General features: G+C 43.6%; 1 long non-coding RNA gene across 1 annotated transcript; it reads right to left on the bottom strand.

Moving 5' to 3' along the window:
- Positions 1 to 48,406: 48,406 nt before the first annotated feature.
- On the bottom strand, positions 48,407 to 56,452 carry LOC308485701. The gene is made up of 3 exons (XR_013990689.1): positions 56,293 to 56,452; positions 54,259 to 54,375; positions 48,407 to 49,249 (listed from the first exon to the last, which is right to left on the bottom strand). It is a non-coding gene; the product is annotated as an uncharacterized lncRNA (long non-coding RNA).
- Between the last annotated feature and the right edge of the window lie 15,637 nt (positions 56,453 to 72,089).

Genomic DNA, 72,089 nt, shown 5'->3' with positions numbered 1-72,089 from the left:
AACACTGTATTTCCTTAACTAGGTGAGACTTCTCAACTAAAAGTGAACCAAAATATGTTGGTTTGCAGAGTCCATTCAAAAGCCCGTACTGATGGGACTATGCATATGTCCCTTGGGAGGGAGGCAGGGGGCCATCACTGTAAAGCCCGCATCTCTTGTGCCTGCCAATCTGACTGACCAGAAAAGTGGACCTTCAACTTAGTCAGGTCAGATTCATACAGGTGGAGACAATCCTTCAACTAATGATCTCAGAATTATCTCAGAAATAGCAGGTGGTTGTGGATGAAGCCCACCCCACAAATAGATATAGACCCTCTATTTTTTCCAATCTTCTTACAACTTGCAATGCAAATAAGATGCATTTTGTTTGTCTAATGCCCATAACAAAAAGATAACCATCGTCACCTCCTACAACAGATTGCATGACCCCTGGGTTAATCTGTTGTGTATTGCATGCCAACAGTGGGCAAGGCCAGAGAACCCAAAGTTGGCAGACTGTGTAGCATTGCATAACTCTCACTTTCTGTCTCCCATTCCATCTCTCTCTCTCTCTCTCTCTCTCTCTCTCTCTCTCTCTCTCCTCACCCCTCCCAATCTGGACTTTGTCCATGGTTTATTTCTGTAGATCATGGCATCAGTAAAGTTGGCACAACTTGATATAAACCCTCAGTGAACTATCTTGACCCTGGTACAGTTCTTATCTTGAATGTGTCCTTGAAGGTCATTTCTCATTATGGTCAGGTCCTTTCAGCTAGGGCAAGGTAAATAGAACAGCAAACAGAAAGGAGCTTGTAGGAAATAAACAATGGTGCAATGGAATAATGATACTATATCACTCACTCTTCCAGGAAGACCCCTCACTCCTCTATAAGGTAACATTGATTCAAAATAGTATTTAAACCCTAGATTTTCAATGGTTGGTTAACTCATAAGCTCTATGGGGACCCCCTCCCTCGTTGCTCCTCAGCAACCTCAAAGAGCAGCCCTATTCCTCTCTGGACACAGATCAAAGGAATGTGTGAGAGATTTCTGTTGCCTGGCTGTTCTAAGACTTTAAGGGGAAAGCCTTAAGTCTTGCAGAAGGCACAGAACTTTGATCCCTGGCTTTGTATATTCCTCTTCCTCTCTTATTTTTCTCTTTCGTGTGGGTACTGTGGCAAACTGTCATGCTCACTCTTGAGATTTTGGGGGAAGGGATCTTGTTTACTCACAACATCAAAGTATTATGCTATATAATCTGCTGCCCATTAATACTATAACATTGCTGTCTGAAAGCATCATCCATATGCTCTGTCACTTTCATTTCGAGTTACAATCTGTTCTTACTCCTCTATGGAGCATAAGGTTAAGGATAAACGCGTATTCGTAATGGATGCATGTACTGACTTCAGCAAAAGATTTCAATCTTCTCAGAGTTGTGTGCTGAATACCTGAGTGCTGGACACATGCACCTTCAGATGTGCACCTCGTCACACCTGGATCTCTCCATCCTTGCCTCAATTAACACAGCTCAGAACAGATCATTTGTAGATGGCTGTCTCTCCCATTTCCATATATCTGTCCATTAACCATTTCCATTTTTCTTCCCTTCCATCCTCTTCCTCTGCTCCCACCTTCCCAATGAAAGGTGGGATAGAATAATTAATAAAGAATGGCTCATGCGTCATGAATGGTCCCCTGAACAAACAAACAAACAAACAAACAAACAACCCTAAAATCAGCCTTCATCTGCATCTAGATTTATAATTGTTTTAACATATGAAATAGTTTTAATTATATTTTATATATGGAATTTTTTTTTAAAAAATGTAAATATGGAATTGGTTTTACATAATATATGGAATTGTTTGTAATTGTCTTTATTGTTGATGGTGTTTTTACTGTGAAATTGCTTTTGGATACTTTATGGGAAGCAATTCATAAATGGAATCAAGTAAATGAAGAGCCCCTATGGGGCGGGGAAGGAGGGGTCTTTTTATGAGGAAAGCAGCTTGTTGAGTTTTTTTTTGGGGTGGACAAATCATGTGAAGGGAAAGGGTTAAACATTTTCCTCTGCTGGAAAATATTCTGTAGTTGCTTTTCAACATATATGTGTGTGTGTGTGTGTATATATATATAGAGAGAGAGAGAGAGAGAGAGAGAGAGAGATTATTGAACTCCTGCAACCCAGTCAGTTGGGTGAGGTAAATTATTATTATTATTATTATTATTATTATTATTATTATCATCATCATCATCATCACCATCATCATCACTGTGACACACAATTGTGAAGCAATCCAAATTTTGCTGCTACCCTGTTCTCTTATAAACAATAATCAAGACTATAAAAAATAATATAACATGCCAGGTCCCAACATCCCAGCTCACTCTAATGTACTGCAGAAGTTAACAACCCAAGATAGAGCTATATGTACTGGGCATAAGAATCCACTGGATTCAAGGGACTGATCCAGCAACCATTTTTGTGTGTAGTCATGGTGACATTTTCTCACCACCCCCCCCAAAAAAATATTCACTCTTCTGTTCTTTGATGAGGGGGCTAAATGGGTGACTTCATGCTCTGTGTCTGTGTGTCTTGTTTATTGTTAATTATTGTTCATGTTACCACCACACTATATTCTTTACCAGAACCTATACAGAAACATAAGGTGCAATTTTGGAAGTGAAAGAAAAGCAAAGGTTATAGGGGATGCCTGAGAATAAATGACTATATGATAAATGTTCAGGAGAACGTTGTTTTGGAATACAGGGCCATCTGGTGATTTGATAAAAGTATTTCATTACTTAAGGCAATTGGACTGTATATTCCCTGGACGCCACCATTTATAGCTTAAATACAACTCACATGTGAATTCAGCATTACAAATAAGAAACAGCAGCCTTTGGACTTGTACACTAATGTAGTCCTTTCATCACCCAGTTACCCTTAAGCATCTCCTTTCCAATTTAGTCTAAATGCAAAGCATTAGTCCCTTCAATAAAAATGAGTGACTATCTTTTGAACGAAAAGAAAAAGGCCATTTAAAATAAAGCAAAGATAAGGGCTCAATAAGGGCTCATATAACTCCTGGTAAGATCCTATATCCAAGCTCCCTTTTTATAATTGAAGGTGCAATCCCATGCGCAAGATACGTTGGCTGGGGGAAGGGAGCATTGGCCTGCTGTGGAAGCCCCGCATCTCCGGACATGCTTCCTCCAGGGGGAACTCACTGGCACAATTCCATGTTGGCCTGTTTTGCACTGCCAACACAACGCTGTCGATGGAGGGCATCAAGCAGGATGCAGAAAAAGGTGTTATGGCTCCTTGACTGGGAAGCTTCCTCAGACCCACTTCCTACCCCCAACCTCTGAATACATAAAGGTCTTCCTAACCCCTACTTAATGGGACGCGGGTGGCGCTGTAGTCTAAACCACAGAGCCTAGGACTTGCTGATCAGAAGGTCAGCGGTTCGAATCCCCACGACGAGGTGAGCTCCCGTTGCTCCTGCCAACCTAGCAGTTTGAAAGCACATCAAAGTGCAAGTAGATAAATAGGTACCACTGCGGCGGTAAGGTAAACGGCGTTTCCGTGCGCTGCTCTGGTTCGCCAGAAGCTGCTTAGTCATGCTGGCCACATGACCCGGAAGCTGTACGCCGGCTCCCTCGGCCAATAAAGCGAGATGAGCGTGCAACCCCAGAGTCGGCCACTACTGGATTTAAAGGTCAGGGGTCCCTTTACCCTGTACCTTTTAACCCCTACTTGTCTGATCAAAATGTACAGGGACCCTGCCTCAGAAATCTAGAGAAGAACACTCAAAACCAGCTGCCACTTCACTGTCACCACTAGTAACTCAAGGACAAGACCCCACCCTGGTAAGCAAGTGGTGGAAGCACTTGCCTTGGGTAAACTGCCCTTCCTTCCCCAATACCCCAGCTTGTGTCCTCCCTCACTTCAACTCAAGTCCATCCCATGAATCCTGACAGGCAGCTAAGAGACACTGCAGCTTGCCCTGTGCAGACTCACCACCTGCCTGCTGATAGTTACAGGATCTTCCACAGGCAGGAGAGCCAGAGCTGGGCCAGGCTGGGGTAAGTCAGGGACCAGGAACTCCGAGACCAGCCAGCGGACAGGTTCAAAGGACTGAGTAGGGTTGAGAAACAATGGGAGCTTCTCAGAGGCCAGGTCTACCTGGACTTCACCAGTGTTCAGACACCAGACCTAGCAGAAATAGGAAACCTACCATCTGATGCTAGTTACGTATGTATTTGTTAATTTGTTCTCTCCCCCCCCCCAAACAAAAATGCATCTTGAGGAAGACCATGCCCTGGGACCACACCCTACTAACCCTTCCCATTTGGTGATGCCAGAGGAACTAGGAGGAAGTTGCTCTTGCAGGGCTGGTCCCATCAGCGCTGCTCAAATGCCAAAGAGATCGTGCTGGGGAAGGCTGGTGCAAGGCACCCATCTCTGGCAGAGGAGGTGACAGCAGCAAAATGGCTCTGGTGCTCTGTGCTTTGGAAGTGGTGAGGAGGAGGAGGAGGACGCAAACGATGTCACAGGTGGGGAACAGCCTGGGAAGGGGATGCCTCCTCCCTCCCTTTTGCCTTATGGGGCTAGGAAGGAGAGACAGTCCACTTATTTTCTGTCCTGCCCCATCCATGGAGTGGAGAGATCCCCTAATAATGGGGAAGAGCATTGACCGGTAAGGAGGAGAGGCTGGACAGCTAGAAAAGGAGGAACCAAGGCGGAACTGACCCCTGTCCCATCAGGGAGAACTCTGTAGGCAGCAGACCCACATCCCTTGGAGAAGTATGTGTCTCCAAGTGCACCAGACTTGTAGGGGGGCTTTAAAAGCTGGTGGGAGGGGTGTGACTCATCAAAACACCTTTGTAGCTTTTGCCCAGTCTTGGACCCTTGATGCTTTTAAAAGAACACCTCTATAGCTTTACCTGTAGCCTGACCTGCATTGTTGGAAGCCTTGACTAACGTTCACTTATTCACAAGTAAGAGCCTTTGCTGGAGCTCTGGAATGGGTGCCAAAACATTCAGTCCCCAAATTTTGACCTTCCTGCCCTCTCCCAAAGGACCTGCACTGATTCATAGAATGAACACTGGGAACTCCACGGAGCTCCTCTCCCTGTGGAGCACCGTTGCCAGTGCTGGAAAGTTGCTGGGCCTGATTCTGGGCAATTCTGCTCTCCCATTTCTGCCCCCACTGACCCAGGCCATGAGATTCAGGAGGTGGGGCCCACCCTAGGGGAGGCCTTTCAGGAGAGGAGTGGCCTTCTGCTCACAAAAAGCTACACATTCTAACGCCAATCAAAAGCAGCATGTTCTTGTGGATACGTAGACACAGTGGAATTGAATGCTAAGTGATATTTGGAATTTTCCTGATTGGCTAGAATTTTGCTTAAAGTTGGAGCCATGTGTCTGACCTGTATCATGCAGCAAATCCCACGATGGCATAAAAGGAACGTGATGGCCCGGGGGGGGGGGGGGCTACTAGCATCCCAACCTTTGTTTGGTGATTTATTGTTTTTAATGAGAGCAGAAGGAAACGGCAAAGCAAATATTTTGCTAAAATGTTTTCCGAAAGGGCCACTGGAATTTTAAATGGTTCTTATTTGGTGTGCTTTGCATAATTTGTTACATTAAATACAAACCAGATTTTGTCTGCAGCTGTAAATGCACACGCTGTGATTCAGAGTTTCACAGGGAGGCATTGTTTGCTTATTTGGAGTTGGTAAAATAAAACGGAACGGGTAACTATGCTGCTGGCTGGCTAGGAGCGCAGTTCAAATGAGGCAGGCTGGATCCTCCAGGGGAGGGACATCAGATTTGTTCTCTTGGCTGCATTTTTGCTCTTTGGCAAAATTCATTGTTATTTATCTGTTACGAGGTGAAAAACGGAATCAAGGATTTTGTAAAACTGGAATCGTGGAAGGGTTTCCATGGGGAGCTTTTGTTTCTAGCTGGAGTCACAAAGTCCCCACCCCCACCCCAGAACTGAAGGAAGTTTTAAAGAGGGTGCTACGCTTGTGGGGTGTGCGCACCCCTTCCCCCTTTCATTACTTTTTAAGGTATTGTTTAAAAAAATCTGCTTGACCAAGATGACAATGGGACAGGAGGAATGTGTCTGCACCCTGGGGAGCAATGCCTCTCACACTCAACCCACATTCAGTTCTTTTACAAATGAGGAATGGTCTCCTGCTTCTGTTTCAGCCACTAGCGTCAGGTGAGAACATGCAAAAGTTGTAAACACACCGAGCTGCCCTGACCATCACTTCCCAGTTGCTTTATTTAAAGAAATAATGAGCTACATCAACTCAACTGAGGGCAATTTCCTGTGTTTCAGCTTGTGTTTGTACTGGAGAACACCTAGAAATCATCCCTGTGGCAAAAAATACAAGATAGAGGACAGCACTCTGGCAGACTTTATCCTCAGCAACAAACTAAGGGTCATTTCACAAGTTACGTTTGCCATCAAGCACCCGCTGAACAGGGAGCCACAGCCAGCTTCATGGAGAGTACCGGCATCTATTTTTCTAGGAAAAAAGCACTGGCCACAGCTAACCCTGAATGTATACCTCTGTGATGATGCCCACATTTAAAATGGCCCTGATAGCAATTTCTTTAAAATACAAGCAGTGTGAAATAGGCTAAGCATGTAAGAGTGGCATTCACAGTGGCAATCTACGAGTCCAGAACTCTGTTCATCTGGAGCCATGGCAGAGCAATAGCATATTTCAAATGATGTGTTGAAGGTTTCCCCTGCAGATTGCACCTGGTGCCTGGAGTAAAGATAATTTTTTTAAAAAACTACTTGATGCATTATTGTTTTTTTACAGTAGCTGTTCAGGCACTTCTAAGTCCCAGCAATCCAGTGGCCTTCAGAGGTAAAGCTTCCTCCATGACTACCAGAAAAAGAGCAAATGATTCAAATATATGTAATGGAGGTGACAGATTTTTTTCAGGCACAGAATTTGTGTCAAAATCCTTCTCCATTGCAAGTGACTTCCGTATGCATTCCTGGAGGAGACAAATTTACTGGACAACAGCCCACAGGGACCGAAAGTAGCAATGCTGATAATCTCCCTGAAATATGCCAGGCAGCAGACTAACAATGGCTGTGTTTGTATGTCATGCCAAACCATATTTTAGTGCAGCGTAAATAATTGGGAATGGGCTGCAGTGAGCCACAGGCTAGTGCAAGCTCCCCTCCCCCCTCCTCTTCCAGTTGGCAGGGAGGAGGAGTTTGGAAGCTTTCACTTCTGAATTTGTTTAACCACAGCTTACCATGTTGTCCAGACCCAGAAACAGAAAAGTAAAATAGAAGTTTTCTTTAAAATACAATGGAGAAGAAAAACAGAAGTATTTTGAATTTTTTGGCACTTTTAAAAATAAGTATGTTCACAGCTGTCAGCTTACAGATTTGAAAATAAGGGACCAGCAGCCTCGAAAATAAGGGATCAGCAGCTAAAATAAGGGATTTTGGCTTAGCTTATACATAAATCCGGCACTGATGGAGCCCTGCTGCTTTGGCTGGGACTGACTGTGTTTTGCAGGGGGTTGAACCAGATGATCCTAAGGGTCTACAACTCCGACCAAAGAAGAGGGGCAGACAAAAGTGATGAACGACGTGGAGATGGCAAAGCTTACAGGCAGAATGAGAAACCAGGAAGAGGACCTCTTTAATAAAGAATGGGGAAAATTTATAATTTAGTCGAAAAGCTATTGTAAAGAGTTACATACCTACATTGGTAGGATTGACAGAAAACTTGTAGTAAAAATTTGAGCTATGGATGGACAAATGATTTATAAAAATAGAGTTATGAAAGGGATGCAGAGGGGGAAATCACTACATTAAGATGCTGCACTGGTTGGAGGGGATGCTAAGCAGCATGTCGGGGCTGCCATCGTCCTGGCGTGAGGAGTTCCATCGGCCCTTCTCCACCCGAGAGAGAGGGAGGGAGGGAAAGAGATTCTCGCCCATGCCGCCCGCGAGCCCAGCATGCGGCGCTTGCGGCAGCGGTGCAGCGGCCACTCAAGCGCCGCCCTTCTGCATCCCTCCCCATCCCCGCCTCTTCCTCCTCCCTCAGGCTGCCTCCTCAGCCGCTGCCGTCACCTCCAGCTTCCCCTGGCAGCGCAGCGGAAGTCTCGCAAGAGAGAGGCTGCCTGCCTGCCTGCTGCCACCTGTCTCCTCACAACGCGCCCCTGAGGGGGAAAAGGGAGAGACGGAGACACGGCAGCTCGTGGGCACTCTCTCGAGGCGGAGAACCCCGAGCCGCTGCTTCCCTCCTGAGCCGGGCGAGCATGAAACTTGGGAAATTTAAGGGACATCATCAATCCGGGATAGCAGCGGGAAACGGCGCTGGGATAAGGGAGTTTCCCACCAAATAAGGGACGGTTGACAGCTATGAGTATGTTATTGTGAGCTCTGTGGGGAATGGGCCACCATGGAAGAGCATGTTATGAAACAAAAGCTTAAGATAACTGTAGTTAATCTTAATTGTGGTTATTTTAAACAAGCCGGCTTCATTCACAATGGTTTGAAGTTTGCTTGTTTGAAATTAACCATAGTTGACATTAACCACAATTCACCACAGTCTAAATGACTTAACTGTGGAAACTGCTGGGATGCAACTCTGCTTGTACTGAAGATGGGTGGGTCTGCGTAGGAGAAAGTAGATAGTTGAAGAAACCTCCAAGCTTCCATGACTGTCCTTTAATCTGTGCTGATCTTCCCTCAGGTGTTAGACTGATACTCTTAGGACTGCTTTCCTCTTTTCCTTCTTCCTCCTCACTTTGGGAGAGGAGACATCCTTGTATATCTCTCCTGCTGAGAACAAAGAACAGGTATGGCTCTTTGTATCTCCACCTTAGTTAGACAGAACTAGGATCCTTTTTTAAAAAAATCCAGTATGTAATTTCATAGAATCATAGAATTGTACGGTTGGATGGGACCCCATGGTCATCTAGTCCAACCCCCTGCAATGCAGGAATCCTGGGCAAAACCACCCCCAACTTTCAGGTTAACAGCCACATGCACTGGCCCATGGCGCCTTCATAACGTAAATTCCCTATTTTCCTTAACTCAGAATCTCGGGGTCAGGTGTGGTTATCAACCAGGGATTCGGTGTGCAGGTCAGCTTCCAAGCTGCTTGTTAACCCTGCGTGCATATTCCAAGAGTCACAAGCTGCAGTTAAGCAAAAGCAGAAGCCCCTGCAGGATGGGGCCCACATTCCTTTCTGGGCCACTTTCCGAGGCCATGCGCAGGAGGACAGGACCAGAGGCATAAAGAGAGCAAAGCCATGGATGCAGATTTTACCTTGTACAGTCTGCTAGTTTCTCTAGACTCCCTCCTCCCTCTCTGTCCTCCGTCCAGACAAGGAAGATGCACCATCTGAATTATAGGATGCAAAGACACTGGGAGGGAGCAGTGGGGAAGGGGGGGGGTTGAAGCTGGCCAGATAAAGAGGCCTGGAAGGCAGTGCTGGATCTACAGATTTTGCCCAAGGGGCCAGAAGTCTGCGCTGCTGCTGTCGTCTTCTTTTTTTAAAGTGCTGCCGGATGCCTTTGGGGAGTCTCTCCAAATGCTGCTCTCTGCTGAATGGAGGACAGTTCCAGCGTGGGGAAGCCCTGAGCCCTGCCTGGCCTCTGGAGCATGGCAACTGTGCTCTTCCCTTCAAGCAGCCCAAGTCTTGGGCCCAGTGGCAGCAGCCAACTTACTCCTGAGTAAGCCTGAGGGCTCCCAGGCACCACCAAAGTCAATGGAGCCGCAAACTGGGGAGGGGTGTGGAGCATGCCCAGAGGGCTCCCTGTCAGGAGCTCAGCCTAAACTTGAGTAGGACCCTGGCAGAGACACATGCCCAACTGGCATGTTCTCTCCCTCCTGGTCAATCGTTTGGGAGCTTCAAAAGCTTCCTTCAGCCCGAACATCACAGCGACCGATGTCAACAGACACTGGCACACTTAGGGATCCGCAGAGTTTGCACAGTTGCGTAACAGACCTCAGCAACTCAGCATTTTGGCTAATCTACTTTATTTACATATAAACACACATGGAGCACTGCAACATGGCTCCCTCTCTCTAGCATCAGACAACTAAGAGGAAAATGACAAAGGACAATAGTTCTACTTCACGGAACACAGTAACACAAACATCCTGTCTCCGTCACTTCCCACTCTGTGGAGTCAAAACATATACCGTCATGTGAAGGACAACAATCCCATGACTGCAATCACGGAGCAGGAATTCTAACACTCCCTCCTGGCTAATTTGTGGTGGGGACGGGACCTCTGACTCAAGCTTGTACTATCTTCCCATCACTTCATTACAGTAACTTTCTACAATGTTGGTTAAGCAAGTTGGTTGCAAATATAAAATTCATATAAATGAAAACAACAAATGGCCACCTCCTGAGGTTTGATTGATGGGAAAGCCCTGTGGAACTCCCTGCCCCTGGGAATTTGCTGACCCTCTCTTTCCTCTCCATAATAGCTGAAGCCTATGGTTTGTCAGAGAGCTTTTGCCCTCCCTGCTGCTGAAACCTGCTCAGTGTCCCCCCCCCCCCCATTTCATGTCTTTGTTTGCTGCTTTTATATGTTGATACGTTGTTTTGTGATGCTTTAACTTGTTTTTATTCTTTTAATACATTATTGCGGTGGAGAGCTGCCTTGAGCCATTCTTGGAACTAGAAAGGGAGGATATAGATGTAATTCATGAATAGATAAATAAAAAGTACTTCTAGTTTCCCTCAACTTCTTCTTAATAAAGTTATAACTTGGGAATTTGACAGATCTCATGGGTCAAAGAAAATATATCAAACATTATTGGAACAGTTCCCCTCTTCAGTGTTGAATCCTCAGTATATGATGCAAAAGGATCTCTTCTCTTCCAGAAATCTGTTCTGGAGATTTGTTTCAGTCTTTTCCCAGTATTGCAAAATGCATTTATCATGTGTCTTTTACATAGACATTAAAAATGTATTTGTTCTTGCACCACAGTTGCCACATAATTCAACTCATATATGAAAAGGAACTGGTAAGAACTGGAAAAATAATGTTAGAATGCTCAGACCAGATCTAAAATTATGGGAAATACTCTGACAAAAGCTGCGCAAACAATTTAGGAAAGCAATATTTTATTTTGGTCTCTTCTTCTATTGTTAGGAGGGAGGAAATCTGTGGGATAGACAAGCCTGTGTAATATATTGCCTCTGTTGGCTGAGGAGCACGACAGCAGGGGCTTCTAATAAGGATGTGGTAATACACCACAAGGAATCTGTAGACTCATAAAACCTGACCTTATAAATCTCTGCGTTTATCAATCCCATACAGCAGCCACTCCCTGTGGTGGAAGTCTCAGACCAATAAACCTGCAGTTGATAACCATACCATTTATCTTTGATATTTTCCCCTAAGCAAACTAATCATAGAACATTAATAACCTCTGTAAAAATTGGAATGTCATCTAAAAAGCAGGGGTACTATCAGATCTTTCTTGTTATGCTACATACAATTAAAATCCCCAGAAAACTCATCTGTGTTTATAAAAGCCTGATAGGTACATTCAATGTATCTTTTCTTTCCGAGTGTTCTCTTAAATTAGGAGTCTTTTTTCTTTACTCAAATTTGGAATCACGACTGCTGATATTGCCTTCTTCAAAAGCTGTTGGGAGAAGAAGCAGTGGGAGACTTAATTTGCCCTGCAAATTATTATTTTTGGATTTCACTGCCAAGGTAACTTCATTAGGCATCCTTATACTCATATTAGCTGTGATGTTCCTGCGCAGCCCTACTGTGTAGTGAGAGACCGAGCTGTAAGAAGGAAGATCCTGGTTGAAATCTCACCTCGGACATGAATCCACAAGGTGGTCCAACGTGACTTATCATCCCTGGTCTGCAATAGCGGGGCAAAAATACTAACCTACCTTGCAGATATAATGTTGAAATAATGTATGTACAGCATTTACAAAGCATTTAAAAACATCTATTGTTTTTAATTATGTTGTAAACCAACTCAGAAACTGAGATTAAGAAATGGGTGAAAATATTTCAAATAAATAAAATGCACATTTATAAAATTTGATAGTTGCCATGTACTGGTATTTTGAATTTGACAGTTGATTGTTCATGAGTTTTCAGGTTTGATGCCAATGAAAAATAAATTAAGAAATATTAACATGGCTAAAGCACTCTGGGAGGATTTCAACTCTTTTGAGTGCCATGTAAACCAAGTGATTTTTCTGCTACTTAAAATGAAAAAGTTAGGCCAAATGCTGGATTTAAAAGAATTTAAAATATTAATGATATTCAGCATATTTTCTCCAGAACCTGCATTTTATCCTTTTTTAATTAACTCATTTCTTAGCTTTCAGATTTGCACAGTTTTAATTGGAATTTCATTACTTATTGTTTTCCTTGAGAAGGCAGCTTTGCATCCTTTATGAAATTTGTTGTAAAGCCATTGCTAAGCAACATACTTTGGCATTTATATAAGCTTTTATCCTCGTGCACTCAAAGCCACACATTTGCATTTACAGATAAAATATTATGAAAGTTGACACCAGTTTAATCACAATACCCAAATGTTAGGCTGCCCATAATTGATTTAATTATTTGTGATTGCTCTGCTGGGGCTTATGTGTGGACTTTAATGTGATTAAGTAGGAAGGGGCATACAAGTCAGAGGCTAATGATGTCTCCTATCATAATTTACAACCAAAAGGCTGCTGGAGCTAAATGTATAGGACACAATTTTGGTGGGGTGTCTGCTGTACAACTTCCCTGGTAGATTGGGTATCTTACCTTGCTTTCTAACTACAAGTTAGAATCCTAGGCTTTTTCTTTTAGAAAAGAAAAGATACACATTTTAACTTAAAGGATGAGTTTAGCAAATCTGTTCTCGTTTCTTAAAAGAAATAGATCTCCAAGGAGCAACCTGAAGAGTTCCACTGTGATGTATTCTTTGCTTTGTTGCCTCCTACTTTGTGACTGTGCAATAAACTAATTTGGCATTCAGCACAAAGTTATATTTCCTTTAAAAGACACTGAAAAAATTGTTGCGTGGAGGGTGTGAAAGAAGTTGCTGTCAACATTATAGATCCCAATGATCACTCAGCAGTTTTGTTTAATTGTCACCAAACTAGCCTGTGTAATTGCTTCAAGGCAAAGGATGTTGACAATGCTGTGCTTAGGAGTCATTTGCTAGTTTCCAAACTCATATTTACCAGTTGTGTCATCCCCATTGCTGCTGAAATCAAAACAACAACATTGCTAAAATATGAGTTGGTGGCTATTTTGGAAATTAACGGTTGTTTTCAAAAGCCGAGTAGAGCCACATCTTAACATTTTGCAAAGGGGAGGAGAAGAAAAAGTGCCATCGTGTGAACTATTTCTGTTGGATAGACTGATGAAATTAAGTTCTTGTTTAAAAATCTGATGCTGAAAGGCAAAGAGAGGCCACAATAAACAGGACTGAGCTGCATGCAAGCAGAGAAATGATCAAAAAGTGGGGAAGGGAACATTCTTGTTCCAATAATAGATAACAGTTTCTGGAATAAATCCTAAATCCCAGGAGCACAGCCTCATGCGGTACTTTTCATATTGGATTTCCCTTCCATTCCTCCGCTCTGCAAAAAGTGAAGGCGGTTCACTCTCTCCCGATTTTAGAGGTGAATTTTGCAAGAGACTCAACATCCAATATTTTGAGTTGAAATGTATTATCCAAAGGATGTAGTTAGCTATTTATTTAAGCTGGTTCTGAACCAAAGAATCCTGATACAAAGCTGGAGCTAGTAAAGGCTTGAAAAACTATTGACAATAAGCAATTCTTCATGGAACAAAACTATTACAATAGGGAGTCTTTGATCTTGCCTGTCTCCTGTTGCCAATTGAACTTTGTCACCATGCACTGTCATCCACAAGGGAGCACTTCTGAATTAAGCAGTCTACAGCAATTTAGTCTGCTCCAGCTTTGAAGTGCCAACATCAGTCAGGCCCGTAGTAACTTTTTTCATTAATCCCCCCCCCCCTCCTTCCCCCAGCTCTTTCAGGAGCATTTTTGCAGTCTGGGCAATTCAGATAACTAAAAGACAAGAAACACCAAGGCAGGAAAACATAAAAAGCCAAGCTGGGGGTGGGGGAGGCTCCCTAACATACCAATGTAAGCAATCATTGGGCTCTAATGGTGCAGTTCATTAATGTCCACTTCAAAGCAAAGGTTTACTGACTTTGAGGATTGACTAATTTACACATTGTGGGAAATTGCTGCCAGCCAGGCATGTAACCACTAAATGTTGCCGGAATAAATAGGAACGCCTCTTTCCTTCAGAAATCGGGAATTGCAGAGTGACCCTTCACTGCAAAAAAAGAAAGGAAAAGGAAAAGCCCCTTGATTCGGATGGGAGTGAGGCCCGTCCCGTCTCCCGGGGCGCCACAAGCAGAGGCTGCGCAGGAGCTTATCTCTGCTTATCAAGGGGCCTGATCGCACGCTTAGCTACCATTCGGAGGGGAACTGGGAGGCAGCGTCCAAGGCAGTGGCGTAGCGTGGGGGGTGCAGGGGGGGCCGGCCGCACCGGGCGCAACATCTGGGGGTTAGGGTTAGGGGGCGCAAATCCACGGGTTAGGGGGTGCAAGTTACTTGCCTTGCCCCGGGTGCTGACAACCCACGCTACGCCCCTGGTCCAAGGTGCGAAGCAGAAGCAGTGGCTTTGTTTATTTTTTGTTAAACTTATTAGTTGCCTGTCACCTGACACACACGCACAAGAGAAGGAAAAAGGGGGATATAACAATACATCAATATACTGTCTAATATAACATATATATAAAAAAACCGAAATCACCCATCAGCCATATAAATAATAATAAACAACATTAACAATATATATTGTTTTAATATTTTAACTTTTGTATGTTTTAAAGTAGGTTTGTGCATTTTTCTTGATTTTACTGTTTTATTTTTATAAACCGCTTTGAGGGTTGTTGTTGTTTTTACACTCAACCGTTGTATAAATTTTATGAAACAAATAGATGTGCATGCACATATCTTTTGTATGTTCGTGTTTTTTCCCTCAGAAGCAGTAGAATGTAATATCCACAACATGTCCCAACATACACAGTTCAGATCTGCTCTGTAATCATCTGCTTTTCACAAAACCACCACTGAGTACAGAAAACTCAGTGTGGATTATAATATAGAAGAAAAACACATTCATCAGCTACAAACAACAGGCAATACTATTGTGAATTAACTGGTATAAAAAGTCCTACAAAACAGCTGATCCTTCACTTCCTAAAAAATAGGAAGGAAGGAATTCTGGAAGGTCTGCAGGTGAAGACAATTCCACAGTCACTGCTCAAAACACCCAGATCTCTACTTTAATTGATGGGCAGCTGGATCCTATGCATTTTAACTCAGAAGTTACCATCAATGTGTTCAATGGGATTTCCTGGGAGTTACGTGGTCCCGGGGCAGGTAAGTATGCATAGGATTGCAGCTTTAAGCTCATAAATAAATAGTGCTGACAAGGAAAGGGTCACCATTTGATTTATAAGGAAAAGGAGCTTCTTAGGTGCCTGGTGAATGGGAGCCAATAAGAGGGACCTGGTCCTGGGAGTCTCCAGGACTGTCTTATGAACTGTGGTATTTTTAATGTGCTCTCTCAAGTACCCAATAAGTACAAGTCCTTGTTTGTTTTCAAAACAAGTGCCTAAAGCATTTCTTTTTTTAAAAAACCAACAACTACCCAGCCTTTGGGAAGTTTAAGGACACTGCTTAGAGACAATTGTAATTAAGCAGTACAGTATATAAATTGCCAAAACAAAGAAAGAAACAAAAAGGTAGAGTTGGGAGTTAAACAACCACAAAATAGCTTCCTTAAAATATAAAAAAGCCTGTGCTGCTTAGTTTGTTTTTAGAAGTCAATACTTTCTTTACTTTTAATTACTGCATTGTTTTAATGGTTACTGAATGGTTGCTGTAAGCAGTGAGTCCCCTAGGGCAGAAAGGAAGGATGAAAAGACTCAAGGAATGAATTAATGGATGAATTAAAAAGTTTTTTGTTTTTTTTTAAATGTAGGCCAGACTTTAAAAGAGAATTTAAGCTTTCAGTCTCTTTGAGGATAGTTTCTTTACTGCAATTATATTTATTCACATCCTGTTCAATGTTGTAAGATACTAACAGCACAACTCAGGAACTTCCCAGTGGCACAGGGATTTATGGAAGTGAGGAATGGGAACAAGCTCAGTATGACCAATATGGTGAATGTTCCAGCCACTGGCTGCTCAGTTCTATTTCACATAAGTGAGCCTATTGGTTATTTGGGAACGTGTAGAATGCCCAAGAGAGGGAGGGGACCTTGCGTGGGTATTTGAGGACCAGGAGATTCGGAGGGAAACCAAAATGCTTGTTTACAAAGCAATTGTACTACCAACCTTACTATATGCTTGTGAAACATGGGCCACTTATAAACGCCATCTCCAACTTCTCAAAAGATTCCATCAACGGTGTCTCTGAAAATTTTTACACATCACTTGGGAAGACATGCAAACAGTGTACTGGAAGAAGCAAAGATCACCAGTGTTGAAGCAATGATTCTTCAACATCAACTTCGTTGGACTGGTCATGTTGTGCGGATGCCTGATGATCGTCACCCAAAGCATCTACTCTATTCCGAACTTAAAAATGGAAAGCGTAATGCTGGTGGTCAACAAAAGAGGTTTAAAGACTGTCTCAAGGCAAATCTTTAAAAATGTAGTATAAACACCAACAATTGGGAAACACCGGCCTGCAAGCGCTCCAGTTGGAGAACAGCCTTTACCAAAGGTGTCATGGGCTTTGAAGACACTCAAACTCAGGATGCAAGGGAGAAATGTGCTAGGAGGAAGGCACGCTTGGCAAATCCACACTGTGATCAACTCCCGTCCGGAAACCAATGTCCCCACTGTGGAAGGATGTGTGGATCCAGAATTGGCCTCCACAGTCACTTACGGACTCATTGTTAAAACCGTGGTTATGGAAGACAATCTTACTCGGCTACAAGTGATTGCCAAAGAAGAAGAAGAAGAGTCTCATGCCGTCTTCAGGTAGCACCTGAATATTGCCAAAAGGAAGGAGTGGCAGCACTTCCTTTAAACGACAGAAGTGCAGAAGCACAGAGACAGGAGCCAACACTAGTGGGAGAGTGGATGAAATTGCACCAACCCACAGATGACTTTAGCATTTGGCTGGAGCAGGTTTGGCCCCTCCCGCAGCAGTCTTGCAAATAGCACTCTTTACCTCATCCCAGAAAATGTATTGGGAGCCAGTGAGCGGCTCCTACCTTCAGAATCCTCCTTCTCCACATGCATAGCTTCACCCTGTGTTCTGCTTCTTGATTTCACTAGAAACTGACAGAACTGGCTTTTGTGGATAGACAGACAGACGGATGGACAGACAGATGACTGTATCCAAGTCCTTATGTGTCATTCACATGAAATGAAACTGAAGAACCTACTTTTGAATGGGGGCACATTTTGGTTTTGTATTACATATGATCTAAAAAAAAATGTGGTCTAAGCACTTATAACTGGGAAACACTGGCCTGCGAGAGCTCCAATTGGAGAACAGCCTTTGCCAAAGGTGTCGTGGACTTTGAAGAAGCACAAACTCAGGGTGAAAAGGAGAAACGAGCTAAGAGAAAGGCACGCTTGGCAAATCCACACCGTGATCAACTCCCACCTGGAAACCAATGTCCCCACTGTGGAAGGACGTGTGGATCCAGAATTGGCCTCCACAGTCACTTACGGACTCACTGTTAAGACTGTGTTTGTGGAAGACAATCTTACTTGGCTACAAATGATGGTCAAAGAAGAAAGCATTATATATGAAGGGTGGGACACAAAAGCTGTGGTTGATGAGGGGGCTGGAGATAAAAGTTGTGATCCCTCCTACAATCATGTTGCCATTTGGTGCCAAGAGTGGATGGGCTTTGGAACATCCTGTGTATTTATCAGATATCTCCCTCTTGTGAAGCTTGTTTTGTTCAAGCCGATCCGTTGTCCAACTCACCTGTTCCTTTCCTGACATCATGATGCGACACTGCACATTACGTGTGTGACATCAGGGGTCGCCCCCCCCCCAATCTCCCTCACAAGTTGGCACCTCTGCTCTTCAACATCTTTGTCTTCTCTGCCAGAAGATCTGAAGGGGCCAAAATTTAGTGACCCGAATTTGCCACAAAGTGCTCTCAACAAGGAGCAGCTGCCACCCATAGCTTGAAGTCCCAGATGATAATCTTTTCATAGGCACATGTTAGTTGCAAACATCTTAGGTGCACATCAAAAAATGTAATGTGCCAAGTGGTCCAGAGACAATGAGGTTTCTGTTCTCTATGCCACCTAGCACAACGCTGGTGTTAATGTCAGTCTTAAAAACAGTAGAAGCCGTTTATTTGACTGTTGCACTGACATGCCTGTGAATGATCAAGTGAAGTAGGACATGAACCACAATGAGTTGGGAGACATATGTTGATTAGAGCAAAGAGTCCTCCAGCTTTAATCACTATCATCTGATAGCAGAGCAAATACAATCTGTTTTAGCCTATGCCAACCATTAAGATATGGTATCATTCCTGGCTCAAGATTTATTGCTCTTAGTCACATTGGTGCACAATCACATTTTATCAGACAGATAGCTGTACATTGAGAGCTATATGAATTTGTGCATTTTGAAAGCATTTTAATTTCAAAGCAGAAGGCACTGCTTGAGCAGCCAGAGAACCATCCACTTTGATCAACTAAACCTCTTGGAAATTAATAACCATTACCCACAGATTGGCTAAAGTTTAGAAACAAAGGTGAGAAATATACAACTCTGCTCTTTTACATTTCCGCTAACTTTTTAAATTGCAGATAATTTGGGGCAATTACTTCCTCTTCACAACATTTTAATAAAAAATCTGTCTTCATGCTTAGCAGGGAAGCTGACTTGCCATGAGCAAGTATTGGGGTGGCGGGGGCGGGGGAGGGAGCCACTTAGCAAACCACAAATTTCAGAGCCCCAGCCACATCTGCATTTTATCAGCCTTTTCCGGATAGTATTACACCAAACAATTGTCTGCAGATCAGTAGACAGCTGAGACTTTAAAGTGCTGAATTACTGAGAAAATGCTAGAGATAAAAAACAGCACATGTATCCGATCAATGTAATGAAACCAACCTGCTGCTAGCGCCATCCTGCCTTAGTTCTAAGTACCCTGTAGAGGAACGGAAGGCTCTCATTTAACTCTTAAGAGGAAAGCAAGGGAAAGAAGAGTAAAGGTCACCCAATACCAGCCTTAATCACCAAACAGAAATACTTTTAGATACATGAAGGAGGAATGTTTGGGGTTCAAAATGAAACATCAACTGCAGGCCACAGAAGTGTGTCTGATCACATCAGGGCCTGTATTTCCTGTTGGGAATTCCCATGATTTTCTCTGCTGTCACTGGAGATAAGAGGGCAAGGGACCATCGGCAAGGGGGAAATGTAATGATATATTTAGAGGCTAATATCTTCAAATTATTGAGTAGACCACCAGGGCCATTTCATTATGTATGCAGCAGACCTGGATCTGCCATACTCAGTCAATCCCAACAACTGGGGAGCTCAGAGGAGGCGAACGTCAGGAGGAAAACCCTGATGGCTGAACAGAACAGAAGCAGGTGTATCCTGTCCTCTTTTCAGTCATGTTTCCTCTTCGTCCTCCTCCTCCTTTTTCTATATTTCTTGTTTATTCATTCCAATGGGAGGGGAAAGACCTGTGTTCCAGGGGTTGAATGAATGAATGAATCTTTATTTGCATCGGCCATTGGCCATAGCAATAAAACAACAATACAATATACAAAGAATAGAAATAAAAAGTCAATTACATAATATACATTTTAGGGTTTTGAATCAATAGTCTAATACTGCATCTTATTCTAATTGCCCCAGCTAAAATCCTTTCAACCTTTGCTGTCACCTGCTCATCTTGATCTGCCGAGAGAAAGGACACTGTGGCAGGGGCTGGGCGACCCGGAATGGACAATAAAAGAGGGGTGATAACCTCATTCCTCAAGTCTTAATCAAGAGTGCAAGCCAGAAGGGCATGCGCCACCGATTCGGTGCTGCCATCGCCACAGGGACAGAAGCGTTTTCGTGTGGAATCTGTTGGAATCATCCCTCAAGTGCAGCCGAGGGCAAAACATTTAATTTTGTGAGAGTAAAGGCATGTCTATATTTTAGAATTGCTAGGTTATGCAGATAGAGTGCCAGAGAGTCAAAATGGGAAGGTGGAAAATAATCACACCATGAGAAAAATTTCCTTATTGTGGCCAAGTTGTTCTGACGCTCAATATCATTTAGGCACTGACAAATTAGACTGTTTGCTTTACTAAAACCCAAAGTGAAGTTTTTGATAGACAATTTTAGTCCAGGCACTCTTGTGACAATCTTGCAGCACTACGGATATTAGAAAGGGGGGAACTGAGTTTAGGCGAAGCCAATAGTTAAGTGTCATATGCCAGATCCATAATTCTACCGAGGGAAGATGAGCCTCTAGGCGCAATGATGCATTTGGGACACAGGGTGGTACAGAGAAAATTTGCCTTAAGAACTTTGATTGGACAGCTTCTGTAGATCCAAGGGGAGTGCCTGTCCATATCTGAGCCCCTTATAATACCTTTGCTAGGGGTTTAGCTTGGAACACTTCCAGGGCTGATGGTATATATTTGCCACCTTTTGTGTAGAAAAAGCGTATCAGAATGTTGGCACTTTTTCTTTTGCACATATCTGGTGTGCTCCCCATGACCACGTAGACTGGAAAATAAGATCAAGATATTTGAAAACTTTGACCTGTTCAATAAGCTGGTTGTCCATGTGCCATCTATGGGCCCTATAGTTTCTTGAGAAAACCATGACTTTGGTTTTCTTGTAATTCACGGCCAGCTGTTCTCTCTGGCAATATCCTAAAAATGCTCTCATCAGTTTTTTTAGGCCTACTTTTGTTTGGGATAGAAGAACCCAGGCCTCCAGGGCTGGAATAGTTTCCCCCCCTATTCCAGAGGCATTTCCAGGGAGCCAGGGATCCAAAACTTCCCCTGTTCTACCAAATTCTTCCTTTTTGGCCTTACTGCCTTTTGAACCCTGATCAGTAGTGGGGTGGAGTTCTCTGTTGCCTCTCCAGGGTAGGGTTTGCCATATGTCCTGTCTTTCCTGGACACATCCTCTTTTTCAAGCTTGAATTTTCTGCCCAGGTGGATTGGGCAAAATGTCTGGGGTTTCATTTGTTTGTCTGGTACCAGCTGCGGGTGAGGAGCAGGGCAACGAGCAATTGTCACGCGTGTGCCGTTAGAAGAAGGAAGGGGCAAGGGGAAAGGAAATTCAAACCCCCCCTCAGGGCTGATGAAGAGCAGGAACTACATCTCCCCTGGTGCTTTGGGCACCTGGCGGTTCCTCTGTGGGGTAAGAGGGTCCCACATGTGTGCAGTTGCCCTCACTCCTCCCCACCCCCCACCCACTCCAAGGCTGTGGCTCTGTTGTCTGCCTGTCTCTCTCTCTCTCCTTGCCCCCTCCTGCTTTCTCTTGTCACTCAACCAGCCTAGGTTGCTGTCTAGTCAAGCAACCTGTCGTTTGTCACAGTGTGCAAGACATGCAGGGCCGCTCGAAAGGAGAGCCAGCTGTTGCTTTCTCCTCCTCCTTGGCGGCAGGCTCTGTGCCTTGCTTTCCCAGGCCAGCTCCTGGTGCCTGTCATAGCTGAGCTCCCAGGTTCCCCGCACCTGGAGATGATGTTGGAGCAGACGGGCTTGTTAATACTGCAGACTATACTGCACTTTGGGGGGATGAGTGTGAATTTGGAGCAAGGGCCAGCCTGAAGGGAATGCGCGCATGGTGGCACCACACCATCCTGGGTGGTGATGGCCTATGTGCATGCAGAAAGGGCACAGGTGGGCTAAAAGTAACTGGCAGAATTGAGGGTAGCTGTTTGGCCCATTCCTGGGCAGTGAACAGGAAGAGGTGGAAACGGGCTCAAGAAGAAACATGGGGCTGTTTGTGTCTTTAGGGGGGTGGAGTTGCTGCTTTGTCCCCCCTCAGGAACATTATGGGCACGAGGTCCTCTTTTTTGCTCTTCAAAACATGGCAACCCTACTCCAGGGAGACCTCTGACCTCCCCCTTGAGCACTGGAGCCCTGCGATATTCAACACCCTCCTAACTGCTCTTCCCAGGAGCTTAGGGTTTCTCTTAGGACTATATACTTGCAAAAAAGAACATACAAACTTATATGAAGCATATCCTTATAATATCTTGAGTGTACCTAATGCATAATGTATGTGGGGTAAGCCCTCGGTCCGTCTCCTGAGGAAGAATATTGGATTGCTGAACACTGCTTTTTCATGAATTGGCAGATTTATTGCATCACGGAGCTCAGGGCTCATTGAGGAAGCCTGGAGGGGTCTCCTTAGGAGGCTGAGGCTTTGAGAGCACCTGCAGGACCTTGGAGAGCGCCCAGGACCCTGCTGAGGTAACTTTGTATGCAGCTGTCTCTGCAAGCACCTACCTCCAACAGAAGCCTTCATGCATTGCATGCAGCTGTAGCGCAGAAAGCTCAGCCTGCGAAAGGGGGCTGGCTGGATGTTAAGAGGTCCTCTCCTTCTTCTTTGGCTTCTATGAGGCTGGGGAGACAGGGCTGCATGGGAAACTCATCCCCTGTGTCCTCTGAAGATAATTCTGGCAGCTCTTTACCCAAGGATGAAGACCTGCTCTCATCTTCCTCTGAGGCATTCACACGCTGCATGGTCTCTGGGTCATGGCAAATGGAATTGTAGAGGCAAACTTGAGATTGCCACCAACTATACACTTAACAGGGAGCTTCAGGTTAAACACCTTCCACAGTGGTGTGGTCCTGATCCAAAGAAATCTCCCCTCACCATGTTTTCCCTTTTAAATTTCCTGAATTTTAAAAAATGATTTCAATGATCCTATCCATATAATTTTCTATAAATATATAAAATGTTTCTGATTTCAACTTGTATTACAGATAACTGTTCTGTGTACACTGTTAGAGGGTTTGCTTGTTTTTTAGCTGTTTATATCACAGAATTCACCAAATCACAGAGACATAGAGTGGAAGGGTCATCTAGTCCAACCTCCTGAAATGTAGGAATCTTTTGCTCAACCTGGGACTCGAACTCACAGCCCTGAGATTATTGACTGAGCTATTTTTTTCTAAATAAAATTAGCATCTCCCTTGATCCTCAGTCAATCACACTTCTACCTACACGATAAAGATTTTTGCAAATTCATGCTGAAAAAGGCTCCTGAGCTTCTAAGAGAAACCTGTGAGTGGAGATAAAGTGGAAAGGATGGGCAGGTAAATGCCTCAGAAACAGAATCAGAATTCAAAATGACCTTAACAAAATGGAGAACTGGGCCCAAGCTAACAAAATGAATTTAAATAGGGACAAATGTAAGGTTCTGCTACTTAGGCAGGAAGAACCAGATGCACAAATATAGGATGGGGGACACCTGGCTTGCAATCAGGCCATGTGAAAAGGATCTAGGGGTCTTGGTGGACCACAAGCTTCACATGACTCAACAGTGTGATGCAACAGCAAAAAAACCTAATGCTATTCTACAATGCATCAACAGAAGTATAGCGTTCAGATCAAGGAAAGCAATAGCACCACTTAATTCTGCCTTGATCAGACCACACCTGGAATAATGTGCCCAATTCTGGGTACCACAATTTAGGAAGGATGTTGACAGGCTGGAACACGTGCAAAGGAGGGTGACCAAGATGATCAAGGGTCTGGAAACTAAACCTTATGAGGAGCATTTGAAGGAGCTGGGTATGTTTAGCCTGGAAAAGAGGAGACTGCAAGGAGATATGATAGCCATCTTCAAATATGTCAAGGGCTGTCACATGGAAGAGGGAGCAAGGTTGTTTTCTCCTGAAGTAGAACACTTCAAGTTACAAGAAAGGAGATTCTTACTAAACATTTGGGAAAACTTTCTGACGGTAAGAGCTGTTCTGCAGTGGACAGACTCCCACAAGAGGTGGTGGACTCTTCTTCCTTGGAAGTTTTTAAACAGAGGTTGGATGGCGGCCATCTGTCTGTCCTGGATGCTTTAGCTGAGATTCTTGCATTGCAGGCGGTTGGGCTAGATGACCCTCAAGGTCCCTTCCAGCTCTAAGATTCTGCGATTCTATGACATTTTCTTATCTATATGAAATTTGTAGATTAAGAGTAATATGAATGGAAGGATTCCTACAATGAAATAAATCAATGAAATTTGCTGTTGGAAAATTGATTATGTATCATCTGTTCTTAATAATTCATGCCAGGAAAAAGTGCCCAATTCCTCCCCCCACCCCCCACCCTGGACACACTGAAGGGAAGTTCATGATATCTTCAGGTTGGGCTGAGAAAGACTCCTTTCCGGAACCCTGGATAGCCAGCGGTCAGTGTAGACAATATTGACCTAGATGGATAATGCAGCTTGCTATATGGTTTGAATATTCCCTGGGTCTTAGTTTGTTGCAGACGTCCCCAAGCAGTGGCATTTCACCATTTCACTGATGAGGTTTATGAGGAAACCCTGCTGACGATTAGTACAAAACAGTCTGAGCAACAGCTTGATTCAAATAAATATTGGGGACAAACCTGAACTACTTTGAGTAAAGTTGCTGCATAGTCTGCACGTACACCAGATGTTTTGATTGTAAGATTTGCTTGATTGCTGTCACCTTAAAAAAAAAGGTAAAGGATCCCTGACAGTTAAGTCTAGTCACAGATGACTCTGGGGTTGCGGCGCTCATCTCGCTTTACAAGCCGAGGCAGCTGGCGTTTGTCCGCAGTTTTTCCAGGTCATGTGGCCAGCAGGACTAAGCCGCTTCTGGCGAACCAGAGCAGTGCACGGAAACTCTGTTTACCTTCCCGCTAGAGCGGTACCTATTTATCTACTTGCACTTTTTGGCGTGCTTTCAAACTGCTAGGTTAGCAGGAGCAGGGACCGAGCAACAGGAGCTCACCCCACTGCGGGGATTCGAACCGCCACCTTCTGATCGGCAAGCCCAAGACGCTCGGTGGTTTAGACCACAGCGCCACCTGCGTCCCTTACCAGAGCTGAAGAAACCTCTGTGAGTGAACCCTAACACACACCCCCAAAGCAGCAGACACTGCATCAGACTCAAGCAATAGTAATAGTGCCTCTCCCGTTTTCTTATACAGGCGACTCCCCATTTCCCCGGGGGTTATGTCCTGGGGGGAAATGGGAAGATGGCATCCAGGAAGGTGGCGTTCTGGATTTTGGCTTCAAAGTGTTGGAGGGTAGGGGCTGCGCTGCTAATGGCGCCTGCTGTATCAGCTCAGTAGTAGGTAGCTGTGCTCCTTTTGGAGTGAGCATTAAATCATTTTTCTGGAGCAGCATAACTGTGTGTCTTGACTATGTATATATTAGTCTTAGGGGTCATCCAAATGATTCTTCAATCAGTTCCATCAGTGAGCACATTGGTGACCATTTTGTTTACAGAGATGGGATTTCAAACGTCTCCTATCAATCATGCATGTCATTCACTCACTGTCCTAATTCCATTTTGCTTTAATGTTGGCTGATTAAACAAAAATTGACCCTAATTCAAAACCTGTTTCCATTTTAGTTTTCATCTTTCTGTTATGTTCCAAATAAGATGAAATTGAGTTACTCACCAGTATAAACAAAAAGGGGGATTGTTTTCCTCCTTAGTTTATCCCCCAAGGATTGCAAATGAGCATCCTTTTGGTCTTCTACCTCCTTGTCTAAGACCTCTCATCATCTGATCATGCGATCCTTACAATATCTTTTATTCTCAAATCTCATCCCTCTTTCAGGTCTTTCTTTCTTTCTTTTTCAGACATCCATTGGGTTTTATTCCACTTCTAAGCGTAAGCACTGCATCTCAATAGAATTGCCCTTTTTATTACAAAAAGGGCTTTGCTTGCCATCTATTGAGTTGGTTTGACAGTTGTTAAAGACTGTGCGTGGCATTAGACTACCGAGACACATTGGTATCATACACTAAACAACAGCTTAAAGTACACATATTTTCTGTTTTCTGTTACAGGTTCTCGAATTGAATTTTTAACAAGTATGCTCAAAAGTGGGGAGTGGCTTGATAGCTAACTAAACCATTGAAATTTATTGATTTATTACTAAAAACATTTATAAACTGCCCATCATCCTATTCTGATTTCATGGTGGTATACAACCTATATAAACCACTCAGCACCATATAAAATACCAGTGTACATGTTAAAATTTGAAAGCATATACAAAATAAATTACAAACAAACAGCAAAGCATTCAGTAGGGCAGACAACACTGCAGGGAACGCCTGCATGAAATAATAATAATTTGCAGAGTTTGGAGAAAATGAAAGACAAAGTGCGAGATTGGTTACATTACGCTCAGATTAAAGAAGTTTTTAAAAATGATAAGAAACTAGGGTTCCAGGTGGAGAAATCGAAATTAGAAACAGAATTGCTAGAACCAAAGATTAAGGTACTTTCAAGGATGTATAACTTGCTGTTGAAATGGAATACACAAGACGAAACGGTTAAATCGGCTATGATAAGGTGGGCACAGGACATTGGGCACAATATCATGTTTGAGGACTGGGAGAGGTTGTGGAGTAATGGATTGAAATTTACTGCATGTAACGCTCTGAAAGAAAATGTAATGAAAATGATTTATAGATGGTATATGACCCCAGTCAAACTTGCCAAAATTTACCACCTGTCTGATAATAAGTGTTGGAAATGCAAAGAGTGTGAGGGAACGTTCTTCCACCTCTGGTGGACTTGCCCTAAAGTGAAGGCGTTCTGGGAAATGATTTATAATGAACTGAAAAAGGTATTTAAATATACCTTCACTAAGAAACCAGAGGCTTTCCTTTTGGGTATTGTCGGCCAAGGGGTGGCAAAGAAGGACCAGACATTTTTTATGTATGCAACAACAGCAGCAAGGATACTTCTCGCAAAACATTGGAAAACTCAAGATCTACCCACACTGGAAGAATGGCAGATACAACTGATAGACTACATGGAACTAGCTGAAATGACCGGCAGAATCCGTGACCTGGGAGAAGAGAGGATTGAGGAGGACTGGAAGAAATTTAAGAACTATTTACAAAAGTATTGTAATTTGAGTGAATGCTAAATAAGATGCTAGATCAAAATAACTGAGCACCACTAAATTTAGAAGTTTTTAAGAAAATAAGTAAGACTGTGAAATTTAGCTCCTTCTGAGAATTATAAGATTATGAAATATAGAAGGGATATAAGAATTTTAAATAAGATGATAAATTGCTGACAAAATGTTACAACGATGAAAGTGGGAGCGGGAGATGTGAGGAAGTCCAAAGAAAATGTGAAAATATGTTAAGATCAATGTTATATTGCTTATTATGTTTATTTTTATTGTAAAACCTAATAAATTGCTTTAAAAAAAAATGAAATAATAATAATGATAATAATATAATGCTTTAAGCTTTATAATAAATATTATATTCATTTTAATATATAATAAATGAATATACTGTAATAATAAAGTTTTGAATTTTAGATAATAAGATATGTAACAAAAATAAAAACGGTAGGTAAAATCCTCAAAAGTGAAGCTAGAATTTACTGGCTTTTTAACTACTAGTTAAATACTTGCCCATTATTTTTTCTGTGTTTGTTTACTAATTCTTGCAACACTGCATACTGCTGGCATTTGACAACCCAACCACAAGGTTCCAAGAGCCCATCCCTTTGGAACAATTGTGTTTTATAACCTCCTCTTCTTTAAATAACTTTTTTAAAAAGTAACAGTTAACCAGCGATATCAACTGAAATGCAGTGAAACAAGAACACTGGTTGTTGTCAGAAATATAAGGAAGCGCATAGCAACAGTGATGGGGAATGTCCTCTGTTGCTTCATTCATCCATAAAACAATTGCAAACAGCCAGTTGTACTCTCCTATGACTGAAGAGCATTCAGCAGTGAAGGAGCCTGATACAGCTCCTTAGGGAAAGCATCCTGTAACTGCACCATCATCATGGAAAACGCTCTGCTGTGGTATTATGCCACAGTGCAAAGGAGAAGGTGGTCATCTAGAACAGCAGTACCTTGTAGCCAATGAAGCCACTATTAATCCCAAAGAAATTTGCTGCATTCTCTGTAACCATAATCATTAACAAGCTGTAGCAAGTGAGGATTTCCCCTCTTTTCACTAGTTTTTCAAACTCGGCATAGATGGTCAAAGGATAGAAGACGGAAATGATTCTGTGTACAAAACACTACTTCAGAATCCCACAAACCCTCCTCATCCTAAGGAAAAAACAGTGGGAGAATGACATAGGCTACGGGGGGGGGGGCTACTCGATGGACTACATTGTGGTCTAAACCTCTCTTTAATTCCATCTCAACCAAAAGAAGAGAACTCACCTCGAACTATAGATGGTTCCTAACACCCCGGAAGCTGGCACTGATACACCCAGAAACCTCACTAAATACTGGAGAGGTTGCACCTCTACAGGCACATACCTCCACATGTGGTGGGATTGCCCCTAAATCCAACCCTTTTGGACTTCTGTCCTACAAGAAAACCAGGTACTAGAAGCTACCCCAGAACTGGCCCTACTGAATATTTTCCAAGATAATAACACACACTCACTCTACAAAGAACTCATAAGCCACCTATCAGCAGCCAGGAGCTTCATAAACTAGACACTAGAGGGACAGGTCAGGAGTGAACATAGACCACTGGTACCAAACCGTATGGGAAACAGCTCTACTAGAAAAGCTAACCAACAAATTGAAACTAGCATGGGGACAAATAAAAGAGGACACCTTTACCCTGGTGTGACTCCCTTTTATTACACATACAGCCCAACGAAACAAGAACAAGAACACACCAAAGGCATACAAATTGGCTAACTTGACCTAACAACCCCTCCCCTCACACACACAAACAAAACTCACTGTAGTCAACTCTTGGTTGCTTACTCACTGTAGACAACCAAGGAGGCCCTGGGGCCCCCAGTATCTCCCGCCAATTAAAACTAATAACTGAATAGAAAAAGAAACTACTCACATGACGCTGACACAAAATCTTACACATACACTAGCTAAAGGAATGAAAATTTGCTCCCCCCTTCTCCCCCCCCCCCTTCCCCAACCTCATACTGTCTATAACATTAGTGTCTCACATTGAATATAACTGATCTGTAGAAAGGACCCTATGAACTGAAAGCAGAGATGCTGTATGTACTTTTGTAACCCAAGAAAATCTTTAATAAAAACTTTTTTTAAAAAATGTGTGATTCTGAAGCAGAGAGCCTTTGTTCTGCCCCCAGTCAAGACTGGGATCTATCTCTATATCCATTGGTGATTCATATGGGATATGTATCCAACTGTTCATCCAGTTTCCTCATAATCCAAATATATTTTTGGGGAAGTGGGGACTACAAGAGTAGGTGCTGCAATATTCTGGTTATTTTCCCCTGTTCTCTGTGATGTTTCCTTTAGGTACAGGACTCATCTTCTAATGCCAGTGTAAGATTAGGGGACCAGTCCAGAGATCCTCGCAAAACAGCATCAGGCCACACACTCATGACTCACGTGCTTAGCTGCAAAATAAGTAGGAGGTGCCGGGTTGGAGATGTCCGGAATATAGTGTAATATTAGAAAGGGGAATCTAATCTTGGATCTATGCTGTCATGCTAGTGAAACATGGGAGACTGATACTCATAAAAATAGAAAGCACATACAACTGTGAGCACATGATGATCTAAACCAGGAGTACCGTACCTTGCTGCTTCCTAAATCCAGCCAAGATATTGTTGCATCCCACAGCAAAGGAATGAGAATTAAACTGACTGACGATCTCCATGCTGCTAAATGTGAGAAAAGGCCTCCCCCGCCACATCTTTCACTACACACCAGGTGAAGAATTCATGCTGCCTCCGCACAAACAGGAATGAGGCCTGCTGACCTAGTGTGAGCCTGACAGAGCTGAGCATCAGCGTTTGCATGTTAAATTTCCTATTAAGCTTGGAAAAATGGAAAATAAAGTCTCGTAAAATAAAACAAACACTTTGGGAGCACCAGAGGTCAAGCCAACCAGACTGATCCAATGTTATAGAGCTCCAGGTCAAGACTCTGTGCTTTGCCGTCTTCACAGTGTCTCTTTAATTGTACCAAGATGTCTCGCTCCTGTGTATCTTTCACTTACGTTCAGTATATGAGAATAAAACACTTGGGCTTGGGCTTGCATTTGGTCATCAGCAGGCCCACATGCCGTCTCTTGGGGCACCAGGCCGTTGACATACACAAGCCTCTCCGTTCCCTGCTCTGCTGTCATTCTGGGGCTGGCTAAAAACATTCGGCCAGGAATGCTACAAAGGCCCAGGATCACTTTGGAGTCCTGCTACACAGAAGCTAAATAAGGGTGAAAAAAGACGTAGTTTTGACTGTAAGCCTGAGGCCAGAGTCTAAGTTGTTTAAAAACCTTTCTATAGTGCATAGAAAATTGTAATATTTATTCTTATGTATGTATGTATGTATGTGTAAATAAATAAATAATTTTCAGATGGAAATAAATTAGGGTCTGCATTTGGATGCTTTATATGTTCTTATGAATGAATAAACTACAAATGGAAAGAGATGAGGGACTACATTCCCCCCCCCCCCACACACACACACACAAAGGGCAACCACAGAACCAAATGTTTTCTCTCCATTTCTCCTGCTAAAAAGCATCAGAGCTACAGAGTGGGGGAAACAAGGAACAGTGTTGCATTTCTGTTCCATTTTTCTTCATATCCTTCATCTAGATGCCAGGACTTGAAGGTTCCTATGCGGAAAAAAGATCTGGGAAAATAACTTTTGCTAGGATGTGTCTGAGTTGGAGAGATGAGTGTCCATTTTCTCCTAACGCACGCAAACCAGCACATGAACATTTCCACTGAACTTGGCTGTGCTTGATCTGCCGCTTGCTGGGAAATCAAGACTGAAAACCAAAAGCAGCCCCAAAAGCACAGCTACTCATCCAGGAGTCGTTTGCGTCTATGGTGTTTGTCTCGTGATGGATGATGAATGAACAAAAGGGACCTATTAGTCCCATTTTCCCATTCGTCCCAAAACGAATGCACACCCCTAGAGACTTCTTTCATTAACACTTATCTCCATTTGCTAGTGAACAGTAGTCAGAGCAAGACGATGATTTACTCAGATTTGCTGAACTACCACCTTCACTGCTTTTATAGTTCGTTATTTCAGCAAATTAACTAGCAAATTGTTTTCTTTCCAAGACAATTAATTATGCTGGTAATTGAATCCCATATTCCACAACATGCTGCTGAGTTTCAAGATCTCTTTATAGAGGGGTTCCATCTCTAGCCACAAAGTAGGGTTTTGTTTTTGTTTTGTTTTTAAAAATCCATATATTTATAAATGTCTATATGAAATAAATATTAATTTATTGAAATAAAACTTAAGAATGTAAGAAGAGCCTGCTGGATCAGGCCACGAACCCATCCAGTCCAGCATCATCATGAAACAACAGACCTGGGTCTGGGACTGCAGGCTGTTTGTTCTCCACTGAAAAGTGGCAGCAAAGTGGACATTTGCAATGGGGAAGCAGCAGGGTACTTCACCTCACACTTACCCCTGGAAATTTGCCTTCAGCAGCCTGTCTTCCTGTTGGGGGAAAGTAGGGCTATTTGTAAAATAGTCTTGAAGGCATCAGCAGTGTCCTTGTGATGGATAGACCATTACCTGCTGAGAATGAAACACACAGGGATTGTTAGCCTCTGCAAGGTGGGAGACCAACTAAGAAGGCCCACTTTCAGGTGAGGATGGGTCCATAGGATTTCTTGAAAGTTGGAATCGAAATGAGATTGGTGGTTGATGTGATTGGTCTTCCACTTAGTGGATACTGGTTGGCTCCATATTATACCGGGCAGTATATACCCACTTAAAGAGATGGCACTATATTAACGTAATTGCATAAGCTTGTGCACTACATAATATTGTTATCAACATAATATTGTTGGTAAAGGTATAGTTAGCAGAGTTAAAGGTAAAATTAAGTTGCTGGTGAACAGGGTATAAGAGATATTAATTGGTGGCAGTGGGATGCGTTCAGGAAAATCAGTGGAGTGGAAGTTAGATTTTTGTTAATAAAATAAGGAAATACCAACCTTCCCTCCACAGAGATAGATGCACAAGTACCGTACTGTCCGTGGCATAAAGAGCATTTAAAGAATTTTGTTGGTACACCAGCTTCAGACTTTCCCAGAAACACAATCAAATCAATCAATGTTTATTACAGCAAACAGCCAGCATATTAAACCAGAACTTACATAGATATCTGGAAACACATAATCTGGCATCAATGCCCACTGGACATGTGTTATATATGAAATTGCCTGTGAACACCGACTGGAAGCTTTAACAGGGTTAGAATACAGCAGTAAATCACAGGTAGGTGCGAACACATCTTGCTGGGACCTAAAAGAGGTTCGCAGGTTACCAATTTGTTTCCAGGCAAAATTATAAGACAATTATATGACAATTTTGTCCTATAAAGCCCTGCATAGTTTTGGATTAGGGTCTCTGAAAGGCCATCTGCACCCATATAGGTAAAGGTAAAGGACCTCTGGACGGTTAAGTGCAGTCAAAGGTGACTATGGGGTGTGGTGCTCATCTCGCTTCAGGCCGAGGGAGCCGGTGTTTGTCCACAGCCAGCTTTCCAGGTCATGTGGCCAGCAGGACTAAATGACTTCTGGGGCAACAGAACACCCTGACGACTGCCAGAGAGCATGGAAATGGCATTTACCTTCCTGCTGCAGCAGTACCTATTTATCTACTTTCACTGGTGTGCTTTTGAACTGCTAGGTTGGCAGGAGCTGGGACAGAGTGATTGGCAACCCCAAGAGGCTTGATGGCTTAGATCACAGCGCCACCATCGTCCCAACCTTTGTTGTTGTTGTTGTTGTTAATTTTGCTGTCTGATATTTGACCACAATAAAGATTGATTAATCGATTCACAGTATTCTCAAGACATTGTGGGTATCAAAATACCTGTCTGCGCCATCATCCCCTACCCGGATTTGATCCAGATGTACCATTTACACAAAAAACCCAGTAAGTTAGAAGATTCAGCAACCTCTTTACAATATTGAGCCCCCACCTAGAAGCGTCCAAACTCTGAGAAACAATCTTATCTCTTTGCAACCTGTGTGATGTCTTTTGTCATCTCTGCCTCCCCAGTTGGAAGAGCAGAGTGGAGGCTCCTGCTGAGCGAAAAAGAGCCGACTGATAAGCCCTCGCCACAAACTTCAATCAATGGTTTCATGGAGATGCTAGCTGGAATCCTCTGGCACCGCACAGTATAAATTGCAGAGAACTCCCCGCATTACCTTTTGACCACTGTTCAGTGACCAATAATCATTGTTGGTACACTCTTGAGATTTACTGATGTACAAATTATCACAGTTAATGCTACACTCACTTATTTAAATGAGTCAGTTTAAGAGCCTTGAATTGCTACCTACTGCTGAAGCCTTCTCTTTCACCCTCTGGTAGATGATAAGTAACTGCCTGATAAAAATGCCTAAGCAGAATCTCTCTCGTTTGCTTTTATTCCCACCCGCTATTCAATTTCTCCTCCAGTCCTTTGCTTAGGTGCTGTTTAATTACTTTAGACATAATTTACTGCTTACTTGCTAATGCAGCATTTCAGCAACTGATAAAGGCCATATCAAGTCTCACCACTGGTCCAAAGCTTGAAAGGCAGTATGGCTAATCACTGGGGTGTGTTTTTTTAACCATTATGTGTTGCCCTGTCATCTTTGCTGGGTGAGGAGCACCAAGGTAATCACTGATTAAAATTGATTCCAACTAATTAATCTCCTAACACTTTAGTTGGTGTTAGCACCTTACTAAAAATATCTCCAGCCAAGCCCGTCTGTTCAGGAAGTCCTGGTGCACAAACAAAAATAATACTAAATTCTTCAAGGAGTTAGCTATATTCTTGACCACACCTGTTTTGTAGTAAAATTCTCCTTGTGAGTTGGCCGAATGATGCAGAGAATGATCCTTCCCAGTCATTTACATTGTACACCACTTTGTTAAAACTTTATCACATTGTTATTTTCCTTGGATTATTTCCTGGTCGGGGTGGGCAGGTCAAACAAGCACAGTTGTACACATTGCACCACATTTTTTACTTCACCTGTACCGCTTCTGTGTGGTAAAGCTATGTTACCATGTGGCAGGGTAGCACAGATATCTAAGGCAGATGATCCTAAAGTAGTTTGGTCCAAGGTCATAGGCCCTTGATGAAATTATGAACTCCATCCACTGGAGAAGACCATCCAGTTATTGTTTTATTGTAGATGAGAGAGAACAACTCAAGAAACCCGAGCTCTTGCTCAGGGTCCCCAGACTTGGACCGCTAATTCCCTCTCTCCCTTTAGTTTTTTTTTAAAAAAACATGCAGTACATAGAAACCATTGTTATCCCACGATGTCTGATTATGGAAGGAGGCCCTAATACGGTTCATTTTGTTTATTCTTTTTTCTTCTGTTAAAACACAGAGAAATCAATCTCATTGCATTGATCTAAGGGAATGGCAGACATCAGGAGATAAATTTTGTTCCTTCATCTTCTGCTAGTGAAACAGAATGCAAACCCATCACCCCGGCTCTTTCGTTTCCAGATGGAATGACAAAGCAGAGTTAAATGGACTTTCAAAAGAAAACAAAAGGGGGTGGAGAGAACATTTGTTAATGCTACGAAAGTCAGATTCCATCCCCTTAGGTAGATATGGTCTGAAGCAAAGCAAACCTAACCCTTTCTGCTACAAACAACTATAACTTACCCACAACCGGCTGGGATCCTGCCATCTTCACAATGAAGTAAATGACCATTGGACTAGCTTTTGAAAAGAGTTTTATTTTGGTAGTATGTTAGCCAAGTTACAGTTGACAAGTAGTTAGATGTTACTGTAGACAGGTAAATATCCATGCCAGCTGGCTTTTAAATGTTGAAAAGTCCAGGGCTTGTCCTTTGAAGTGGTAAAATGGTCTACATTTACTCTGGCAACAAAGTAAAGGTCAGCATTTAGCACCAAGTGCGACTGCATAGAAAGAAGCAACAAGCATGAAAACAGAGTTTACAGTGAATGAAAAGGTAAAATAATAGGTGCTCTGCAGTAGATAATCTCCTTTTTCACTAAGGAAGAGAAAGAAACAAAGATTTCTTACAGCTGGGAGTCAAGAAGCCACGGATCTTTACAACAAAAAGTCTTTTTTGCTACCTCCTGAAAGTTAAACTCTCAGATCTACACTGGCATCTCTACCCTTAACGCATAACTCAGGACCCTTGACAATCGAAATCTCTGCCTCCAGAAACCTTGCCTATTCAAAATAAAAAGAGATAAAGAGCTTGCTTGGCTTCAAATTCAGCTGAGTTCTATTCAGACATGAGAAAGCTGTTAAAATGCTGTAAGGCCAGAGAACCCAGAGAACTGAATTAAGTCTCCAGCTCTTCCTCGCTGCTGTACTCAGGGATGCAGCAGTAATCTGGCAGGTTTGATTTTTTTTTTTTTACATGGTTATTGTAATTAACTTCAACCCAGTTTCTGCCTGGCTCTCTTTGATTTAAGTTTTAATTAAGAGGGGGGAAATTGGTGGCTGGATGCAAAAATTCTCACACAAGCTTCCTGTGGATTTAAAAGTGAAGATGGATCTACATTTGGATGCTGGTTTTAGTGTGCAATTTATGCCTGCAGTTCTTAACAGAAGGGATATCTGAGGTACTCCATGGATTTTCTGTGAATATCTGAGGCAAGAAGGCAGAAAAGTAAAAAACTGCGCAGAAACAGAAGGATGGAATTCAAGCATCTCTAGCTCTAATATTGTGATAACTCCTCTCTCTCTCTCTCTCTCTCTCTCTCTCTGTGTGTGTGTGTGTGTGTGTACACAGTTTTCATAGAATCGTAGAGTTGGAAGGGACCTCGAGGGTCATCCAGTCCAACCCTCTGAAATGCAGGAATAATAGCCAAAGAATCCCTGACAGGTGGCCAGCCAACCTCCACTGTTGATGTCTTTATGTTTCTAGCTGAGCACATATGGCCTGCCGTATACCCCAGATTTCCTGGACATTACCAGGACTTCAAAGGCGGAAGTAATGTCTGGGGCGTGGGGATTTCTGGTTTGTCTTGGATCTTTGGCAAGTAAACAAAAAAAACCCCAACAACTTTTGGGGTGTCCTGGTTTTTACTTTTTGAAATATGTCAGCCCTAGTATCTGAGGAACCAGTGTTGAAGAACACAACCCTAGGAGATACCTTCAAGTTTACCTGCACCAGATATCTGGAGTCCATTGGCTAATAATTCAGTGTGAAAAGTTTTCCATCAAGAAAGTCTGAAAACTATAGCAACCCACATTTTCACATTGGTTATCAATACTGTCAGATGCTAATTGCCACCATCACACATCAGCTATCAAATACTGTCCCTTTCCTGGCTGTACTGAAAGACAAGTTTTCCTTGATTCCTCCTCTGCTATTTATTAGCAATCGTTCCAGACGGCTGCTGTGGAGAGAGAGAGGGAGCCTGCCTGAGAGACATTTTGGGGAGCATTTGCACACAGGACTAAAACACTGCACCTAATCTACCTCATTTGTGAGCTGAAAAGTTGTATTCATTCTTTTCATTCAGGAGGGGTGTTAGATTGCTATCCTACTACAGCTTTGGAAACAGCCTTCTTTGGTGGCCGCTTTGAAACCCGGATAATAGTCCATATGTTAGCAGAAAAGAGTAAACCCGGTGGGCTTGAGCCTTTCTCACTTCAATTTCAAACCAATTGCTAAAGTTCTAGGATAATAAAATAAACTTTAGAACAACAAAGAATTCACTTGTGCCTGCTCTGCGGAGACTTAAATAGTTTCTAGCATCTTGGTTGGTAACTGTAACCTTCTGATTTGAATCCATATGTTTTAATTGCAGGAAGCACTGCGTTCAACTTACTCACCCACCCATTAACTCTGGTGAATTCAGCTTGTGGTTTCCATCAGATATATGTTTCCAGGGGCTGAGTTTGGATTGCATACTTAGGACAGATTATTACACTTTGTGTTTGGTGAACTAAAAAGATGTCTAATCTTTCCTGAGAATCAACATTTCAGCACAGAGACCTTTGTATTGTATAATGGAATGAAAGCTGTCCTTTTAGATACTGTTCTTCATCCTACAATGAGGAATATTTGAAGACAGGGGAGATTTGAGATGTAGCAAAACAGTTTAGCTTTCCTATGGAGCCTCCTATGTTGGCAGTCGCTAACACCAGCATCCGGTAAGTTTAATATACTGGTAACTGGAGTCCTATGGTAACCCCATAGAATCATACAGAACCACAGAACTGTAGAGTTGGAAGCAATCTTGAGGGTCATCTAGTCCAACCCTTGCACTGCAGCAATCTCAACTAAGCATCCATGACAGATGGCCATCCAGCCTCTGCTTAACAACCACCAATGAAGGAGAGTCCACCACCTCCAGGGGGAATCTGTTCTACTGTCAAACAGCTCTGACTGTCAGAAAGTTCTTCCTGATGTTTAGCTGGAATCTCCTTTCTTGTAACTTGAAGCCATTGGTTTGAGTCCTCCCCTCCAGGCAGGAGAAAACAAGTTTGCTCCATCTTCCATGGAACATCTCTAAAGATAGTTGAAGATGGCTTTCATATCTCTTCTCAGTCTCCTCTTATCCAGACTAAATTATCTCAACCGTTCCTCATCAGGCTTTGTTTCCAGACCCTTGATCAGGCATAGGCAAACTCGTCCCTCCAGATGTTTTGGGACTACAATTCCCATCATCCCTGACCATTGGTCCTGCTAGCTAGCGATGATGGGAGTTGTAGTCCCAAAACATCCGGAGGGACGAGTTTGCCTATGCCTGCTCTTGATCATCTTGAATCCTTGTCAATATCCTTCTTAAACTGTTGTGCCCAGAACTGGACACAGGATTCCAGGTGTGGTCTGACCAAGGCAGAATAGAGTGATGCAGCTTAGAAGAACTTTAACTTTTGTTTGCTACTGAATCACACTGTTAACTTGCCAGATCATGCTGGAAAGTCAGGTGTCCATCATATTATATCAGTGCATCTGATTATTCCTGCTTAAGTGTAGAACCTTCATTTGTCCCTACTGAAATTCATTTTGTTAGTTTTGGCCCAGTTCTCTAATCCAGGGGTCCCAAAACTAAGGTCCGAGGGACTTGTTTATCTGGCCCGCGGTAACCCCCGCCACCCACTGCCACTGCCTGCTCTTACCGGCAATGCGCTGCACAGCTGCCCACTTCCAGGGCGGAGGAGCACCAGAAATAGCTTGTGCGCATGTGCAAGCATTATTTGCGCATGCACAAGCGTTATTTCTGGTGCACATCTGGGTCAGAGGAGACCCATACACATGCACACAAGCTATTTCCGGTGCTCCTCTGACCCAGAAGTGCACCAGAAATAGCATGTGCGCACGCTAATGGCACGCGCTCCCCCGCCCTCCGGCCCACTGCCGGCGCTGGAGAGACTGGCCCGAGGCGCAGTAAGTTTGCTGACCCCTGCTCTAATCTGATAACTTGCTGGGGGGGTGGAAGGGGGGGCGAGGTTGGAGTCTCCTCTGAGGTCCAGGTGCAGCCCTACCACTGCATGCAATGCTCAGGGGCAGAATGTATCACAAGCTTATTACACTGAGGATCCTTGTCTAAGCCTAGATTCCAATCAAGCCAATGGTTTGCTTGGTCATGCAGGGGCAGCAAGGATGTGTTCCCCTCTTTCTTCCCCACCAGAGTGAGGGCAATTGCACATATGGGCAAATGAGTCACACACACCTGCACCAAGCTCCACCTGCTCTCAACTGGTCCCCACCTGCCTGCCTTCTCACCTGCAACAGGGGCCTCACTGTATGCAGCAGGGAGCAGAATGAGGACAAAACTGGAATTAGCTGGTTCTGCCTGTCCCTGGTTCTGGTTCTGGCTCTCTCTGCCTCTCTGCCAACTCCAGTGAGTACCAGCTACCAATCCATCATCATGTAGCCAGATCTTATTAGCTATTTATCTCTATGACGTTGTCATGTTCACTGTGTGATCCTTAATTTGCCAGGATCATATACAAAAATTGATGACTTTGCACTCCCAAAATGACAACTTTTTGCATAAAACACTGGCACCCACCCCCACAAAAGCAAACAACCATTCAGCACAGCAGATATACTTTGTTCACCCAGGAACTGCATGGGTAACAGCCATACTGCTCTGTGAAGCAATACAAAGGATTTTCCTTGAATATGAAATTGTATTTCTAAGTTTTTGTTTTTTCTTCTAAATAGGAAGTTTTTCCTGCTGTAATGTTTCGTGGAGCCTCCATTTAATGATAAATGAAACTGGTAGACATTTCCATCAAAGTTTGAGGTTCATGTTTTAAATCATGATTACAGAATTGCATGTAATTCCTTAGAGCAATGCTTTATGGGGCTGGGGAGAAGGTAGAATCCTTGAAGACAAGTGAAAGAAATGTTTCAGCACTTCTGTCCAGGGAACTTGCATGTTGGGCTTGATGGTATTTTGATAATGAAAAGAAACAACTACTTGGCTGGTCAGGGAAATTAGCAGAATCTCAGATGTAGTATTAAATGATCTGATCATATTTCCTCAGGACAATGATGCTGACATGTATGAAATGAGCTTGATGGTCAACCATGCAGTGTGTGCTTTCCCCTCTGCCCAGTGTGTGGCTTTTGTGTCCCCCAGTGTAAGAACCTAACTCCAAATGACAATAGTTCCTGACAGGAGGACAAAGTTTCTCTTTCATCCCAATGAGATAAGAGTCCCGTGTGATACAATTTCAGTGCCCTGTGTGGTCCTGATGGGCTGAAAGTCTTAATTCCAACTCAGTGACAAAAATTATAATCGCAATGTGTTGACACTCCATTTCAGTCCAGGGAACATCAAATGGAAACCTTCAAGGAGGCCCATGCAGGTGACCTGGACTCCTTTCCCAACAACACTGTCTTCTTCCCTGGTGGTGACCAGAGCATGTCAACAACTGTTTCACGCACCTCAGAGACAGTTATCTATAATGGGTAGTAGAGATGCAGAGCTAGGCTGTGGGCAGCAGTCTGGAGGGAGGTGGCAGTTGAGAGCAAGGAGTCTGGCTTTGCCAAATAGCCATGACTGGAAGAGGAACCAGGAGCCAATCAGAAGGAGAGGACAAGCCAAAGGCAGAACCAGAGAATGGCAGGGCCAAAGAGCTGTTCATCCCAGGAAGGAGCCGCTGCCCAGCCTTGGTAGGTGGAACCACACCAGAATGTTCCAGAATGTTCTTGCCAGAAAGCTTGTGGTTGTTCAGTCCTCCGTATGGGAGCAGACCTCAGCAGTTATTGAGTGGTTCCAGTTATACAGGCAGAGGTCAGGCTCTGATAGTCTTGACATCTTCCACTGAGCCAGGCATGCTGGGAAATGTCTCCTCAACAGGGCTGAAAAGGGCTGTATTTCTAAACAATCTGGGCAGCTGTATCAATGCCAACCCAAGCCATTGGGGCAGAAACACAGGCCACCATGATAGTTTTCCCCCATGGTGCAAAATGACTCAAATTCCAGGATATGGGGAGCAAGTTCAAGATGGTGGCTGGATGCCCAGAAGTACTACACAAAACACAGAAAGAGGATGAGCAGATAACTGAAGAAGGCAAGGCGAGCCAAACCTTAAGACAGGTCAAGTCATGCATGTGCTCTTTCTCCCCTTCCCCGCTCTCGTATTTGTGTGTGCATGCGCACATACACACGCACACACAACAAACAGACATGGAAAGATTCACCAAAACCCTTATCACATAAGATGACTTATAATCACACATGACAATACATGGACACTACTAGTAATAGCTTCCTCTTGAAGTATGGTCAAGAATATAATTAATGGTAGTCATAGAGAAAAATATCTAAATATCCACTTTGCTTACTTCCAGCTTTATGAATTCTACTACAGCAGGGGTGGCCAACTTCCAACTTCTACTCACGGAGTTAAAGACTGGTGGCAGTGATCTACCCCCTTTTGGGGGGTTCAGGTCTAAGTTGCTGAGCTTTTTCTAGGAAGGAGAAAGCCCCATTTTTGGGGGGGGTGGGACAAAAAATTTGAGCCAGTGATCTACCAGTGATCTACCACAGATGTCCAGTGAGCTACCGGTAGATCACGATCTACCTGTTGGACGTGCCTGTGCTACAGTGTCAAGATGCTGGCCCCCAAACACAGTGCACCTAGTGACCCTTCTTCCAAATGCCAGATGTTACCAATTACTCTGGCTCCAGTGCACTTCCGGGATGTTAGTCACAATCCATATATATCCTGTAGTTTCTAGAAAAATAGCGCTGTTTGATGCACTTTCCTTCAGATCAGCTTCCATCTGATTTGAAAACGTATGTCGTGGTTAAGCTGAAGTGTGTACATTTGAGACAATCATTGTATATGTGTAGATGATAACTTCATTGAATAGGAGTTATGAGGGGTTGCAGGTGCAGGGAAACAAATCAGGTAATGTGCATCAGGTGAAACTATCTCTGCTCCCCTCCAGTCTGTACAGCAACACAAAAATGCAACTGGAAATGCAGCAGGGTTGTGTGTGTGTGACTTCGCTGTGTTTTAAGCTGCTAATGTGTACATAGCCCGAAACTGGTGACCCTGCAATTGAGAGCTCAGCTCATGGCCTTGTCCTGGAATAGACAGAAAAGGACCAACATTTTTCTGGGAAATGTGGTGTCTTGACTATTTGAGGCTCACTGCAAGGTTAATCACCTGGAATAGAAATAGAAATTAAATGGCACAAACAAAAGTCATTATACCAAAGTTGTGAAGTGCACCAATTACTCATGAGAATGAAAAAATTACTCTAGTAAAAAATTAAATCCTCAAATGCTGGAACTAAATGTGTTTAATTCCATCCCACTGAAATAAAAGAGATTTAAAAGTTCTTAATTTTGGTGAGATTGTGCCCCATGTTTGTAAACATTTAAATATTTTAGTCCCTCAAATCAGACAGTGTTAATCTTTGACATTATTATTAGAAACAATTGTAAAGGCTCAGAACCACATTTTTTCTAGTAAGATAATTGAAGCAAGTTTGATTGCCCTTGTTTTGGGCTCTACTTCTCCCCTGACAAAATATTTTACAAGAGGGAGGCATGCAAATGTGGTGGGAAAGCAGACTTGGAGACAAAAAGCTGAATGGAATCCAAAATATTCCAAGTTAGTCTATTCTCTCCCTGTTGAGAAGAAGCCATTTTTTTTATTGTGCTGAAACATTCCAAGAGAAAGTGCTATTTGACTGGGCCAAAAACATCTTTAAGCTAAGCTTTCCTCCAACTCTATAATTTATTTCTCAGAAATGGTTTCTAGCTGTGATATTTTCTTCGTATTTTATTTGACCACAGTTTTTCAGCGTGTCCTCATATAAACAGTCAACGGATTTGGATCTGTTTCCTTCCATAAACTGCAGTAGACATCCTCAGATTAGAAATATGTGCAATCATGTCAACACAGCCGCTGTAGTTTTAACCCATTCATTCAGTCTTCTCCACATTTGGTGATCAATGAGTTAAATGATTGCAAACAACAAAAAGTTCCTAAGTAGATTAAGTTTCATTCTGAAGTGAAGAAAGCCAGCACAGAAAAATAGGTAACTGCGCTAGGCTTTTGCAGTAAAACAACCAAGAGTCTTGTGCCTCCTTAGGACAATTATCCAGTCGGTTTAAAGCAACATTTGCAAACTCACCTTCAGGGAATTCCTGTCCTGCGATTTTTCTCACCATCCTTTACTTGCAGAGAGTCCTCCATGCTGAGCTCCAGAAGTGACTAAGTGACTGACAGATGGACTAATTTGCTGAGTATTGTGTGAGTTTTTCTACGCCCTTCACTTTCATAATCCCCAAAGATTCTAAGTGAAAGGAAAGGGCAATATCACATGACCCATCTACAATAATTCTATCTGGCCAAAATAAAGTTACATCTTATAGACCAGTCAACTAAGACGGGTCTGAGATTAACCTTAATAATTAGAGATTAGCAAAAATGCCCACTGATTCAAAGCCCAAAAGAAACTGATGATGTTTGGGCCATGAAAAGAGACTCGCCTACAATGACTATTATGGGTTTTGCTAGAGTGGTTATGTCAGGGTTTGCAACCCACCACACTGTACAATGAATAATTTCCCCTTTTTAATGTTTGGTCATTTTTATAATGAAGTATAACTCTCATCTATTTAATAGCCTTTTGCTTTATTGAGTGTACATAGCATGCTCTGATTTCGTATAACTTCACTCTGAGGTGCTTGTATTTGCTTGAAATTGCCTGTATACAAATTCCAGTCATGATGGCTTATTATTATTATTATTATTATTATTATTACACAGACCAGCAGAGGCTGTCCAGAATTTCTGAAGGCAGCCCTGTTTAGGGAAGCTTTTAATGTTTAATAGACTATTGTATTTTAATATTCTGTTGGAGTGGCTGAGGAAACCCAGCCAGATGGGCAGGGTATAAATAATAAATTATTATTATTATTATTATTATTATTATTATTATTCAGACAGGGATCTCTAATAGCCCTACTGGAGATGCCAGGAATTGGATCTGGGACTTTCTGCATACAAAGCATGTGCTGAACCAACCTTCCCCCACCCCTTTTATCATTTTTCAGCTCAAAACCGCCCTTCCTTTCACTGAGTATGTGTGTGTGGAAATACAGGAGTCCATCTCTTCCCCTGCCCCTTCCAAGGATGAAATACCACATTGAAATTGGAGCTGCAAAAAAAAAATGCCATCAACTTTGCATCCTTTTCCTGCATGAGGCAACTCGGAAGTGAACCGTAAAAAATACTGCACCATTTCTGATATTCTGTCTTATCAAGGCCCCTCCCCAAAGGGTTGTGATTAGAGAGCTCTGGTAATGAAGGGATTCCCCGTTTCACCAGTCATAAAACATAATCTCCTCTTCCTACTACCTGGAGCTTTCCCTTTATGGAGAACTGGGGTGGGTGAGGCTGTGCAAACACCCTTCCAAAACTCTGAAGTAGCTCCAAAGCAGCATGTTTTGCTTTGGAGCACTTTGGAGAAGACATGCTTAACTCTGCAAAAGACTTGCTGTGTTCAGGCATGAGCAAAGCCTCCCCCTGTATCTGTGCCTTATCACAACATATTGCTGACAAGAAGTTAGCCCTTTTGTTTTCGCCCAGATTTTGATCCACTTTTTATCATTCAGCTTTTTTGGAAGCATTTAAGCCAGAGGTCAGCAAACTTTTCAGCAGGGGACCGGTCCACTGTCCCTCAGACTATATTTGGGGGGGGGGGGATGAACGAATTCCTTTGCCCCACAAATAACCCAGAGATGCATTTTAAATAAAAGGACACATTCTGCTCATGTAAAAACATGCTGATTCCCAGCCCATCCGTGGGCCGGATTGAGAAGGCAATTGGGCCGGATCCGACCCCCAGGCCTTAGGTTGCCTACCCATGATTTAAGCCTTCTCCAGTAATTTAAAGTACAGTGGTGCCTCGCAAGACGAAATTAATTCGTTCCGCGAGTTTTTTCGTCTAGCGAATTTTTCGTCTTGCAAAGCACGAAATCCCATAGGAATGCATTGAAATTCAATTAATGAGTTCCTATGGTCAAAAAAAGTCCAAACAAAGCCAAATTTGGTACAACAAGAGTTTATTAAGTGCTCTTTAAAGTCACACATACTGTAAAGAGCATTTCAAAAATTGAAGGAACAATAAATTAAGTTTCTAAACATGACAGAAAAACATTTAAAAATCAACAAAGTGTACAGTACATTTTCTAAGACTTTGGGGGACAACTCGAAGAAGGTTCCTCTTCCACTCTTTGCTTCTTGCTGAAGAACCCCCTCCTCAACTGTTCCCCCAGCCACCACCACACAGAAATTCAAATCCAGAATTTTTTAAAAAAAACAGCAGTGTCGCCCAATGGTCACAGAAAATCATAAAAATGCAGGAGGGGAAAACACACAAGCTTCCAGATTCTTGCAAACCCCTCCCCAACACCAAGTCCTTGAATTCCAAACACCCCAACCCAAAATCCAAAAACCCCAAAAAAAGTTTTAAAAGTTTAACTTACCAAATGGCTGCAAAAGAAGTTTTGGAAAAGCTTCAAAAATCACCAAAGTCTTCAAAAACCTCAAAAAAGGCTACCACACTGCGTGCTATGAGTTGCTCCTCGAAGTCAAGTCGCAACTGTATTAACGGTGTTAAGAAAAAGGAAACAAACTTGCAAGATGTTTTTGTTTTTCGTCTTGCGAAGCAAGCCCATAGGGAAATTCGTCTTGCGAAGCAGCTCAAAAAATGCAAAACCCTTTTGTCTAGCGAGTTTTTCGTCTTGCGAGGCATTCGTCTTGCGGGGCACCACTGTACACAATCTCCATCTTGTGATCAGGAGAGTGAAGGGTCCTGCTCTCTCTGTTACCTCACTGTGCCTGGCTCTGCAGGTCTCCACGGGCAGCGGGGGGCCTCCAGGATTCGTGGAAACTCCAGGTGTGGTTTATAACCCTGGTTGTGGTTTAGAACCCAATGAAGGACTCTTCATTGTATGGTGAATCTTTGGTATCCCCACTGCAGAAGCGACACAGAATTCTGCGTGAAGCTGCGTGATGGTGGGGTGAAAGTGGGGCCCTGCTCATGTTTCCCCTTTATGTCTGTAAGCCCTGAATAGGGTTTTCTTTATGCGTGTGATGTGCCATGGGACCTGGGAAAAGAAGCCCCGATTCCAGCAGTGTAACCAAAACCTCCTCCTTCAGATGAAAGAGACCCCATGCTCATTTTTCCAGGATACATTTGGCTTTCCTCCTCATCTTGCTCATTAGAAGCATAACAAGCTGATAAAACTTCTCGGGCCTTCTCGCCTTCCTTTATCTTTAAGAGGACCTAAGTAGAGCTTTCACAGGACAAACTTTAATCTAATTGATTTGTTTACAGGCTCCTTGGCCCCCAGTTTGTTCTGCTTTATCAACAGCTACCTATAGCTTTCTGCACTTTAGCCCATGTACCCCTTCTGAGTTTTAAGCAGCAGCCCAGCTTATATTTCTTCAGAACAGCCTTTATCTCTTAACTATTATTAGCCAAGGAAGATTTATGACATCTTCTTCATACAGAGATAAAAATCAATTAGTTGAAAAATCCTTAGCTTGTTAGCCAGAGTCAAAAACTCTAGCCGTTCTCTTGGATGTGTATAATTGTATTTTCCAGTTCACTGGGCATGTGCACAGGAAAACAGCAACAACGCGCAGCAGGGAACAGTCAGCTGATCCCAGGCTATTCAAGTTCGTTGCCGCAGGCCAGCTTTCTAAAGAAGCTGGAGTTGGGGGCTGGGGCCAGGAGAGCCCCAAGAATTCCCCCCTCCCAATCAATCCCCTTGGGTAATTTACACCCATCTTAAACATGTATGTTTGTCTGAAGTCTCTTTCACTGGCACGGTAATCCCATTACTGACAAATGAAGATGTAATCACAGTTTATTCACAACGTTTGAAAGATTTATCCCTTTTGAAGGAGAGCAGGAGAAGTGAGCACAATTGGCTGCAACTGACTCCTGAAACTCCTACTGGGACATTTGCAAGGCAAAAATGATCCAGATTGTGAGCAGACCAACATGCATTTAAAACGGATCTCTCTCTGAGACAGATGCTTTTCGCATTTCACACGGCCTTCAGTGCCAGTTTTCATAAACAGAAACCAGTTCTTGTTGGGCTGTAAGTGGCTTTTTCCTCTTAGAATCCCTTGCAGGCATTGTTGCTTCGTACGAGAAAGCATGCACTCTCCCCTCCCCAGCAAATCTGAGGAGGCAGCCGGCTCATATGACAGAATTTGAGTGCCATCCAGAATGGCAGAGTAGGAGACAGGAGATCTGGCCTCAGATGCTACACAGGTATTTGCAACAAAAGATCCTTCAGAAGTTTCACATTTTCCAAGAACAGGGAAAGGGAGAGCAGGGCCCTGCACACTTTGCCCACGTGACATTGGCGTGTTTTGCGGAAGGTTGGAAGAGAGGACCTATAAGCTTTCTGCTGAATGCGTGCAGGTTCCTCCATGTGATCAAGAACCCTGGCGCAACTGAAGCCCTTGATCACATGAAGTAACACATGCACATATTCCCTCCCCCTGTCCTGATCTCCCATCCAATGCACAAAGACAGTGAAGTGGGGTGAAGGCAGTGGAGACAGGCAGACTGACAGTGACACCCATGGGTGCTGCCCTTCTCCTACCTGGAATGTGCAGATGAGAATTTCTGAAGGGGGCTTCAGTTTACTCTGCACCCCCATGTGCTTCCACCACTGGTCTAGGAAGCAGTGTGTGCATAATGTCACCCATAATACACACATCTATCTTCTAATGAAATACTGTGGCTTTGATGCAGACCCCGCAAACCAGCTTTGATCTGAATTGAAAAAAAATGACCTTGCTTCTTTTAAAGCAGGTAATGTGTACACAACCTGAGCTCTGTAAGGAGATGGAGGGGGGCAGAGAGATGGTGGAAGAGAAAGAGGGAAAGGAGGAAAGAAAGAAGGTAAGTGAGATACAGAAGCAAAGGAAAAAAGAATGAAAGAACAGTTGGGGAAGGTGGGAATTCAGATCAGAAAGAGAAAAGGTGGTGTGATTCAGTGTGAAAGTGGGGAAAGTCTGCCTTTGTGTGTTTGTTTGTTTGTTTGTTTGTTTGTTTGTTTGTTTGTTTCACTTATATTCCACCTCTAGTCCCTGGAGCGTAGGGCAACATATGTTCCCCCATTTTGTAGTCATAATGGCAGGTTACCTGATAACCAATAATTGGCCCCAGATGAACTTCATGGTTGAGTGGGATTTGAAACATGGTCTCCCACAATAACCACTACATCACATTGGCAGTGTGTGTGTGTGTGTGTGTGTGAGAGAGAGAGAGAGAGAGAGAGAGAGAGAGAGAGAATGAATGAATACTTCATATTCTTGAATGTTAGGTTTTGGATGGATTTGTGTTCCGTCCCTTATTCACTTAGCCTGTACTATGTGGATTCACCAACTTTCTTGAATGATCCACTAAACTGCATCAGTTTTGAGCCCACACATTCATTGATTATCCTGTAGCTGTACTTGCCTATTTGAGTAATGCACTTTTAATCCTTGATTTGTCTTTCCAACACAGCTGGAGGCTGATTTGTGTTGGCCTTGTCTGCTAGAACATTTGTGAAACTTGAAGGCAATACAGTATGTCTGTAAACAAAAGCAGTAGCTGTTAATACCATGAATCAAAGACACTTGCTCTGGGCTTTGCCCTTTTACCACTGTGTTCTGTAGTTGCATCTGTGAAGAAAACATACAATTTGGGGACACGTCAACACTTAAGATGAATGTGCAATATTTATGCATTGCTGATGAGCAATTATATTCACATAAACCAATGGCATTTCTTTTGCAGTTTATTTTGAATAAAAATTGTGGTGCCCGTAACAGGATGCCGTACTCCAGGTGTGTTCTGAGCCTGACCAAGAAAGAATAGAGTGACTTCCCTTGATCTGAACACTATACTTGTGTTGATGTAGCCTAACAGCATAAGGTTTTTTGCTGCTGCATCACACTGTTGACTCAGTAAGCTTGTGGTCTACTAAGACCCCTAGATCCTGCTGGCAAGCCAGGTGTCCCCCATCTTATATCTGTGCAGCTGGTTCTTCCTGTCTAAGTGTAGAACCTTACATTTGTCCATATTGAAATTCATTTTGTTAGTTTCGGCCCAGTTTTTCAATCTGTTAAGGTCATCTTGAATCCTGGTTCGGTCTTCTGCCCTACCCAGTTTGGTGTTATCTGCAAAGTAGATGACCATCACCTCAATTCCTTCATCCAAATCATTTATGCACTCTTGGAGGTGAGTTCTAGTGGAACTTAAAAGAAACAGCCAATCAGTGAAAGAGGTAAGAGTGGAAAGATCGGGAACCTTTGGAGTAGTTAAGGAATAGGACAACGGTAGAACCTTTGGTCCCTAGTAAAAAGTCTGTTAGGAGGGTGAGATTGGTGCCTGGCTTACATGCTCGGCACTTGCCTCTTCTGGAAATATATGATGGCTCCTCTTCTTTCTCTCTCATTTCCCCTGGACTCCTGCAACTGCAGCAATCTTGCCTCTTGATTTAGTCTCCAAATTCAACTTGTCTTGGGCTGAAAACAAGAATTTCAGCATGTCCAGTTTGTCATTACTGCAGGAAATAGTGCAGAGAAATGAACCACCAACACACAGCCTGACAGAATTTGCCCAGAACCTTTCAAGGTTCAGGAGGCATCATGGTTGCACTTAATTGGAAACATCCAAAAGTGAATCATGTGCATGTAATAGAATATTTCTTTCAGGTACAACTGCAGGTCATGAATTGCCTGCATTCTGCTTAGTGAGTCACCAAAGGCCTTTGACCACATTACTGGTCTCCATCTTCAAGGCCAAGACAGTAAATGGAAACACAGCTAGCCAAGTACCTATGAAATCATTCTCACCTTTCCTTGCCAACAACCACTAATCTAGCACAATAGGCTTGATTCTGTGAAAATTCATTCATTCAGTTTCAGAACTTAAGCCTTTTACAACATGTCCAAATTGGCTCTGAAAGAATTTTGCAATATATAAAGATATAAAACTATAACATACTAAGACCGCAATCCTACAAATTCTTACTTAGGAGCAGGGTTCACAGCTTGGCCACATCTCAAAGCCTGAGACATTTAAGGGGATCTAGAAGGTTTAGCCTCCTTCTAAGTATCTCAGGGGAAAGGCATTAGATCTCAGACTGAGAATCCAGAATCAAGGGCTAATCAGTTTTCCAGCTGGCTTGATAAGAGCTTGTTACTGGCCTTACAGCCATGCAGATGAAGCAAACTCTGCCCTCCCCACTAGGTGCTATCACTTGCCTTCGCCAGAGCCTCAGCATCCAACAAGGTTATCCATTGTTTTGTCAGGATCACTTTTTATCTCCCAGGTTCTCAGTGAATATTGGGGTTCAAGGCGTATAAGTCTTGAGATGAGACCTGCCATGGCCATGTTTCCCCTTTGTAAAAATGTCAGCACTATTTCTGACAAAGGGAGCTTCCAGTAGCAGAGTAACATAAAACTTGGGTTCAGAATTTTGAACCATCCACAATCTCTTCTTAATCTATCAGTTATATGGGCTATGCCCATATATACACTGGGCAACACCTTTCCAATAATTTTCCCCATTTAAAATAACTGGCTGTAAAGGACTAACCTTGGATGAATTACATAAGAGGCCTAGAAGGGGGGGGTGCAGGGGACATGACAATTATGGGAGTTTTAACTTTTTGTCTTTGATATGTACGAATGTCTGAAGTGCTTCCCTTATTCAGCTGCAGGTCAGGATAAATTACACCACTCTAAAACTGGTAACTGGATCAGCATCTGGCCCACAAGCCATTAGTCAATGAAAAGGATCTGTTCCCTAAGTACTTAATTTCTAGAAAATGGCACCCTGTGCTATTACAAGGATCCTATTTAGAGACAGGCTCTGAAGTAGATCAAAGACAGAGCTACTGGAATGGCTTTTGGAACATATGTGTGACTATAAAATATTTTGAATGGCTGACAATATTTGCAATCAGCACTGTAAAGTTTTGTGATACTTAATGCCTGCAGATGTTACGTGGCTCAGCGCATTGCTGTTGGCCCAAATTACCAGTTATAAACTTAAGCGAGTATCAGGTTACTAATGCAACTGGTTACTGGATCAGTCTGACATGTCGTCAGGAAAGACTGGCATTGTAAAATGGAAACTTAGTCCTCCATAGAGATGTGCAAATCAGTGCTCAGCATGCTGGCACTGAGAGTGATGCTACATTTGTTCCAATATAACGGGGGGGGGGGCGACGACTTCATGTGGGAGAACTCATGGGAAGACATGTAAACACCCTGAAAGCAAAACAGGATGAATGCAGAATGAATGTTCATTGTCAGAAAAGACCAGGCTTAGTCTAACCACCATGTAAACTTCATGCAAACAAATCTGGATGAATGCTGAATAAACAGGTCATCTAGAGGAGACCTTTCTCGCCTCTAGCTATGCTCTTGCCCCCCTCCAATCTGCCTTCCACCCTCCACTCACCATGGCACTGAAGCTACCCTCCCCCAAATCTCTGATGATCTTCGCACACATCAATCCAAATGTCTCTGCTCAGTCCTCATCCTCCTTGACTTCTCTGCTGCCTTCAATACAGTTTATTCCTTGCTTGATTCCCCTTATGCCCTCCACCTCTGGAGTTGCATCTTCAGTAGGTTCCCCCTCTGTAGACCCTCTATATGCACCACAGGTTATGGGTTTTGAATGAGGTAAAACTTTGATGCTTGGAGACTCATGCAGAAGTTGAACAAATAAGAAAGATTTTTCATATAGGACAAAGTTGGTCAAGCAAATGATTTGTCAAGAGATCAACTTCTTTTAGGAAACAGTTAACTTATTAATAATCATACTAAAACCAGTGGATGTTACAGGCTTCTAAACAAGGTAGTAAACACACAGCTTGCTTCTTTTAATTTTCAGTTGCTTATTTTTAGTTATTACTCTTCAGTTAGAGATTACAGGTTTCTAGACTAGTTGGTAAATGCTTAGCTTATTTCAAGTTATTTCACTTCAGTTCCTTAACTTAATTGTTGCATAAGTGTTACAGCTTAATACTTTGGTTCTTAACCAAGGTAGCACTTTCTGTCAGTTTCCCAACCTTCTAGCAGTCACACTCCAGAGGTACTTATAGCAGCACAATAACAACACAGCCACGGGGTCACCACACTCCTCTTGACTGGATTTCGATTCTTCTCTTTCTAGAAGATCTCTCCCCTTCTGACTGAAGTGAGACCCAAGTAGACTGTATCCTCCCAGCTCTACTTCTCCTTGCTCAAACCCAGCCGTCCAGTTAACTCCTGGCTTAATACTCTCACATGACACTAAACACTGGGTTTCTATCTAAGGTCAGAGACACTTTTCTACCTGTAGATATTTTCCTCAGAGTGGATGTTGCACATAGATCAGAACCCGCTCTCTAATTATTTTCTCCCTGCTGCTCTCTCAGACGTTCCCAAACTTTTTTGGCCTACCGCCCCCTTTTCAGAAAAAGAATTACTAAGCACAATCACTGACTCCCAGGGACTGCTTCAGCTGTCCATCACAGTTTGCTTCCTAGCTGCCCAATCATTCTTTCAGTTTCTCCTCATGGGGAGTCCTTCCTCACTTTCCCTCTCTCTCTTTGATCCTCTGTGATTTTCGTTCTGTCCATTTCCTACTGTCTAATCTCATCACAGCCTGTGACATCCAACTCTTCTCTTGCCTTGCCCCAGTCCTCCATTTCCAAGAGTCTCTCTGATCTTCCCCCTTCAGTGCTTCTTCATCATCTCAAGCTGAATACAGTGGTACCTTGGTTTACAACCATGATCTGTTCCAGAGGTCCATTTGTAAACCAAAACAGGTTGTAACCCAAGGCGCACTTTCGCCAATGGGGCCTCCAAAAAAAATGTGTTCGTGATCCAAAAAAAAAAGGGTTATAATCCAAAAAAAGGTTGCAAACCAGGACATGCACTTCAGGGTTTGATGTGTTTGTAATCCAAAATGTATGCAAACCAAGACATATGCAAACCAAGGTACCACTGTATATCCAAGACTAAAACTCATATTTTCCCCTGAACCCCTCCTGTTTCTTATGTTCTTCATAGTCGTTGAAAAAATTACCAACAGCAACCCTAAATCCATACATTTGCTACCTTTCTGCCTTCCCCATTCATCAACCGCTAGTGGCTTTAGTTTAAAGTTTTCCCCAAAGGCTTCTGTCCCCTTTCCTTCCTTCCTTCCTTCCCAGAGGCAAGGTAGGGCTTCTCCATGGCTGCAGGAAAACAAATTGCTTCAAGTGCAAGGTAGCAAACTGCAGGGCTGGCTCTCTTGTTCCCTTCCGCCTCCTCTTCATTTTCAATTTTTTGAGGGGAAGGGTGTGGAAGGAGAAACTGCACCAAGCAGAGTATCTCCACCTCCCACACCTCTGTTTGTATTTTCAGAAGCCGTGTACAATTTATCCAATTAAGCAAATGCATTAAGGGCAATAACAGACGGCTCTTCGGCTGGACGATTGCAGTGACTTTCACCAACCTTCTAATATCAACAAGCCTCCATAAACCGTTAGCAGATTTATGCCTTAGTAAGAATCAATCTATTACTTTCAGCTGTAAATCTCATGTGCTTTGGACACAAAGTGAATTTTAATAAAAATCATATAAGGAACTAGACTCACAAGGCCATGTTTCACAGGCCTGCCAGCATTTGAAACCAATTAATAGAGGCATTGGCAGTGAGCAGAGGGGAGGCAACAAAAACATATCTTTTAGCTCCTGGTGAAACACATGGACAGAGCAAAAGTCATCTGAAGAATAAATTGCAGGGGAGGGAGTTCTTTCAAACTCGGGATCCAAGTATCTTTCTTTAAGCATTTTTGCGGTAGGGAAATCTAATTTTCCCAGCAATACTTTATTGCTGTGGCTCCCAGTTATTGTTTCGATCACAATAGTGGGTGGAAATGTTCTACACCTTGAGCTTAGCCTGGCAGCTAATTGGCAGCTAGTGAAGTTCTTTCAGAAGCTGCTGGATATTGGTGGCACTATTTCTCCCCAATGCACTAGCTGCAGCTTCCAGGCCAATCTCAGGGGCAGCTCCACAAAGAGTGCATTGCAGTAGTCCAGCCCAACAGTGCATGGACATCAGTGATCAGGCTATCCAGCCCAGAAATGGCCAAACCTGCCTTCTAGCTGAAGTTCATAAAAGGCACTCGTAGTCATTAAGGTCACCTGTCTAGTGACAGAGATAGATCCAAGAGGACCCCCAGACTATGAAGCTGCTCCTTCAGGGGGAGAACGACACCATCCAAAGCAAACTGTTTACCAGCTCTCAGGCATGGGAGCCGTCAACACTTTTAGCTTGTCAGGATTCAGCATCAGTTTGCTGGCTCTTATCCAGCCCACCACTGCAAGTCCAGGGCTGGCATGACCTCTTCTGACGCAGATATTGCAGAGAAATAAAGCTGGATATCCTTAGCGCATTGATGACACCTCACCACAGATCTCCTAATGTGTTCATATGTGATGTGGTCATACCACAGACTAACAGAAAAAAGGTCCGCCTAAAGCTACTCACTGAATTCAGGGCAAAGGTGAGACTGCAGTCCAATTTTCCTGCCACAGGATTTTGGCCATGACACAGCACCAACTATCTCCATCGGAAAGGACTCAGTCCTCCAGAACCCTCCAGAATCTGAAAGAAAGAAAACACATATCTGAGATGCTTTGTGTTAGTTTACAGCTGTTCGCTTGTAACTTCAAGTATTACTTCATAACTTTATTCAGAGTTAGTTATGGTGTGCAATTATGCATGTAAAAGACCCTTCATTATCTCGGAACTCAGTTATTTTTGACTAACAGCAATAAGATGTAACACAGTTAAATAACAAGACTGTGGGATGGGGGAAGCAAAGAGGAATTGTAAATATAATCCCAATAATTGTATTGGAGGCCAGGATTTATAATTACTAAATGTGTGATAACGGCTTCCTAAATGCCCATGCTCTTTAAACAACCTAATTTATAATTTAAAAAGCTGACAATCCTTAAAGTGTTTTACTTTATCTTGTCTGGAATAATGGAAGAGTAAGTTATTGAAAACCTTTATTTTTCATTAGCCTTAAATTCAGCGACAATTAATGTGCCCAATTTGATTATAAACTGCACAAATTAAACAATAAAGAGCTGTCTAATGAGAAATTAATTATGAGGAACAGAAGAGGAGCTGGGCTGGATAAAAGTAATAAGTTATGGCCGATGGCAGATGTGTCAGCTTTTAAAGGAGACAAAGGGCTTTTTCCTCCATGTGTGCTGGTGCTGATATGGCTCATCACAGATCAGTAGATCCAGAAGCCGTAACAGCACAGTAATTGAAACTGCCAAAATCAATAGCACTGACAACCTTAATTAAATTAAATATGTCTCTGATGAGCTCCAACAGCATGGCAGCGGACCACTTGACCCTTTCTCCCAGGCTTCCTTGACGGGATTCAGCACACTGCGTGATGGATTCCACCCCCCGAGGACATTTGGAGCACTCCAGCTACTATTGGAAATTGCTCCAGGAGTAATGGCCTTCCCGGTGGAACAAGGGTTTTTGACTTACAATGTGCAGTGCAAGGGGCGGGGGGGGGGGGAGCACAGTTTCTTTTTACAGCCACCATTGGACTGGGGTGGCGGAAGAATCCTCAGTTGAACTGATCTTCTCCCCCTCACTTTTTAAACCTCGCTAAACAGTCTCGCTAGATGCTTGCTAGAAAATCAGCTCACAATCTCTTAGGCAAGCAAAGCGCTGTAAAGTGGTGGAAAGAGTGATGGACTTTGGCTGGGGCCTGGGGCCACCAATATGCTGGTGCCCAACTTTATCTCTTCTTTCCATCTGCATCTGAGGAGGCTGTTTCTGTGCTAAGCCAGTATCCATCAGTAATGGACTGGATTGTGGAGAACAAATCGAAGCTGAATTCAGACAAGACAGGGGTGCGCCTAATCAGTCAAAAAGCAGATCAAAGAACAGGGATTCAACCCTTACTGGATGGGGTTCCTCTCCTCCTGAAAACTCAGGTTATTCCTCTTGCATGTACTCCGAGATTCAATGCTTAGTCTAGACACCCAAGTTTCCATGGTGGCTTGGAGAGAATTTACCCATTTACAGTAAAACTTAGTGCACCAGCTGCACCTGTTCCTAGAGATGTCTGATGTGACCACACTGATATATGCCATAGAATCACAGAATTGTAGCGCTGGAATTGACCCCCAGGGTCATCTAGTCCAGCCCCCTGCAATACAGGGATCTTTCGTCCAATGTGGGGCTCAAACCTATGACTCTGAGATTAAGAGTCTCATGATCTTCCAACTGAGCTATTCCAGCAACCTTGGTTGCATCGTGTTGGGATTACTGTAACACACTTTACATGGAACTTCCTTTGGAAACCTCAGCAGGTCCGAGATGCTGCAGCCAGGTTGCTGACTGGAGCCAGTTATAGGAAGAACAGAAATGCCTTGTTGCAATAGCTCCACTGGCTAATACTCCATTTCTGGGCAAGATTCACAGCACTGGTTTTGACTTACAAAACCCTATACAGCTTAGGTCCAGACATCTGAAGGACCGTACCTCTCTATATGAGCATTCCCAGGTTCTGATATCTTTTGGGTAAACCTCTCTCTCAGTCCCACCACCCTCATAGGGATGCCTGAATAGGACACAAGAGAGAAACTCATTGTGGCATTCATTATTGCTTAACCCAACTTACCTCACAGGCTTGTTGTGCTGACACAATAGGGAAAGGGATCTTAGAGTAACATGGGATCGGGTGTAATTTACAAACCAACTTTCCTCCATGAATGGTCCTTTAGAGGCCACTCCTAAGGCCCCAGCCTGAGTAAGGAAGAGGGCCAACATCCAAAGTCCTCTGGAATTGCAGAGTTGGAAGTGTGCCCAAGAGTCATGTAGTCCAACCCCCTGAAATGCAGGAATCTCAACTAAATCATCCATGACAGATGGCCATCTGATCTCTGCTTACAAACCTCCAAAGAAGATGAGTCCACAACCTCCTGAGGGAGTCTGTTCCACTGCCAAACAGCTCTTACTGTCAGAAAGTTATTCCCAATGTTAAGTCAGAATCTTCTTTCTTGTAACTTGAAGCCATTGGTTCAGAGCAGGAGAAAACAAGTGAATGAAACAAGTGCCCCAGCCCCTCATCCTTTGACTACCTGCTTGCAGTGCCAAGGCTCTCCTTTGGAATTTAGAAAGGAAGAATAGGTACCTTTAAGCAGGCACAGGGTCCTTTCCCTCACTAATGAGAAAGTACAGAGACTGGTTGTCAGGTCAGAGGAGAAAGGTTCCAGATAGCCTCAGCATCTCTTTTCGTAGAAACGAAGCTACGTCATTTGGAAAGCAAAGACTGGGTTATGAAAAAGAGAAAATTGACTGAGAAACCTTTTGGCTTGGCTCTGTGTTATGCAGAAAAATGTACATTACAGGCATCTAAAAAGGCAAAGGAACTTGAAGAGTCCTTGTGACACAAAGCCCTTGATAGTCAAGTTCCACTGTAAAGCGGACATTTGTTTCCTCCTGAGGAAATTTGCTTGAGTAAATATTTTCACAGAAGACTGTTCTGTTGACTGTGCATCGGCTGACTTCCTAAACAGCATTAAATAATCACCTCTCTAGGTTTTCAAAATGTTTATGTCAGCATTTACAAACTCCTCCTTCATTATAGGCCTGTCAAAAGATCAGAGGCCAAGATTATTGCAACAGATTCCTTGGAAATGCTAAAGTTGTTGCCTTGACAACTCCAGAGACAGCAGACACTTCAGCTGGCCAAACTGTGCTTTTTCCTGTAGCAAAGAGTTTGAACTAATCAGCTGGGGGGAATACAGTCCTCAGGCAGACACCTTCAAGCTAAACCCAGAAGGAATCGTAAAATATCCCAGTACATATGGTGTCGAATCAGGCAACACAGTAGACAACAGCTTCCTGTCAAGCAGTGCTTTTTTCTGGGGGAACGCAGGGGCACACATACCCCTAAACATTTTGTGAATCTAAGTTTGGCCTCATTGAGGGGCAGTATTTCAATATGAGTAGGAAAATGAGAATAGCCCCTAAACATTTTTTTGGGGGGGGGAGCACTGCTGTCAAGAATATATGAGCTAGAAGGTACCTGGTTATAAATATTTGGTTTCCTCCCTGGGATTTTGAAGTACAGTGGTATCTCAGGTTACAGACGCTTCAGGTTACAGACTCCGCTAACCCAGAAATAGTACCTTGGGTTAAGAACTTTGCTTCAGGATGAGAACAGAAATCGTGCAGCGGCAATGGGAGGCCCCATTAGCTAAAGTGGTACCTCAGGTTAAGAACAGTTTCAGGTTAAGAACAGACCTCCAGAACGAATTAAGTTCTTAACCTGAGGTACCACTGTAGGCTGGATCTCACTGGTGGCAAAGCAGAGATCTGCTGTCCTGAGTTGGGCAAGTCACAGTTCTCAGTCTCCCTTGTTTCAGATGTTTATACACACACCTATGCATGGTTGACAGCCTGGTTAACATTTCCTGCAGGATTACACACAACTCTACAGACTTCAGCAACTTCAGCTGCTCTGATTTCAGCTAGAATCACCAACACACTTTCAAGACTATCTTTGCAGCTTCAAGGGACAGAAACTTTTTATTACCGCATTTACGGGAATCTAATGCACCATCAAATCTAATGCGCACCTCAATTTTCAAAACCTTGAAACCAAAAAAGTTTTTGCTGGTGCACCTTAATTTTCTCTATGTAATTTGGCCAAAATAGGTGTGAATTACATTCGATATTAAACAAAAGCCAAGATTCTCTTGAAGCTAACTTTGGCCCCCCCCAATATCACCCCACAGGAGCTCACAATGCCATCCTGCACCACCCAAGCTTCTGAATATTACATATATTTCACACCTCCCACTATGAGCAGTTAAGTGTAAGAAACACACGTTAAGGAAACTGATGCAAGGAAAGAGGAAGGCCTCTCAGGGATGATAAAACGTTAAAATACTAAGTTTCCCTGCCCTTTCATTCCAAAGCTGTCCTGGCACAACTCCTGTAGCTCCTTCCAATCAAATCACTGCTATGAAAGTCTACGATAAATAGCTGCGAAGAGATTCCATTGTCCCCCTCACTTCTCCTTAGAATGTCTCCTCTGCCGTTATGTCTACAAATCTTTGGCAGTAGCTCGGCAGCTGGTTTGCCAGGATCGCAGCTTGTCGTGCTGCTCACAATAAACTCTTTGTTGCTTCACACTCTTCCATCTGTTTCTTTCACCAATCTCTTGTCTCCTCACTACCATTGTCCGCTCACGGAGGCAATACAAAGCTGCACTTCCTCGTGGGTTGACGCGGGAACAACGACGGAACAGTTCATGATGGATTCTGATGCTTGGATAATGCTGCAGTGCAGGATATAAACTGAAGAAGCTAATAAGCATCCATTGCAGACCAGCTCACACAATCAAAAAGCTCATTTTCATGTCGAAAGCACATCTAGTGGAGCATGGAGTAAGCTAGCTAGCAAAAGAGCATTAAAAAAAACAGTAGTTACCGACATCATGGACAGTTTAAAAGTGGCTGTGGGCCATTGATGGTTCTGTGCAGAAATCCAAAGTTCTCACTAGCTCCTGATCAGAAAATCTACTTCTTGTTACTGTCTAATCAGAAGCAGTTTTCTTCTCCCCGCCAGCAATATTCAATGACTGGATGCTATTTATGTGTCAGGCTGCATGCCAGGGGCCAGTGAGAACGTCTCTGGCCTGCTGGCCTTATTGCAATGCTATACTCAATTACCCAGCAAGAAGCCCCATTGAATTCAGTGGGACACACTTCGGAGCAGAAATCTGCTTCAAGCCTCTGAACAAGTTGGTTGCAATTTAGTAGGCAGCATAGTGAAGATAATGTGTGGGTCCTTTGTTTATCAAGTTTGGATTTTCTTTTTCTTTTTCACAACATTTCATTGATAGTGTGTCTTTATACAGGCATTCATACATATATGCATAAATACATACAGTTATAATAATATCTATCCAAGTTAACACAAAAGAATAAACATTGTTTTAAATTGCTAGGCCTTCTGTATTCTAAAACAGATGTACAAAAGGAAGTGATAGATTAAAAAATATGATTGCATGGTAAGGAGCCTGTAGCACAATATTCCTTCAGATTTTGACAAAAGGATCTGCTTTATCCCATCTATGCAGTAGTGTTTAGTACTAGTAAATTAATACCCTCCAACATGTGTCTGATGAAAACAGGGACATCCTATTCCATTAGTATAATAATAATAATAATAATAATAATAATAATAATATCCCCTGCCCATCTGACTGGGTTGCCCCAGCCACTCTAGGTGGCTTCCAACAAATATAAAAACATAATAAAACATTAAACATGAGAAAATACTTCAGATGTCTTCTAAAAGTCTTCTAAAGGTTGCATAGTTACTTATCTTGTTGGCTCGGGGGTCGCATAACTCCATACCCTCAGATGAAAATAGGGAAGTCCTACCATACCCTCCAACATTTCTCCAATGAAAATAGGGACGTCCTAAGGAAAAATGGTACATTCTGGGATCAAATCAGAAACCAAGACGGCTTTTTAAAATCCAGGACTGTCCCTGGAAAATAGGGATACATGGAGGGGCTGGTAAATTGGGTTGCTTACTTGCCCTTCACTATAAGGCTCTGGGGCAGATTACAACAATGTAAAAATGCAAACATGAAATCAGAGGTGCCTGGTCCCCATTGGGATGGGGAGGGTGGTAGGCCGAGGGGTTGGAGCTGGAGCCAATTAATTATTGTGTGTCCCCCCCCCCCCACCGCTCCCCTCAGCTGAGTTCTACAAGGGCAACACACAGACTAAGGAAAGTGGAGGAAGCTAACTGCCAAGGCTACGCCATTTGACTGGTTGTAAGTAAGAAAGGAGGAAAGTTTGGGCTCCTTAAGGGCAGACTAAGGTTAGTGGGTCACTGCCCCATTGGCCCAAATGAACCAGCTTCTGCCGATTAACATCTTAAAACAATTAACTATCAGAAGATGGGGGGGCGGTCCTAAAAATATGCCTCAGGGGTGTAAAAGGCCAGGGTGAAGTCATGTGACTTTAGCATATGTAGTATGGGGCTCCAGGAGCTTACAGAGGGTCCAATTTCCTTGGAATGAGAAGCAAGAGAGACTGTGGTGTCTTTATGATATACGGTTTATTTCCTGAGCCAATGATGGAAGGGCTCACAGCATTAACACCCCAAGAGGTCTTGCTTCTTCCATTGTCCTAGCCATGGGTTCAAGCAGAAATCAGGCATGGCTCTGACTTCCTGGCTTCTGCCTGCTTCTAACCCAGCTCTCTCACACATACCCCAACTCTAGCTTCCAGGAAGGTGAGGGAGGGGGCCCACCCATTTGCCCTCTGGCACAGAGCAATGACCCATCCTTAGGACCATTGTGGCCCTTGCCTGGCTAATTCAAAAAGGGGAGCTTCCATTAGTGTTCAATTCCCCCCCCCAAAAAAAAACCCCGCACACAACTCTACGTCCCTCCATTTCAGCTCAGGCACACCTCAGGAAATCAGCCCTGAGTGCTCACTGGAAGGACAGATCCTGAAGCTGAGGCTCCAATACTTTGGCCACCTCACGAGAAGAGAAGACTCCCTGGAAAAGACCCTGATGCTGGGAAAGATGGAGGGCACAAGGAGAAGCCAGTTTGGAATAAATTGTGCTGTTGTCTACAGATTAGTAGGAAGCAAGAACAGGCTGGCTGGGGGTGCAGGGAGGAGAATGGGGCTCCTGCAGCGTTAAGAGGTTTACAGAAGATGAAATTTAATCAGATGCAGTTTGAGTTTGCCTGCAGAAATTCCCTCTTTTGCACAACTTCTAAAAGGTACAAGAGCCTGGTCCTTTTTCCTTTCTTTTTTACCTGGTCACCCTAGGAGCTTAACTTGCTTTCTGTTGATGTATAGGCAGTGGCGTAGCGTGGGGGGTGCCAGGGGTGCCGGCCGCACCAGGCGCAACATCTGGGGGGGCGCGAGTCCAGAGGGAAGGGACAAGTTCCTTCCTCCGCTGGGCTCACCGCCGCCACCGCCAGCCTTGCGCCCTAGCGCGCGCGCCCCCGCCACCGCTGCGGCTGTGCTCCACTCACTGCTCGCAGGAGGAGCAGCCGCTGCAGCAGCGCCGACGCCGCCACCGACGCCTGGCCGGGCACAGGCAGCCTCCGCACCCCGGCGCCGACGCCATCCCCTCGGCCCAGCCACAGGCGGCGGCTGCTTCTGCCGACTGGGAGGGAGGAGAGCTCCGAGGGGCCTCGCCGTGCCCTGTGCTCCCCAAAACCCTCCGAGAGGAAGCCGGCGGGCGGGCGAGGGTCTCCCGGCAGAAGGGGGCGCCGCTGGCTCCGGCTCTCAGCGCAAGTCTCAGCGGGGGGGGCGAGGACGGAGCACGGCTGGAAGCCCCCGGACCCGGCCGGGAGGAGGAGAGGCGCTCGCCAAGCCCGGATCTGGAGCTCCACCTACAGCCCAAGGAGAGGAGGGGGCGGGGAGGCGCCCGAGGGGAGGGGGCTTCGGCTGCCTCGGCCCCGCGGGGGCTCCGCAAATAATAAATTTAATAAATTCCTGCTGAGCCTTTGGGGGGGGTCCTTGGCTCCTTCGCTCGCCCCCAGCCCCAGTGGCGTAGCGTGGGGGGTGCAGGGGGGGCCGGGCGCAACATCTGGGGGGCGCGCGCTCGCACTCGAGTGCTAAAATCCACGGGTTAGGGGGCGCAAATTACTTGCCTTGCCCCGGGTGCTGACAACCCACGCTACGCCACTGTGTATAGGCAGCACAATACACCCAACACCTAAGCTCAGCCTTTGCCAAGCTATTGCCCTCGATGTGTTTTTGGACTACAAGTCCCATCAGGAGGGCATCAACTTGGCAAAGCCTGCCAAAACTGTAACATACACACACCTCAGAGAAAAACAAAGCAAGCAACAAAGAAAACTACAAACCTCTGAGTGGATAAAATGCCTCTGTCAGGCGCCAAATATTGCAAGAGATCTCTCTAAGACAAGACACAGATAAAAAGACTTCTCCCCCCCCCCCTCCACTTTTCCAAAGACCAGTGTTGCTTTCCCTCCCCCATTCTGTCTCTTTCACAATTAAACATTAATAAAAGGGTGTTGGTGCATGTGCACAACTCTCAACAGATTTGTGTTTTGGGTTTTTTAAAAAAAAATTCTGTCTTGCAGCAGATTCTCACGACCACTAGGGAGTACATCAATGATTGCTTCTTCTCTTGTCAGCTGCATGGCTAAGTCACAATCGTCCATTGTATCTAGAAATTTTTATTCTCTGTCATGGCTCAAATTTACATCTACCCAGTTCATGTGACAGTAGTGCCATTATTACGGCATTTCCACTTCAGCAAACCGAATTCTTTTAGCATCTCATCAGTATCTGAATTGGTAACATGTTCTTAGCTGTAGTAACCATTGGAGCTGATGGAGCTGTAGGCAGGGCAGCTAATGGGAACTGGAGTTGGTGGGGGGGGGGGCGTCACTGGGGGCTGAGTCAACTTATTCTGGTTTTATTCCCATCCTCCTCCCTTGCAAAGATGCAGAAGTATCAGAAGAGAAAAGCTGGACATATGCCTAGGAGTTAGCATCAAATATGTAGTTATACTTTTACTTTTTTAGTCCTGCTTGTACCAAGAGAGATGGACTAAAAAGATTCCAGGAAGTTTCTGAATGATAAGAAGTACTTGAATGTGGCTTGAGAGGGGGGAGAGGACACAAGACTGCTGGGTTTTGGATTCTGGGGTGCAGAAAAATATAATGGAAGGGTCGGGCTCTCTCCCACCTTGCGTTAGGGACCATCCTCTCCATTGAACCTTAATTTGTGCCTTTGTTCATGTAACCCAGGCATGTCCAAAGTCCGTTTCGGGGGCCTAATCCGGTCAGTTTAATCCTAAAAGAAGCGCAACAGCTTCAATCCTAAATAAAGGTTGACAAGTTTGGTTGGCCCTTTGGTTGGCCCCCAGAGCCCTTCACTTCATCAAAACTGGCCCTCTTTGGAAAAAGTCTGGACACCACTGATGTAACAAGACTGTCATTCTGCAAAGGTAAAGAGATGTTCCCAGTGCTGCTGATCTCATGGCCCATGTCTCAAGGCTGCATCCTGGGTGTCAGGGAAGGACGGGGGGTGGGGAGTCCTCTCCCTCTCTCTCTCTTTCTCCGGTCTGCTGCTGCCTGCCACACCAAAACAGCAAGCTAGATCAGCAGATAGACAAGTAGGTTGCTGGACGGGGGAGCAGAGCAGATTTTTAAAGTAACCAGCGGGTGGGAATCACATCTTGGCCTGCTCCTGATGACATCATCAAGGCATAGTGGTGCCTGATTTGGTTTAGAATTGGGCTTAGGGGGAGAAAAGCCAAACTGTTTTCTCATTTGGGGAAATTCTTGAAGCCCAGTTCCAAACCTGACCAGAGGAGTCTGACCCATCACTGATGGCAAGACAGTTGGCAACCTCACAGGGAGACAGCTGAATACAGCTCCGGTGTCATTGGTCTTACTATAGCCATGGCTTGTAGCTTGGTACCTTGGTACTCGAACAGCTTGGATCCCGAACAAATCTGCTCCCAAATGCCATAAACCCAGAAGTAAGTGTTCCAGCTTGCAAATGTTTTTTGGAAGCCAAATGTCCAACGCGGCTTCCACTTGAGTGCAGGAAGCTACTGCAGCCAATCGGAAGCCGCGCCTTGGTTTTTGAACAGTTTCAGGAATCGAATGGACTCCCAGAACAGAGTCCCTTCGAGAACCAAGGCACCACTGTACTGTGTAAGGGGAACATCCTTGATCCCTTAACTGTTGGTCTTGGCAGGGACAGGAGAGACACCTGGAAATAATAAGCTTCAGTGGAGCAAAATAGCCATTTCAACTGGCTGGAACTGAGTTATCAGCAAACAAGTTTAGAACTGAGCTGAAAGAATTCACTTTCCAATGTAATGCACAAGAAATGTCAGTGGGCCACAAAGGAGTAGGAAAAACACACACCCTAAACCTATATGAGACACAACGTGTTTGCTTAAAAAGAAGGCATATTTAAGGAGAAATGAAGAAATAAGCTTACTATAAAAGCAAATATATTTGTACTTTGAGGTGGCATACTGGAAATTAGCCCAAGAGATATCTGGACCATTGACCTGGAGTTTCATTCTGAATATGTAGTTTCCTTTTCTTATTACTGTCAGTCTTTTATGAAACTGGTTAATTTAAGCTCTTGGGAACAGGTGACTTGAAAGCATAGATAGTATTGATTACAAGGCCAGATTAAACAGATTAGCATCAGAGACGGACAAAATGCTCTCTAATTAGCCTCCAAGAACTACAGTTTACAGAATCTTTCATCTTCCAGGCTGTGACTTCAGTTGGCTCTGACTATTTTTAGAAAATTCCTTCTCAAAATGAACAGGAAAATATTACGCAAAAGTTTAAAAGTTTCAGGTCTATCTCTTTTCATATTTTTACAGCCTTTTGTAATTCTTCACATCCCCCCTCTTATGCCTCAACTCTCAAATAGTGTGGGTTTTTTTGCAGAATTTTCAAAAGGATTTTTCCTGCTGTTGTTGCAAAGATTCCCACCCACACAAATAATCCCTCAACAACAAATAAACAAGTAGGACAAAATTAAGTTGCCCATGGAAACCAGATTCCCACCCCCACCCCACGCCCATTCACTTTCCACAAGTCAAGTGTGAATCACCAAAGAGAAAGAGAAAGAGAAAGATACATGGCCAACATCTCTCTGTGCCCCTAAATGTGGCCTGTGTTCAAGCTCTATTGAGTAAGATACCACTTTTCTTTTCTTTTTACATTTCTGAAAAGGGGAGGATGTAAACAGTAGCAAAGGCTTCCAGAACTCCGAGACCCTCGTGCTACCTGCAATCTAACCTGATTTTTCTTGTACCAGTGCACATTTTTCAATAAACCTCAGTTGATTGTACACCTAAATACCTGGCAAGTAGCTTCTCACTATGAACCCTGCAGTTTATGAGAACAGTAGTTGGAGAGACATCAGAGTTGGATTTCTCATCCTACTGCAGCATTCATGCAAATGTTTTGCAACACACACAATACTCACCCACAGTGATTGTACCACATCAGATAACACCTCAGCTGATTGACTCCACCTTTCGTGGTAGCCCACAACAGCTGACCAAAGCTTTCTCTTCTGACTGGAACTTTGGTGTATTCTTATTGTGCTCAAGAATTGCATGAGATGAATGAGAATCAGATATTCTCAAAGACAAAGATGAACTAGGCTGAAAATAGGCAGCGAAGAAGAAGCAGAAGGGCTATCCAAAATCTACTTCATCTGGAAGGTGGATGTTCACTGAGATGAAAGAAGAAACCCACTGGATGACAAGGCTGTGAGTCTGTTTGCTGTACACAAACAGCAAACAGACTTGAAGCCTTGAAGACCCAGGACAAATGGGGCACATGAGCCACCAGGCCAAGAGCTCCAGAATCAGCCACAGCAATGGATCCTGGGTGAGGAACCTGTGACCCTCCATTTGATGTTGGGACCCCAATTCCCATCAGCCCCAGCCAGCATATGAACTGTGATGATAAGAACTGTAGTCCAGCAACATCTGGATAGCCACAAGTTCTTCACTCCTGCTTTAGATAGGATGGTCCTTGGAGGAGGGACACCTTTTTTGGATTACATTACTTAGTAAAAGTGTGTTCATATTTATGACACTACAAAAATCAACAACAGGCCCAACAAAAATTGTCTTTCTGAAATGGATACATGCATTTCAAGGAAAGCTACCATTGGCACCAGTGAAGGCCTTGAAATACAAATGAAATCAGATTGAGAGAGGCTTTTTTTAAAAGACCATGACAGGGGGAAAAGAGGTAAATGGTGATCTCAATAGTGGGGTAGGAGAGCTGGGGGGAAATTAACACCTGGCAATTAATGTGCCCCTTTGGTTTCAGATAGTACATGGGTAGACAAGTCTAAAAAGTCTGGAACACAAATTTTCACAGTCCTCTAGCGGCTATGATGGCTCATTTACCAGAAGTAATGTATTTAGTGTTAACTCTGGAGGTGTATACTCAATTCTGACCAAACTGAGCCTCCTAGAGCACAATATACATCAGGAGGCTTAGTTTCATGCTCCTACTTCTTACTTACCTGCATTGTGAGAACTATCCATTTATTAGTTCTTTCTGCTTCCCGTTCCCAAATCAGTTACACATCCCTAATGCAGAGACTCCATCACTTCTCAAGTTCACTGAGGTGAAAGGGAGAAATCCACTGGTAGAAAACATGAGTCTGTTTGCTGTGTGTATTGAAGACCCAGGACAAAAGTGGGAGGTTGGACTGAGCCCAAACAGTAGCTCTCTCTGCTGGGCTTGCATCCTAATTAGCACAATGCCAGAGTTCCATTAACATGTGAGTTCATGGCACAAAACTAACACTAAATTTGGCTTCAGTTTTTTGGGGGTGGAATCTGAGGTTTCAGGGTCACATGTTAATGGAGCTGGTCTGGCAGAGGAACTCCATGCAATTGAGATGCCCATGCAATCTAGGATCCTAACTGTTTGATGTCCCAGTACATGAGTGGCTGAACATACACAGGGGTTCCTTTTTTAGGTAAAGGTAAAAGGTAAAGGAACCCTGGACATTTAAGTCCAGTCAAATTCAACTATTGGGTGTGGCACTCATCTGTACTTTCAGGCTGAGGGAGCCAGCATTTGTCCACAGACAGCTTTCTAGGTCATGTGGCCAGCATGACTAAATCACTTCTGGTGCAATGGAACACCATGACAAGTGCCAGAGTTTACGGAAACACCTTTTACCTTCCCGCTGCAGCAGTACCTATTTATCTACTTGTACTGGCATGCTTTCGAACTGCTAGGTTGGCAGGAGCTGAGACAGAGCAATGGGAGCTCACTACCGTCACGTGGATTCAAACCACCGACCTTTCAATCAGCAAGCCCAAGAGGCTCAGTGGTTTAGACCACAGCGCCACCCCAGTGGCACAATGTGTATTTGTGTGTGTGTGTGTGTGTGTGTGTGTGTGTGTGTACGTGCTGGTAGCCATTGAAGATTCTTTAGGACTGGTGTTATATGGTCCCTGTGGCCACACCCAGTCACCAGTCCAATTTTAAGGAGAAGGCAGAGGACTACAACTCCCATCAACCCCAGCCAGCACACTGGAGCTGATGGGAGTTGTAGTCCAAAGCATCTGGAAGGCCAAGTTGGAGAAAGCTCATCTATATGGAAGTTATCCAGTGCAAATTCTGCTGAAATCACTGGGAGTGTTTGCATCTTTCGCATTTATTTCACTAACTCTTGCACAGAACACCCCTCAATGGATTCTGCCTTTTAGGGGTTTTTTGAATGCCAAAACTGCTTTTGTACTTTATCAAAGACGTTTCCATTTTAGATCTCTATCATTGCTTAATAGTAATACTAATAATTCGAATTTGCACTGAATTTGCCAAGCGGGCAAATTGCTTCATTTAAAACATGCCCCCCAAAGCTACTGTTACATCAGAGAAATGGAATTCCTCCCTTAAACTCTAATGCCAATAATTGCCTTTGGGCTTCCACACAAAGAAAGTTTTGGTCTTCAGAACTCTGGAAGGGTTTGCCTATAATTGCTTTAGCGTACAATCACTCCCAGAATGAAAGGGAAAATGACATGTGTTTGGAAAGTTCGGTAAGAATAGTGCAAACAAGCAATGCTATTATGCAGGATGGTAAAGGAGCCCTCCTGTTCTGAAGCTGAGCTTCAGTTCAGAGATTGTTTTATGGCACATGGGGAGCAGACACATTGTTGCTATAAAGATATAATGAAAGCAATTGGACTAACCACAAAAACACCCCACGAAGCATCCACGTTTGGTTAAACCCATTTGTCTGAAATCATACTAGGAAACCTGGCGGACATTGTGTTATTTATGTCTGGGTTCTTCTCAAGTTTGATCCGCAAAATAGTTATGCTCAATTTCCACATGGGAAACCTTAGCGTTTCACCTCTGCATACCAAAATAGTGTGTCCTATATGTGCTTTCACGCGGCTATGTCCTCCATTAACCGCCGCCCCCCCCTTCTAAAAAATCCCCTTAGGGAATGTTTTGGCCCAAGTAACAACCCCTGAGCCCCAGAAATGTTCTCAACTAGGTTTTTTAAGGGATGTTAATTGCTGCAAGCAGGGAAGGCTGACAACTAAGATCCTACCAGGAGGTTTTTAACATAATTGCATTTACCAAGTCTGGATCTGTGTGGTGGGCACAGAGGAGACGGTCATGGTGGGAAGCAGGGGGCGGGGCAGCAGGGGAAGTGGGCTGGGGCTGGGGTCCTTTTCTGTTATGCCTGAAGCAGCAGAACATCATGGGCCAGTTCTGGCCTGATTTCTCTTGACCAACCTGCCTGTGTATTGAGACTGGGAAGGAAGAAGCCTTTCTTGTGGCTGCACTGCCCGGGCAAGAACACAGTACAATGTTGTGAGAAAGGGCTTTCTTTCTCTGTAGCAAGCCCACACCTCCAGAATGACCTCAGAGTTTGTCTGTCTGTCTGTCTGTCTGTCTGTCTATCTATCTGTCTGTTTATTACTCACCCTATCCATGTGAGGACTTTTCTGCTTGGTGATGCCATCATTCGTAGATCCTGACCATAATGAGATGATTAGATTGCACTGATCCCCATATTAATGCCTGGATACCACTAGTCCACCCTCTGCTTGGAAGCTGGTCCTGAAGAGGGGCTGAATAAGGCACAGAGATGTGAGTCTGTTCAATGTTTTCACCATAGCTGCTGCAGGTCAGATGCATCATCATCATCTGGGCACTGATCTTCCATTTGTGGGAATGTTCAGGGTGGCAGGAGAGGATATATTGTTTATTAGTATTCTTCCTAACATGCGCTAGCAAGTTCCTTTACTTAGCAGAGTTACATTCCCCTTTTTACATGCACAGCAGATAGCTGGTTGCAGGCTCGTGTGAGCCTCTCACTATTATACAATTCAGTCTGTCTCAGATTGAATTGTACATTTCTGGTAAGTTCCCTTGAATCCCTCTTAAAAGAATAAAGACGCCACAATCTTATTCAAAGTCAATAAAAGAAGTTTACTTACATCAGTTCACAGTTGGATTCCTGAAGGCAGACTTAGTTACAAATATGTACATGTGGATCTACCCCATATGAGGGAATAATCCTGGTGCTTCTGCTAGCTGAGAGCAGTCCTAGCTAAAAGCTGGTCAACCGAAGAAGGGAGTCAAAACAGGGAGAGGTTGCTGCATGACTCGTCCTTTTGTTACCTGGACAGGTTAGGTCATGCCCACCTTCTATCACATGCAAAAGGAAGGATGCTCCAGCCAGGAGGAACAGGAAGTTTCAACTGGCTGGACCAAACATTCCCTTGCATGTCTTCTCTAGCATTTCAAGGAATGTTGTACTTGGCTGTCTCTCATGGATCACATCCCACACCATTAACTGGTAAAGACTGAGAGAGAAACCTCTGGGTAAGTCATAACTTGTCCATCTGCTTGCCTTGAGAAATAATAGCCAGTAAGTTTAGGAGCATGACACTCTTTGGCACTCCATCCCTCAAGACATTTCTGGGGGTGAAAGTTGTTGGCTGACCTTTTCTGTAACAGGACTGCACTGGCATCGCGGGCATTTGATTAATCATATCTTTCTGTTTTGTTCATTTGTGACACCGCAGGGCAGAGGCCTGTTGCATCTTCGCAGCAGCTCATGCCAATACAACTCAGAGCCTGTCTTCAGAGAGAGGTAATTGAGAGATTAATTCTAAACCGAATGAACATCTTGTCGTCATGAAAATATGCTTTGTAAATAAAGGTCAAGAGAGAAACATAGATTCTTTTTTTCTCTGTTCCTTTTAAAATAGATTTGTCACTTAATGCAATTTGTTTCAAGGTTTTCCAAGAGATACTTTTCTGCTAATGAGATCCACATATCTAGTTAGCTCATTCCGTTTTGTTCATTTATATTAAACCATTTATATGTAACGGGCCCAGCCAGCCTAAAAGGTTTCCTGCACAAACCTCATTGAAACAATACCATTTCTATGCAACTTGCATGTGAGAATTTCCAGAAGGTTTGTGCCCAAGGCCTGAAGGGTTGAAGTGTTTGTTGCAAATTAAAAAGGGGGCAGAAAGGAGGTGGGTGTCCAGGAAAAAAGGCCTTGGCAATCCACTGAACCCACCACTGAACCTAATGTGTTTTGACTATATGCGATTTTGGCTTTAGGATCCCCAGACCCCCGTGTAAGTCACGCTGTACCTCAGAGCGAAACTTATGTCGGGGTCTGAAGCTTCAGTAAAAAGCAAAGAGATCTTCTAGGATGGAATTCTTCAATTTTGCACACAGGGTGCACCAGTTAAATGCTGAAACGAATTTAATAATACTAATAGACAACACATCGGTTGCCAGTTGGCCCTTTTGTGCTGGGGAATATGCACTTGACACCATGCCTTATTTGGAATGCACATCCAATCACCTGGAGACGCTCCATCAATGGGATTTATGTGTGTGCATGAATCATAGAGAGAATAGATCTTTAAATCTGTTGGGGACAGAAGAGGGGGAGACCCAAGGAATATAAATCTAAATAAATGTGTTGGTTTAATTCTTTTGAAGTCCTAACACCCTGTTCTTTCCATGTTTTTTCCTCCTCTTCCTCTTCCTCCTTTTGGTTTCGTTTCCATGAATTTAAATGAGCCAACTATTGTAATCAATAGCTTTGTATTCCTTAAACTAGTTTCCCTGTTTGGCCACTTACAGACTGCTGCTATTTTGCAGGTAAGGTTCCATCATGTAACAGCAAATTCATGCTCCATTATTAGAGTGGAGTTGGCATTCTTGCACAACATATCTACTTCTACTCCTTCCCTCTACCACCACCCAAAACAAAAACAAAAACACAAAACAAAACAAACAACAAAACAACAACAACACCAAAAAAACACCAAAAACCCCCAGACTTTTTTGAGGTAAGGAAAGTGATGGGGAAATACAAAACATGGGGTAAGAATTGCTTGATGTGATATCATATAACCTCTGTGTGGGGCTTCCCTTGAATTTGACCTAGAGGCTGCAGTTACTGCAGAATTCTGCGGCTCAGTTGATGAAAGGAGTGAGACCCCGTCAACATATAGCACCTCTGCTCAAATATCTGCACTGGCTGTTCACTTGCTACAGGGCCAAATTCAAGGTGTTTCTATTCATATAAAGGTAAAGGTAAAGGGACCCCTGACCATTATGTCCAGTCGTGACCAACTCTGGGGTTGTGGCGCTCATCTCGCTTTATTGGCCAAGGGAGCCGGCGTACAGCTTCCGGGTCATGTGGCCAGCATGACTAAGCCGCTTCTGGGGAACCAGAGCAGCACA

Source organism: Podarcis pityusensis (genome assembly GCF_964106645.2).
Source record: "Podarcis pityusensis genome assembly, chromosome: 9".
Classification (NCBI taxonomy): Eukaryota; Metazoa; Chordata; class Lepidosauria; order Squamata; family Lacertidae; genus Podarcis; species Podarcis pityusensis.
The sequence above is the reverse complement of the archived record's forward strand: the minus strand, read 5'-3'. Positions and strand labels throughout refer to the sequence as shown.